This window comes from Budorcas taxicolor, chromosome 13 (genome assembly GCF_023091745.1).
Source record: "Budorcas taxicolor isolate Tak-1 chromosome 13, Takin1.1, whole genome shotgun sequence".
NCBI lineage: Eukaryota > Metazoa > Chordata > Mammalia > Artiodactyla > Bovidae > Budorcas > Budorcas taxicolor.
The window spans coordinates 31766100-31838188 of NC_068922.1; the positions used below are offsets into that span (position 1 = coordinate 31766100).

Consider the following 72089-nt stretch of genomic DNA (forward strand, 5'->3'; position numbering starts at 1 on the left):
CTACTCTTGTAGGAATCCACATACAATGTTCCCACAGCACCTTTTAATGTTAGTAGTCACTATGTCTTGGGTGTTGTGAATGAGTTGGGATACAGCAGAAACAACTGTATTTTTTAATTACAATTTTCACATTGAATCACCAAAAGGTAGAAATAATACATGAACTGAGTAAAGTTGCATGATACAAAAGTACTACACAAAAATCAGTTGAGCTTTTTTAAACACTAATAAAGAAGCAGAAGTATCGAAAAAATTAAGGAAACAATCCCACTCACAACTGCATCAAAAAGAACAAAATACCCAGGTATATGTCTAAATAGTGATGTGAAAGACCTGCATAATGAAAACTGTAGGACACTTGTAAAGAAACTGAAGAAGAAACAAAGAACTAAAAAAAATTCTTTGGTCAGGAATTGGAAGAATATTGCTAAAACATTCATCTAGGGTTTTCCCTGGCAATCCAGTGGTTAAGACTTGCATTCCAATACAGAGGGTATAGATTCAATCCCTGGTCAGGGAGGTAAGATCCCACATACCTCAGGGCCAAAAAGCAAAAACATAAAATAGAAGCAACTTGTAAAAAATTCAAAGAAGACTTTAAAAATTAAAGTCCACCTTAAAAAAAAAAATCTTAAGAAAAAAGCTCATCCAGCCAAAACACTGGATACATTCAATCTTGAACAAAATGAAAATGGCATTTTTCACAAAAACAGAACAAATAGTCCTCTCAGTTGTCTAGAACCAAAATGGACCCCAAATAGTCAAAGCCATTCTAAGAAAGAACACAGCTGGAGTCAACTTTGCTCCCTGACTTCAAACTACACTGCGAAGCTACGAAGCCAAAACAGGGTGGAACTGGCATAAAAACAGGCACCAGAGGAACAGAACAGACAGCCCAGAAATCAACTCCACACGTCTATGTCCGTTGGGCTTTCCTGATGGCTCCATGAGAAAGAATCCGCCTTCCAAGGCAGGAGACGCAGGTTCGATCCCTGAGTCAGGAAGATACCCTGGAGAAGAAAATGGCCACTCACTCCATTATTCATGCCTGGAAAATCCCATGGACAGAGGCGCCTGGTGGGCTACTGTCCACAGGGTCACAAAAGAGTCACAATTTAGCAATGAAAACAGTAACAATCTGGTCCGTTAATTTATAACAAAGTTGCCAAGGTCATATACTGCAGAAAAGTCCTTCAAAAATAATGGCAAGGTAATACTGTAATACTTCAAGGTCCTGGCTAATGCAAAGAAAGCAAAACAAAAATAAGGGTTTTAGCACAAGGAAGAGATAATTAGTCATTATTTAGAAAGTGTCTGTAAAATCAGGTACAGAATCAAAGTCTTTAAAATTAAGAAGCATTCGAAAAGATAACACCTCCAGCATCAATTTAAAATCCAATGTTATTTCACGTTATCATGAAAGACCCAATACAATATATGTTTTACACATTAGAAACTGTGGTGCTTTATATGCTATCAACCTACCAAAGTTGGAATGATATTTTGAAAATTTCTCTTTAGGTTCAAAACACGGTCAGCTATGATAGAAATTAGAGTGAAATTTGAAAGGTTTAAATAAAACAGAAAACGTTTTATGTTCTGAAAAAAAAACAACCAAAAAATGATGCCAAGGAAACTAGATACCACACACCAGCAGACCACAACCTGTTTGACACCAGGGACGGCTTTGGAGGAAGACAATTTTTCCACAGAGCAGAGAGGGGGTGGGGATAGGTTGGGGATGATTCAAGCACATTACATTTATTGTGCCCTTTATTTCTAATCTATTGCCATCACCGATATGACAGGAAGTACCGGTCTGTGGCCCCAAGGTTAGAGACCCCATCACACACCACAGAGACACACTAGGAACTATCTACACCACAGCCAAAAAACTACCTGAAACCCACATTTTTCCACACCACGCCCTTCCTCTGGGGGCTCCTATGAAAATCAACCCCTCCCTCCTCAGCAGCCAGCCACATTCAGGAAACTGCTCCCCAATTTTTCTTCACCTTTCACTCCAGCAGTCGCGCCCCTCAGCAGGTCCTGAAGACACTGGGTTCCTGTCTGCGTGGACAGGACCCAGAGTTTTCCAGAAGCTGAAGCCTCAGTGTGTTCTGAGGACAACGACCTCCTGTCTGTGTCCCCTCAGCCAGGCGTCGTCCAGAACCCAAAGCCGTGGCGTGGAGACTCCCAGATCCAGGTCAACCAAAGTTGTGACGATAACTGGCCTTGCAGGAGGCCACAAGTTACTATGAGATTTCGTGAAAAGAGGCCATGGGTGCTGAGGCTGACATGGTGCTTAGCGGGAGGACCGACGTGGTTTCACAGGTGGGTTAGCCTCCTGGTTTCCGTCCGTTAAGGGCGGGGCTGTCATGAGCGGGGCGGGGCTTTCCACGGGCGGGGTCGGGGCGGGGTGGGGCGGGGTGGGGCGGGGTGGGGCGGGGCGGGGCGGGGCTTGGGCAGGGTCGCTCCACCCATCCCTCGGGCTCCAGGGCAACTTAGTTGTGGCAGAGTGGAGATAGGCAGCCTGGGGTTGGGGCTCCGCGGGGACCTGGGCTCCATTGCACGCGAGCGGCACCGTCAAAAACATTAAAAAAACAAAAACAAAACTGGAGGCCCTTTTATCAACAGGCACCAGCCCATGGGCACCTTATAGAAAAAGCAAATCTGAGATATATCTATTTCCTTTGAAAAATATGGAAGTTCTTCAGCAGCCTGTTTGCTTTACCTCCTGGGCACCAGCATCCTTCAGTATTTGCTTTGGCTTTATGAAAAAGTCTTTGCCAGTGGAACCTCTGTGAATGCCACGGTCACATCTGGCCCATAAAACTTCCTACATGTGAATCTGTACATCTTTTCTGTTGGGCTCCCTGGATACAGACAGGCTCGTTGTTCTCCGACGCCGTATGTGAAATATGACACAGCCATGGGAGAGAGTCTGGATTCCCCAGTCACTGTTTGGAGCGAGCTGCTCACAATCCATTGTTGACTTTATAGTAAGTTTCTAAGGCATTTGTATGTACTAGTTAGAAGTGCTAGTTTTCCTCTGCTACCCCTTGACTTTTAGTTTGAGGTTTCTAATTAACTTTAGCAAGCAGTTAGTAAGAAATAAGCTGAACCTTTGTCCTGCAAAAATTCCACATCAGAACTTTGTAGTTCCCATGCACATAACCCTGATTCTATAAGGATAACCCTTTCCCTAAGGATGTTAATTCGACTTAGTATGGCAATCATTTTGCAGTATATACTTAGGCTGGATTATTGTTGTACACCTGAATCCAATATAATGTTATAGGTCAGTTATATTTCAATTAAAAAGAAAACTGCTAATTTGTGCTCTGCCACGCCCCTTCTTCTTATGTTTTCACCTAAGCAAAAACTCATACTTTTGGTGTCTAATTATCATATCAATAAGCATTTGAAAATGTCCTACCTGATATGTTTGGAAGCAGGAGCATCACTGGTTGACTGCTCCACAACCAGTTAAACCAGGTGGGTGTTTGGCAGACATAGGTAACCTATCTAGCAGCCAAAGGAAGGTCAAGAGCAAGGAAAAAGATGTCTGAGAGTTTATGGCCAGGAAACATATTCATGTGTTGAAATTCAATCCCTGTGTCTCTTATGATTCAAAGAGTTTAAAAGTCAGCGTGGTTTGGAAAATTCCAAGAGTACAAAGGCTTTGAAGGAGAAGGCTAAAAAGAGTGGTCCAATTTCTTGGCAGCACCAGATTGAGTTGACAGAGTGTGCTGTCCTCAGCAGGGATGATAACACAGAGACACAGGCCAGCACTGGCGACCTCGTCCCATGCAGACGTCACTCTTGATCTTGGCATGATTCTGAGTCCTTAGCATAGCACCCCAGCAGCCACTAACCATCAATCAGTGAGTCGAACATGAGAGATTGCCTCTACTGCTCCAAAGCCTAGGAATTTTCTCTAAAACTCCTGCAATTTTAGTTAAAGGCTGTTTGCCCTCAGACAGTGGAGAGGGCCTTACAGAGCTGACAAAATTATTTAAGTGCCTTGAAACAGGAGCACAGAATCAGAAATAGGAACTTTCAAAGCAAAAAGGAAAATACTTTCAAAATCTTAAAAATCACAAATTTCACCATTAACTTTACCTGATATAAATAGAACAGAAGTGTGTAACTTTCCATCTATGTTTAACTTATAAATTCAATTAATCTAATCAAAATCGATGTGTGATCGAAGTATTATTTATTTTTTTAAATTTTCATTGAGATGTAATTGATTTACAGTGTTGTGTTGGTTTCAGATATACAGCAAAGTGAATTATTTATACAAATATATATACGTATGTGTGTGTTAGTCGCTCAATCATGTCTGACTCTCTGCTGACCCCACAGACTGTAGCCTGCCAGGCTTCTCTGTCCATGGGATTCTCCAGGCAAGGTTACTGGAGTGGGTTGCATACCCTTCTCCAGAGGATCTTCCTGACTCAGGGCTTGAATAGATATATATATCTATTATATATGTCTATATCTGTATATGTCTATATATATATAATAATGTGTATATGTCAGTTCCAATCTCCCAATTTATCCCTCCCCCCCTTTACTCCCTGGTAACCATAGCCTATTTTCTACATCTGTAACTCTATTTCAGTTTTGTAGATAAGTTCATTTGTAGCCTTTTATTAGATTCCACAAATAAGATTTGTCTTTCTCTGTCTGACTCCACTCAGTATGAGAATCTTCAGGTTCAGTATTAGTTATTTTTATACTTAACCATATAATACTTGACAGTTTTTCTAGAAAAAGTACTATTAAACAACACCCAAATTAAATATCAACTATAATATGACAACATGTATGGATTGCTTCACCCCCTTGTCTCTACAGGTCCCCTTTCTATCACAATGTGCCCTGTTCAGAATGACCATCATATATTAGTTTTGTATCTACTTCTATTTCATAATCTAGGCTCTTCCTACACCTCCATCCTCATGTTCATCACTTCTCGGAAGGCACCTGTGTACCAGCCACAAAGAACTACTTGGAGTTTCCCAAATTCCTCCAGAATGGTATGCCCACAGCTGCAACAGCCTCTACCCAACATGACCCGTCCCATCTCTTCCACTTCCATGGAACCCACATAAGCCTCCAAGCCACCTGACCGCCTCTGTGGACTCTACTGGGTTAGCTGCCTCTCTTCTGTGCCCACCTCCACTCCGCCATAGCATCCTCACAAAGCACTCAGCACACATAGTTTTAGTTCCAAGCTGACTTTTTAACTTTTAAGTAGGTTAAACCTCCCATCTTTCCATGCCCAGAGCACAGTGTTAACATATAGTTGTTTAATGAATTTGTTATGTGATTGGTTGGGTGATTTCTGCAAATCAGAGCTATTTTGAAAAACGATGCCCAAATCACTTGTTAACCTAACTACACACCTCAGAAATTTTTAGTTTGCAAAACTCAGTGAAGCAGCATGATTACTAAGATCTTGTATATTTTAGATTTGTTAAGACTAGGCTTTTTTTTTTCAATTACAATTTACCAGCAGTAGTTTACCAGAAGTTCCTAATGAAGTGCTTCTCTTTACTCATCAGATGCTATTTACAATAGTCAAGACATGGAAAAAAACCTAAATGTCTATTGACAGATGAACGGATAAAAAAGATTTTATATACGCAATGGAATACTACTCAGCCATAAAAAAGAATGAAATAATGCCATTTGCAGCAACATGAATGGACTTAGAAACTATCATACTAAGTGAAGTAATTCAGGAAGAGAAAGAAATACCATATGATATTGCTTATATATCAACTCAAAAATATGATATAGATCAACCTATCTACAAAACAGAAACAGACTCACAGACAGAACAGACCTGTGGTTGCCAAGGAGGACTGGGAAGTTGAGATTATCAGATGCGAGCTTTTATATATAGAATGAATAAGCAGTAAGGATAAACTTTAATGCCTATCATTCTAATGAAGACTTTAAGCTTCACCAGATAAGAATTCATCTTTTCCCTGGTGCATAAAAGTGTGGGTGAAGATTTGCGCTTAGGCTCTGAGATGATGATCAGCCAGTCTCCTGCCAGACTGGCCAACAACTGGAGAATGAGACCATGGACTTTTCCCTTACAACATCTCCAACACAGGCAAAGAAGTAGATTCCATGAGTTCCTCTTCATGGACCAAAATAGCTGTAACAGGTGATCAGAGCCCTAATTCCCATGGCAATGACTTTTAGGCTAGGAATGCACTCTAAGGGTACATACCGTCTTAAAAGAATAAATCAAGCTACCCAGGGAAGGAAAGGATCTGACCTAAGGCACTTCTGATTGTTCTTTATCATCCAAAAAGGAAGATCCTCACCTGGAGTCTTTCTACTTCTATAACAAGATCAGAAAACTACAGCCTGATTGTTAAACCCACCCACCACTCCTTGCTGTAAATAATTTTTAAATTAAAATAATTATATTTTCCCTCCCCGATGTACTCACATTTCTTTGGGCCTCTACTTAGCATTCAATATTGATTGCTGTTTTTCAGTTGCTAAGTCATGTCTGACTCTTTGCGACCTCATGAACTGCAGCACACCAGGCTTCCCTGTCCTTCACTATCTCATGGAGTTTGCTCAAATTCATGTCCATTGAGTTGGTGATGCCATCCAACCACCTCATTCTCTGTTGCCCCCTTCTCCTCCTGCCCTCTATCTTTCCCAGCATCAGGGTCTTTTCCAATAAGTTGGCTCTACACATCAGGTGGCCAAAGTATTTGGAGCTTCAGTTTCAGCATCAGTCCTTCCAGTGAATACTCAGGGTTGATATCCTTTAGGATTGACTGCTTTGATCTCTTTGCTATCCAAGGGACGTTCAAGAGTCTTCTTCAGCACCACAATTCAAAAGTATTAATTCTTTGGTGCTCAGCCTTTTTTATGGTCCAACTCTCACATCCATACATGACTACTGGAAAAAAAACATAACTCTGACTAGATAGACCTTTGTCAGCAAAGTGATATCTCTGTTTTTTAATACACTGTCTAGGTTCATCATGGAGAAGGCAATGGCACCCCACTCCAGTACTCTTGCCTGGAAAATCCCATGGACGGAGGAGCCTGGTAGGCTGCAGTCCATAAGGCTGCTAAGAGTCGGACACGACTGAGTGACTTCACTTTCACTTTTCACTTTCATGCATTGGAGAAGGAAATGGCAACCCACTCCAGTGTTCTTGCCTGGAGAATCCCAGGGACAGAGGAGCCTGGTAGGAGGCCATCTATGTGGTCGCACAGAGTCGGACACGACTGTAGCAACTTAGCAGCAGCAACAACAGCAGTTTCATCATAGCTTTTCTTCTAAGGAGCAAGCATCTTTTAATTTCATGGCTACAGTCACTGTCCACAGTGATTTTGGATCCCAAGAAAACAAAGTCTATCACTGTTTCCATTTTTTCCCCATCTATTTGCCCTGAAGTGTTGGGACCAGATCCCATGATCTTAGTGTCTGGAATGTTGAATTAAAAAAAAAAACTGTATTGGTTTTATATACATATATATATGTATATGGGGCTTCCCTGGTGGCTCAGAGGTTAAAGCATCTGCCTGCAATGCGGGAGACCCGGGTTTGATCCCTGGGTCGGGAAGATCCCCTGGAGAAGGAAATGGCAACCCACTCCAGTATTCTTGCCCAGAGAGTCCCATGGATGGCGGAGCCTGGTAGGCTACAGTCCATGGGGTCGCAAAGAGTCGGACACAACTGAGCGACTTCACTTCACTTCTATATATGTATATATAAAGGATATATATATATCCTTTTGGATAGTGGCCTACTGTATGAGAATGCAGAATTTTTTTTTTATTGCCCACTCTCTACAGTACCCAGCAGAGCACAGCTCAGAATAGATCCTCAATAAATATCCATGGTAGGCTTAAATTGCAAATTGCTCCTGCAGTGACAAGAGTCTTAATATTGAGAAAAGATTTTCAGAATTTATGGTTGGTCCCCACCCACACATACCAGTACACACACATGTTATTTTTCAAATGCATTTTCTTTTATTGGGTATTATTATTATCATAGTCTGTTTAGAAAAAAAACCCCACCAAATCAATGTAAGTTTTTTAAAGGTCATATTCAGATACTCTCCATAAATATAAGCCTCTCTGGAGCAACACTTAGAAAACATTGCAAAGTAAATTAGATGTTTTGTTCCTTTGAGGCCAAGTATGTTTTCATTTCTGTGAGCAAATAAAAAAATATTGATTTTTCCCTTTCTTTTACTAAGAAAAATTCTTTAAAATACAATAGGCAAACTGCTTCCATGCTACAGAAAGCCAAATGTCTAAGGGCACTGAAATAGAAAAATTAGTACTGCATCTCATAACTTAAGGCTATCTGAAGGAAAAACTGATGAATGCCGTGATTTGAAAACTTGAGGCTGGCTAGTTTTTTTTTCCGCTTAATATAAGAAATGCCTCCAGTACCCACTTCACTTCCATATATTAATATTATTGGCATGAATGTCTTTTCCTACTAGATTGCTGTCCTCAGAGCCTCACTTCACTCCTATGTATTGAAATTATTGGTATGTTTTTCTTCACTAGATTATAAATTCCTTGAGGGTTATATTCTTGAAAGTTGTTGGAATTTACAAATGGATTTTTCTTCACTAGACTTTAAGTTTCTGGAGGGCAGGAACTGTCCTTTATGTATATTCCACCACCACTGACCATTGATCTTTGCACAGAGCATTCATTCAACAAATGTGAAATTCATCTTGCCCCACGGCTACTACTCTATTTGACTTCCTTTGTTTGCTAAAAGGACCTATCCCAGACTTAGAATCTTGTATTAACTGTAACGGGACTTCCCTGGTGGCTCAGATGGTAAAGAATCTGCCTGCAGTGTAGGAGACCGGCTTTCAATCCCCAAGTTGAGAAGATCCCCTAGAGAAGGGAATGGCTACCCACTCCAGTATTCTTGCCTGGAGAATTCCATGGACAGAGAAGACTGGCGGGCTACAGCCCATGGGGTCGTAGAGAGTTGGACACAACTGGGTGACTAACACACACACTTTCGGTAACTGTAATGGAGGTTCAGAAGCTGTAGCACAGATGCAAAGTAACAGTCATGCATTTATTTATAAACTTTTAATTTTATATTTGAGTATAGCCGACATAACAACGTGATAATTTCACATTGTGATAATTTTAAGTGGACACCAAAGGGACTCAGCCATACGTATACACGTATCCATTCTCCCCCAAACTCCCCTCCCATCCAGGCTGCTACAAAACATTGAGCAGAGTTACCGTGCTTTATGGTAGGTCCTTGTTAATCATCATAGTTTATTTAATTTTTACTTTTTTGACTGCATTGCATGGCTTGAGGTATCTTAGTTCCCTGACCAAAGATCAAACCCAGACCCTCAGCAATGAAAACACAGACTGCGAGGGAATTCCCCAAATAACAATATTTGAAATGATCCAGGTGTAAGCTTCCCTCCAGGGGAGCCCTACCTGGGCAGGTGACTCTGGGATGCTATGTACTCATTTTTCCTGATGTCTGTTGCATAATTCTGTGGGGTCCGGTTCACACTGTGGGCCCTGGGAAGGATACCCACTATGTCATTTCCAATTGCACAGTCATATTCGGCAGCCCTGTACCAGCTCCACAATGGGAGAAATCCATGCTCCTATTTCCTATTGCTCTGTTATTTCTGGGGAGCTCCAAGCTGGATTGCTCCAAGCATCATGCTCCAAGATGGATTGCTGCCACTGCATCCACATTTCATTAAGAGCAGAATTACTGGAAGCTGCATGTGTCACTGCTCCTCATATGCCATCATCTAGAACTTAGTCATACAGGCATGCCTGGATGTAAGGGACCGTGGGAAATACCTTTATTCCCCGTGGCAAGTTGTAACTCAAGGGTTCAATTACCATAAAGGAGGAGAACAGATTTGTGGGATGACTATAAGTCTCAATTACAAAGCAGAATGTCACCTTTCATTTGTCACTTAACGTTTCTAGTTCTGCAATCTTTATTCCAGCTCTCAGTCTCCTCTATTCCTAATAACCAGGAGAACATCATTTGCTGCCTGAATCTCTGCAGTATCACCTGTGAAGAATGACAGCTTTGTTTCTCTCTTCCTCATGCTTTTTCCTCCTCTTATTTCACTAGGCAGGACCTCCAGGCCAAAGCTGAATTGAAAACGTAATAGCAGACATATGTTTCCTGTTACGAGAAGGGAAACATTCACTAGAGCACTAGTCCTCAACCTTTTTGGCACCAGGGACTGGTTTCATGGAAGACAATTTTTCCACAGACAGGGGCGGATGGTGATTTCAGGATGAATCAAAGTGAAAGTGAAAGTCTCTCAGTCATGCCCGACTCTTTGTGACCCCATGGACTGTAGCCTGCCAGGCTCCTCTGTCCATGGAATTCTCCAGGCCAGAATACTGGAGCAGATAGCCGTCCCCTTCTCCAAGGGATCTTTCCAACTCAGGGATCAAACCCAGGTCTCCTGCACTGCAGGCAGATTCTTTACTGTCTGAGCCACCACGGATGATTCAAGTTCATTACATTTATTGTGCACTTTATTTCCATTGTTATTACATCAGCTCCACCTCGAGCATCAGGCATTAGATCCTGGAGGCTGGGAACCCCTTCCCTACATCACCTTCATTAAATATGAAGTCTGCTGTGGATTTTTTTGTAGATAAAAGGCACTCGTTTAAGAAAATCCCTTTCATTTTCAACTTAAAGCACAGCGTAGCTACAACCAAGAGTTTCTGAGCGATAAAGCACCTTTGGGACTCCAGGATCCCCTTTCTAATGCCTCTGAGATTTCTTTGGATACTTAGAGACTCAACAGTCTCCTGCTTGAGTCTTTCTATTAAACTCTTGCTTTCTGTCAATAGGATATACATTTAAGACATTTAATCTCTATCAGTATAGCAATGTTTTCTCATTTGTTTTATTCACTCATGTACTCTTTATTTCACAAACGATTTTAGAAGATTTATTTATTATATATACCAAACTGGGAAAATACAAATACAGATAGAAAATAACTTCATGGAATGTCTAGCTAGTATAGAAAATCATCACTAGGGTGTAATTAACACATAACCTTATACAGATCACATGCTATAGTATTATTAAATTTTACTTGTAAATTTTTTGGATGTTCTTTATAATCAGTTTTGTACTGACTGTAAGAAACAAGTGTATCAGTTATTCACAGAAAATAAAAGATTTCCTAACACTTTAGTTCAGTTCAGTTCAGTTCAGTCGCTCAGTCGTGTCTGACTCTTTGCAACTGCATGAATTGCAGCACACCAGGCCTCCCTGTCCATCACCAACTCCCGGAGTTCACTCAAACTCACATCCATCGAGTCTGTGATGCCATCCAGCCATCTCACCCTCTGTTGTCCCCTTCTCCTCCTGCCCCCAATCCCTCCCAGCATCAGAGTCTTTTCCAATGAGTCAACTCTTCACATGAGGTGGCCAAAGTACTGGAGTTTCAGCTTCAACATCAGTTCTTTCAATGAATACCCAGGACTGATCTCCTTTAGGATGGACTGGTTGGATCTCCTTGCAGTCCAAGGGATTCTCAAGAGTCTTCTCCAACACCACAGTTCAAAAGCATCAATTCTTCGGCCCTCAGCTTTCTTCACAGTCCAACTCTCACATCCATACATGACCACTGGAAAAACCATAGCCTTGACTAGACAGACCTTTGTTGGCAAAGTAATGTCTCTGTTTTTAATACGCTGTCTAGGTTGGTCATAAATTTCCTTCCAAGGAGTAAGCATCTTTTAATTTCATTGCTGCAATCACCATCTGCAGTGATTTTGGAGCCCCCAAAAATAAAGTCTGCCACTGTTTCCACTATTTCCCATGAAGTGATGGGACCAGATGCCATGATCTTAGTTTTCTAAATGTTGAGCTTTAAGCCAACTTTTTCAGTCTCCTCTTTCACTTTCATCAAGAGGCTTTTTAGTTCCTCCTCACTTTCTGCCATAAGGGTGGTGTCATCTGCATATCTGAGGTTATTGATATTTCTCCCAGCAATCTTGATTCCAGCTTGTGCTTCTTCTAGCCCAGCATTTCTCATTATGTTTCCTAACACTTAGGATTTGGAAAAAATTCTTTAATCTCTTCACATAGGTAATGTAGAGGATATTATCCATACTCAGAGAAATGCAGAAGCAGATTGCCTGTGATGGTTTATTGATTCCTTCAAGGTAATAGGGCATTTCCAGAGCAAAACTCACCAAACACAATTTTTCAAGCTACCTAAATATTTGGGACTAAGTAGCCAGTTACTGAATTAGCCAGTTAGCTAGTGAAGTAACGCTCAAAATTCTGCAAGCCAGGCTTCAGCAGTACATGAACCATGAACTTCCAGATATTCAAGCTGGTTTTAGAAAAGGCAGAGGAACCAGAGATCAAATTGCCAACATCAGCTGGATCATTGAAAAAGCAAGAGAGTTCCAGAAAAATATCTATTTCTGCTTTATTGACTATGCCAAAGCCTTTGACTGTGTGGATCACAAGAAACTGTGGAAAATTCTGAAAGAGATTGGAATCCCAGACCACCTGATCTGCCTCTTGAGAAACCTGTATGCAGCTCAGGAAACAACAATTAGAACTGGACATGGAACAACAGACTGGTTCCAAATCAGGAAAAGAGTACGTCAAGGCTGTATATTATCACCCTGTTTATTTAACTTATATGCAGAGCACATCATGAGAAACGCTGGGCTAGAAGAAGCACAAGCTGGAATCAAGATTGCTGGGAGAAATATCAATAACCTCAGATATGCAGATGACACCACCCTTATGGCAGAAAGTGAAGAGGAAATAAAGAGCCTCTTGATGAAAGTGAAAGAGGAGACTGAAAAAGTTGGCTTAAAGCTCAACATTTAGAAAACTAAGATCATGGCATCTGGTCCTGTCACTTCATGGGAAATAGATGGGGAAACAGTGGAAACAGTGGCAGACTTTATTTTAGGGGCTCCAAAATTACTGCAGATGGTGATTGCAGCAATGAAATTAAAAGATGCTTACTCCTTGGAAGGAAAGTTATGACCAACCTAGACAGCATATTAAAAACAGAGACATTACTTTGTCAACAAAGGTCCATCCAGTCAAGGCTATGGTTTTTCCAGTAGTCGTGTATGGACGTAGGAATGGACTATAAAGAAAGCTGAGGGCCGAAGAATTGATGCTTTTGAACTGTGGTGTTGGAGAAGACTCTTGAGAATCCCTTGGACTGCAAGGAGATCCAACCAGTCCATCCTAAAGTAGATCAGTCCTGGGTATTCATGGGAAGGACTGATGTTGAAGCTGAAACTGCAATACTTTGGCCAACTGATGTGAAGAGCTGACTCACTGGAAAAGACCGTGGTGCTGGGAAAGATTGAGGGCAGGAGGAGAAGGGGATGACATAGGATGAGTTGGTTGGATGGCATCACCGACTCAATAGACATGAGTCTGGGTAGGCTCCAGGAGTTGGTGATGGACAGGGAGGCCTGGCATGCTGCGGTTCATGGGGTCACAAAGAGTCGGACACAACTGAGCGACTGAACTGAGCCAGTTACATTCTTACTTGTTCTGAGGGGGTGGGACATGCAGACTTTTTGTTAACCTATAATCTTAAAACTTTCTTCAAATAAGTTTGTAAATCTCCTTTCTAGGATTTATTTTAATATGACTTGTGTAGTGCACATTTGAGTTGCAATTAATTTCCAGTAAAGGCTTCCTGTGACTGCTTAAAGACAGAGGGATATCCCCAGTGGTGCAGTGGTTAAGACTCCCTGCTTCCCAATAAATGCTGGAGAGTGTGTGGAGAAAAGGGAAACTTTACACTGTTGGTGGGAATGCAAACTAGTACAGCCACTATAGAGAACAGCATGGAGATTCCTTTAAAAACTGGAAATAGAACTGCCATATGACCCAGCAATCCCACCGCTGGGCATACACACCAAGGAAACCAGAACTGAAAGAGACACTTGCACCCCAATGTTCATTGCAGCACTGTTTATAATAGCCAGGACATGGAAGCAACCTAGATGTCCATCAGCAGATGAATGGATAAGAAAGCTGTGGTACATATACACAATGGAGTATTACTCAGCCATTAAAAAGAATACATTTGAATCAGTTCTGTTGAGATGGATGAAACTGGAGCCTATTATACAGAGTGAAGTAAGCCAGAAAGAAAAACACCAACACAGTACACTAATGAATATATATGGAATTTAGAAAGATGGTAACGATAACCATGCATGTGAGACAGCAAAAGAGACACAGATGTCTAGAACAGTCTTTTGGACTCTGTGGGAGAGGGTAAGGGTGGGATGATTTGGGAGAATGGCATTGAAACATGTATATCATATGTGAAAAGAATCACCAGTCCAGGTTTGATGCATGATACAGGATGCTTGGGGCTGGTGCACTGGGATGACCCAGAGGGATGGCATGCGGAGGGAGGTGGGAGGGGGGTTCAGGATGGGGAACATGTGTACACCCGTGGCAGATTCATGTTGATGTATGGCAAAACCAATACAATATTATAAAGTAATTAGCCTCCAATTAAAATAAATAAATTTATATTTTAAAAAATCTTACTCTAAAAAATAAAATAGAAATTCATGCTATCTAAAAGCCTGGGCTTTTAAACACTACACTATATTGCTCCTTTTTATTATCTTACATTGCAAACTTAAGAAACAATAAATACATAATTTTACATTTTCCAGTAGTCATGTACAGATGTGAGAGTTGGACCATAAAGAAGACCAAGTGCCGAAGAATTGATGCTTTCAAACTCTGGTGTTGGAGAAGACTTTTTAGAGTTCCTTGGACTGCAAGGTGATCCAACCAGTCAATCCTAAAGGAAATCAACCCGGACTATTCATTGGGAGGACTGATGCTGAAGCTGAAGCCCCAATACTTTGGTCACCTGATAAGAAGAGCCAACTCATTATAAAAGACCCTGATGCTGGGAAAGATTGAAGGCAGGAAGAAAAGGAGATGACAGAGCATGAGGTGGTTGGATGGCAACACCAACTCAATGAACATGAGTGTGAGCAAAATCTGAGAGATGATGTACAGGGAAACCTGGCGTGATGCAGTCCACGGAGTTGAGAGTTGGATATGACTGAGCGACTGAAGAAGAGCAACAAGCATATTATGTAGAAATATTAAGGAATATCATCAGAACAATGTAAAAGAAAAGAAAATGTTTTAATCTACAGAAAGGAGTTTAGGGCAGGGAAAGACCAACCCAAGTGACTGCTATTTCTCAATATAAGCTTGCTGGAATTTTTTATTTAGGTACTATATACATGTATAATATAATAAAAAAATTATATAACAACAACAAAAAAAGACTCCCTGCTTCCAATGCAGGGCACACAGATTTGATCCCTAGTTATGGGACTAAGATCCCAAATGCCACGTAGCAGAGCCAAAATAAAAAGATAGACATAAATGAATCATCACTCTCTGCATCCAGAGGTGGCTTCTTGTCCTCTCCCCTTGGCTCCAGGTTGACCCTAGGTCTGCCTGAACAACAGAATGGGCTTCAAGTGATGCTGAACCAGTTCTGAGTCTCACCTTTATGAATACAGCTTCTCCTCCTTGCTTCCTTGGGCTTCCCCGGTGACTCATTTGGTAAAGAATCTGCCTGCAGTGTGGGAGACTTGGGTTCGATCCCTGGGTTGGGAAGATCCCCTGGAGAAGGGAACGGCTACCCATACCAGTATTCTGGCCTGGAGAATTCCATGGACTGTATAGTCCATGGGGTCACAAAGAGGTGGACACGACTGAGCGACTTTCACTTCACTCCCCTTCTTGCTCTGGGGACGCAGCCTCTCTGCACCAAGCTACCCCAGAGAAGCCAAGACCAGACAAAAAAATCCATGTGAAAGCCAGCCAAGAGGCCCAGCTCAGCTCCCAGGTGACAGCCACATGTGCGAGTTATCATGGGTGCTCTTACCCATTGAGTCCCAGGTGACTGCAACCTCAGCTGACATCACATGGAGAAAAGGAACCCCCCAGCTGAACCCAGTCAACTCAGAGGCTAGTGGGAGAGTAAAATGATGAGCTTTAAGCCACTAAGTTGTTTTGAGATGGTGGGGTCTTTTCTTGTTTTGCTGTACTGCACAGCTAGCAGGATCTTAGCTCCTCAACCAAGGACTGATTTCAGGACCCAGCAATGAAAGTGTGAGTCCAAACCATGGAAAGTCGTGGAGTCGTTTCTTTACAAAATACTTCTCATCCACATTTCAATTCACTGCATGCAGTCTTGCTCTGGCCATTCACACTCCAGCAAGTCTGTGCCAGTAAAATTCGTAATTTAACAAATTGTTGGGAAACACGATAGACATGTCCCATTCTTGCCTTTCTGAAATTCACGCTGCATTTGATTACTGACCATTCCCTGTTTAAAAAATGCATGGGTAATATTTTCATATAGTTCAGAAACTGGAAAGCTTAAAATTGTCACCAGCAAGAAGCTTCCTCAGTTTTTTTTCCACACCTGGCCAATTCCACTCCCATCTCTGCCCCAAATAGGTAAAAATCATTCGTATTTTGTAAGATATCTTCCTCGAGTTTCTATGTATACAAACAAATATACATTATGTTTCTCCTCTTCCCACTTTTTAAACAAAATATGCATCTTACACACACTAGTCCACATTAACAACACATCCTGGAGGATTTTCACATGGTAGGAACTTGATTTTTTAAATCATATTCCTTAAAAAAAAAAAAAAAAAAACTTCTGCCATATGACTAGTTTTAGATTAAAATGCTGTTTATCCCACTGAAGAATTTCTAGACCACCCACAAAAATGTAAGAGATTTTAGAACATAGGTGCCTCTTTCCTTTTTAGATTCACAAACAGACCCCCAAAAGCACTATTTCTGAGGCCTGCCCTTACAAGGAGACAAAATAATCAGTAAGTAGATCATAATGGGTTTTTCCTGTTTCATCTTGTGTAAGATTTTTTTGATTGTAATGTAAGTGCCTGACATTAAGCTTCTGATTGCTAAAGCATCTATTTCAGAGATGTCTATCTCGAATAAACACATTGCCAGATGCACAATGGGACAAAGGGTCAGGCACCCCCAGTCGTGAAGTCCCCCTTTACAAAAGCCCTGGATAACCTAGATAACTGATGATACTTGAGTGATCCCACTTTCCCCCTTTCTGCACTTTAATTCCTGCTCTTATGTCTTAAATTCACGTATAAAGAGTGAACCCAAGAAACCCTAGATACTGCATCCTTGACCCCAGTAAAGGCAGAACCCAAATTAGCTCTCCTTCTCTCCCCACGATCTTGCTGCGTGGCGCTGTGATGTGTCTGTGTAATCCACAGAGACTTGTGAGTCACAAACCTTGTCTTTTCAAAGTCCCCTGGTGGTTGTTGCTGAGGTGTGTCTTGCAATCGTATCAAGAACCACAAGCATTGGACCAGCCACACCATCACAAGACTGGCTCCAGTCAGTGGAGAGTCTGTTGGGGCTCCGCCAGGTGGTAGGGGCTCACGGCATTTCTAGTTAATAGCATAAAACATAACTCTGCCAAACAAATATTTCAATTTCAGAGTTTAAGTAGATCCATGCTTGTACTTGAAGAGACATGGAGACAAAAATAGAGAAAAGAATGGGACCCGAAACACACAAATCACCTCCACTTGTGATAAGTTCAAGAGCCTTTCCCATCTCTGCTCAGTGTTATGGGACAGCCTGGGTGGGAGAGGAATTTGTAGGAGAATGGATACATGCATATATATGTCTGAGTTCCTTTCTGTCCACTGAAATTATCACAACATTGGTTAAAATCGGCTATGAGTGTCATTGTGTGCTTTCAGTTCAGTTCAGTACAGTCACTCAGTCGTGTCTGACTCTTTGCAACCCCATGAATTGCAGCATGCCATCACAAACTCCCAGAGTTCACTCAAACTCACGTCCATCGAGCCGGTGATGCCATCCAGCCATCTCATCCTCGGTCGTCCCCTTTTTCTCCTGCCCCCCATCCCTCCCAGCATCAGTGACTTTTCCAATGAGTCAACTCTTTGAATGAAGTGGCCAAAGTACTGGAGTTTCAGCTTTAGCATCATTCCTTCCAAAGAACACTCAGGGCTGATCTCCTTTAGAATGGACTGGTTGGATCTCCTTGCAGTCCAAGGGACTCTCAAGAGTCTTCTCCAACACCACAGTTCAAAAGCATCAATTCTTCAGCACTCAGCTTTCTTCACAGTCCAACTCTCACATCCATACATGACCACTGGAAAAACCATAGCCTTGACTAGACGGACTTTTGTTGGCAAAGTAATGTCTCTGCTTTTCAATATGTTATCTAGGTTGGTCATAACTTTGTGTCCAACTCTTTGTGACCCCACAGACATCCCTGGTGGCTCAGACAGTAAAGAATCCACCTGTAATGTGGAAGACCTGGGTTCAGTCCCTGGGTTGGGAAGATCCTCTGGAGAAGAACATGGCAACCCACTCCATGATTCTTGCCTGGAGAATCCCCAAGGACAGGAGAACCTGTCAGGCTACAGTCCATGGAAATGCAAACAGTCAGACATGACTGAGCAACTACTTTATTATTTTATTATTTAGACCAAGCTCCTCTGTCCATGGAATTATCCCAGAGTGGGTTGCCATTTCCTCCTCCAGGGTATCTTCCTGACCCAGGGATCGAACCTGCACCTCCTGTGTTGAAAGGTGGATTCTTTACCACTGAGCCACCTGGGAAGTCACTTTTAAAATCAGCTATACTCCAGTAAAAAATATAAAGTTTAAAAAAAATACCAAGAGACCACTGGTGGTCCAGTGGCTAGAACTCCATGTTCCCAATGCAGGGGGCCTAGGTTTTCATCCCTGGTTGGGGAACTTGATCCCACATGCCACAACTAAGACTTGGCACAGCAAAATAAATAAATAATCTTATTTTTTAAAAAGGTCTTTCCTTTAATCTCATAACAGTAATGTATATTCAAGTAAAGCAGAAATGAAATGTTTCCCTGACATATACACAGGCATCCCACTTTGGTGAGAAGGTCTTGTTCAAATTATTCTCGTTAGAACAATTTGAGATTCATAAAAGGTAAAAGTAAATTAGCTCTTACCCTACCCCATACCATAACACTCAAAATTTCAAATGGAAAGAAAGTTACACAAGCCATAGAAGGATAAGAAAATTACTTAAGATTTTGAGATGTCTAGGTCTTTTTAAGCAAAACATAAAACCAGGGGAAACTTTGGCAGATTTTGTACCTGAAAATTTAAATCTCCTATAAGACAAAAGCCATTATAAACAAGCTAAACATAAGTGCACCATAGAAACACGTGTGACAAAGAATGCACAGATATATATATATATATATATATATGTATGTATGTATGTATACATATATATTGGAAAAGGAAATGGCAACCCACTCCAGTACTACTCTTGCCTGGAGAATCCCATGGAGGGAGGAGCCTGGTAGGCTACAGTCCATGGGGTCACAAAGAGTCGGACACAACTGAGCGACTTCACTCACTCACTCACTCATACATATATATATATCTGCTTATCCAAATCAATAAAAACGACTAAAATTCAACAAAGGTGTGGGCAAACAATATGGGAGGGCAATTCACAGAAAAAAATACAAATAACTAATAAATACATGAAAATACACTCAATTTAAATAACTGGGTAAATATAAATGGGAAAAAATGAAAAGATTTGCAGTATTTAGTGTAAGAATATGAAGAAACAGGTGCTCCCATACCCTGCTGTTGGGATTAAATTGATATAAAATTTTTGGAACACAATTTAGTAGCATCAATCAATTAAAATGGGTATTCTCTTTAACATAACAATTTTACACTGAGGAATCTCTCTTACGTGAATACATCTGTACAAAGGTCCAAAAGTCCTTGAGACTGTTACTTAACTTCTCCAAGTCTGATCCTTCATTGATAAAGTATGCATTAAAATATGCATACCTCATTTGCTTATTAAGTGAGATAAACGGTCTGGTATATAAGTGTCAATAAATATTATATATACCTATTATACATTGATATTACAATTATCGGCATTATCATCTCGTTATTTTCAGGACTTATCAATAATTATAAACAAAAATGTCCATCATATGTTAAGAAGTAGCATGCATACGCACATATATATACACATGAAATCTCCAAGACATGTGAGCAAAATCATATAAAATGTTTAAATTGTTGCCATTTATGTAACAATTTGTGTATGTGTCTGTGTGTGTGTGTATGGAAAGCGGAAGAGAAAAAATAAATGTGTTTTATAAAGGTCTAAAAGATACCAAGCTGTTATGTATGCCTAAAGTATTGGAACTAAAGGGAAAAGTGAAGAGACATACTTTTTCACTGAGTCACTCTGTATTGCCTGGATTTTGATCTTTCTGAACAGCCAATAGAAGCTGCAATGTTCCTTACAAAACCCATGAACTTGACTTATCTGAAACATAACAGTTGGACCATATGACTTCAGTCAACTCTAACCAATGTGGTCATCTAGTTTTTCAGATTAGAAATGAAAGAAGATAATGTATAATCTAGATTCTGCACACCACTTAGGATGTCAGATATTTATATCTATTTTTTTAATGGGTTGTATTTTTTTAATGGGGTTGCTGAAGGTTTCTGGAAAATCATTTTATTGCTAAAAATGGCAGATTAATGAAGCATTTCTGAACAAAATTATTTCGTCTTATTCTGATGAAGAACTCTTCATTTGAGAAACCTATAATACTTTTACATCCTTTGATTAATACCATACACACAAAGTGCAAGTGTCACTCAGTCATATCGGACTCTTTGCATATAGTTAACATATTAATATTTCATCCTCACAATAACTCTATGAGGTAGCAACTACTACTATCCTATTTCACTGCTGTGGAAATAGGAGAAAGGGCCATAGGCCAGTCAGCTGGGACCTAAACCCACCACGCATCTCACAGTCTATGCTTGTCAACTACTCTGCTGTACTGGTCGGGGCCTAAGCATATACTGTGCCTCGCTCAGTCATGTCCAACTCTTTGCGACTCCATGGACTGTAGCCCACCAGGCTCCTCTGTCCATGGGATTCTCTAGGCAAGAACACTGGAGTGGATTGCCCATTCCCTTCTCCAGGGGATCTTCCCAACCCAGGGATCAAACCCAGGTCCCACATGTTGCAGGCACATTCTTTACCATCTGAGCCACCAGGAAAGCCCCAATTATTAGTAATATGCTGACACAAGAGAATTCTCTAAAAAGATCTTCTGTTGTAAGGATAGTGCTCACATCCTTTCAGCACAGGGCCTCCTGTCAGTGACTCAAAGCTCACCTCCTCTTCCCCTGCTCCTGTGAGAGATGCCAGAGGGCCAGGTTGGCTGGAAAATATCTCACTACAACTTCTGCATAATTGGAAATATTCACTATCAAAAGGCTCGCCAATCAGAATACCACATATATCCTAAAAGAAATAATGCCTAGGTTGCTCCTTTCCACTGTTCTGCTAAATGAAACTATAATCCTTTTTTTTAATTAAATGATTTTACTTATTTATTTATTGGCTGTGCTGGCTCTTGGTTGCTGTGTGGGCTTTTCTCTAATTGCAGTGAGTGGGGACTACTCTCTGTTGCCATGTGCAGGCTTCTCAATGCGGTGGCTTCTCCCGTTGACGAGCACAGGCTCTAGGGCACACAGGCTTCAGCAGTTGCGGCATGTGGGCTCATGTATGGACTTAGGTGAGCCACAGCATATGGGATCCTTGTGGACCAGGGATTGAACCCATGTCTCCTATACTGGCAGGTGGATTCTTTACCACTGAGCCACCAGGGAAGCCCTAGCCTTCTCTTCTAATTCAAGATAAGGAAAACAGCTAAACAGACGCCTTCATTCAAAAGGATAAAAATAGAAAAAATATAGAAAAAGAAAATTCCACCAAAACAATTCCCTGGATGTGATATTAAATTCTACCTACCACAGAAGTGAGTGAGTTTGATATGACACCAGGCACAATATGGTTGTTGTAAAACCATTAAAAGCAAATTGTCATTCATTCCAATTAGCACTGATTATTTCTATTTGCCAAGCTCTGTGCTACATAGTTGTAGATGTTATCTCATTTGCATCTCAGGCAATTTCTAACCCCATTTTACAGGAGACGACTCTGAAGCTTAAGAAAATTAAGTATTTCCCCCCAAATCTAGCACAGGTCTCACTCCCAGGCTCCAGGTCTTAACCATTATACCTGTCACCATTCTATTGCTGAAAATAGCTGATTAGAGAATTTTAAAATATCTAATAATAATAACCTACAGTATTGCTTATAACTTTATTTTGTTAGTATTTTTCAGGAAATATATCTGTGGACACTTTACCCCTAAATAAATATTTATAGCTTTTGATGAATCCATTTTATTCACTACACGACTAGAATTAGCACTAAAACAACTCAGCCTTAATCGCACAGAAGTTCAAAATTAATGTGGTAATGATTTCTTCTTTTAATGTTTATTGAACAAAACACATATTTTAAAATAAATAGAGTAAAAATAAAATTAAAAAATAACTTTTGAAGAGTAGGTAGATTGCAATAAAATAAAATGTATTGCAATAGAAATAAGACCATGCTAATTAATATCTTTACTATGCTGAAAATAAAGTTGAGTGAGTGAGTGAAGTCAAAAAATATAATAATAAAATAAGCAAACTGTTCTATGATATATAAAATAGATAACAAACAAGGACCTAATGTATAAAACAGGGAACTATACTTAATATTTTGCAATAACCTATAAAGGAAAAGAATGTGTGTGTGTGTGTGTGTGTGTGTGTGTGTGTGTGTGTGTTAGTTGTATCCAACTCTTTGGGATCCCATGGACTGTAGGGATCCAGGAGCCTCTGTGCATGGGATTTTCCAAACAAGAATACTTGTCTTGGGAATTTCAGACAAGCAGTGGGTTGCCATTCCCTTCACCATATATATATATAACAACTGTGAATCACTGTGCTGTACACTTGAAACTAACACAACATTGTATACCAACTATACTTCAATTTTTAAAAACCAAAAATAAATTTAATTTTTAAAACACAAAAAATAAGCAAACTCAGTAAGTGTTTTCAAGGTATACAAGCATTTAAAGTTAAATCACAGGAAATATTTTAAAATACTTCTTCAAAAACCATCTGAATGTATTTACATAAAGTATATAATTCCATAAGCATAATATACAATAAGGATTTTTCAGGGCCAAAAATGCTTCATAACTATGAACATGTACAACCTGTAAAATAACCAACATTTTCACAAACCTGTTTTTATAGGCCTTTTTTGCTACCTTATGCTCATACCTAACTTTTTTGTTACCTATCACATTGTTAGTTCACACTGCCTACTACATATAGTATCAACTCTTCTGCAGAAAAAAAAAAAAATTATCCTGAAATTTGCAAATTTCCAATTAAAAAATGTGATATATTTTAATGATAAAAAGTCAGCTTTTATATAAATTATCTTATATATGTTCATTTTGGAATTGAAACAAAAAAGTAATATTAGATTTTAGAGCAAATGCTTATGCATAAAAGTCACAAAGTTGTACCTTTGAAAAACAAATTTGATGTTAAAAATCAACATTCTCCCAGCTGAAAACTGTTTAAGTCATTTTTTTTCCTTCTTGAGTAAAGTTATTGTAAATTAGTCTTTCCATTTCCTCAGTTCCTAAGATTAATTTCTTTTGTAAAGTTTTTAATAAAGTTCAGTTAAAGTATACTCAATAAAACTAGCTTCGGAACATATCCATTTAACCACAAACCTATTTTAGTCAAGTGATGATTAAATTATAAATCACTCAGGCAAATTATAACTACTTTCTCTTGTGCATATTTCTCAAAAACAGTAACACATATGTTTTTCAAAATCTTGAATATATTCCTTTTAAGAGGCGTGTGTGTCTTTAATTACCAAAAGAGACTAGAAGTTGTTCAATGAACAATACTGCTGCTGCTGCTAAGTCACTTCAGAGGTGTCCGACTCTGTGCGACCCCAGAGACAGCAGCCCACCAGGTCCCCCGTCCCTGGGATTCTCCAGGCAAGAACACTAGAGTGGGTTGCCATTTCCTTCTCCAGTGCATGACAGTGAAAAGTAAAAGTGAAGTCGCTCAATCGTGTCCTACTCTTAGCGACCCCATGGACTACAGCCCACCAGGCTCCTTCGTCCATGGGATTTTCCAGGCAAGAGTACTGGAGTGGGTTGCCATTGCCTTCTCCATGAACAATACTACTAAACTAAAATCTAACTGTCATGATGTCCATTTATTTCATAAGATTAAATTCGGTACAATAAATAACCTGATTATCACTCTGGATTTTAATACTGTTCTCTGTCTTATGCTCTACACTACTTAAGTGAACAGACAGATCAATTGCATGGCTATAAAATAATACATACTTTAAAAACACATACAAAATGTCTTACTATCTCACACTATGCAAATATCAAGTTTTTCATCTATATAAACTTAAAGCTACGGTGTTCATTTTGGTGAGCGACAACAGAACAACGAAGCAATGCTGATTTTTTTCAGTTACATAAGTACATACAATACAGTACTTGTAAGAAGTCACCTTTCTCGACCCCTGGTATCTCTCTAAGGCAGTGTTTCTCAAACGGATAGTGGAACCTCTAAACTGCCTATATCAAGCTGCCCAGGACCCTGCAAAAAATGCAGATTTCTCAGTTAACATGCTACTGGTGCAGAATCTCTAAGGGAGGGCGTCTGGAGTCCTAGGATCACTCTTATAGAAGCTGTGGTCAAAATCCTTTTTTCTACAGTCTTAATTCTAAAAGTAAAATCCACAAAATGTTAAGTGGATTTAACGAACAATTTTAATTTTCAAGTTGTACAAATGACATTTTAAAATACAGGGGGAAGGCAATACCCTAAATCAAGAAATAAAATGTATTAAAAAAAATTTTTTTAATGTTTTAGTCTCGCTGCATGGCATGTGGGATCTTAGTTCCCCAACCAGGGATTGAACCTGTGCCCCTGGCAGTGGAAGCTTGGAGTCTTAACCACTGTACCTCCAAGGAAGACCCAAAATGTATTTTCAGAGACGCTCAACCTTGCATTATGTATCATTTTGGTAAAGCAGAATATCATGGTGAGAGTATACAGTAAAGTAGAACAGAAACTGTAGTTAAGAACTTGTAAGCAAAACCAAAGTATATTAATTAATCACAGAGTTTTACAGTCTAGGAGCTTAAATATCAACATAAAGTTTGATTTCATAAAACGCCTGGAAATTCCATGTGTAAAAATCATTTAGCACTTTTTAATCCCTTAAAAAGATATCAATCTTCATGTATCAGAGCAAGGCATATTAATCAGGTTAAAAAAAAAATCCCAATGCCACATTTCAAAGCCAAACTCCAGTGAATTAGACCAAAAAGACCTATGTATTACTCTGCAACCAAAATATGAAAAAACAAATCACGTAAAACATCAAAGTTAGTATCACCAGTAAATGGGACAAATTGATATTCCTGTGGAAGAGTGAATAAATTAAAGCTAGTCATGAGGAAATATCAAACAAACACAAACTGAGAGACTTTCTCCAAAACAACTGTCCTGTACTGTTGAAAATGTTAAAACCATGAAATGAAGAAAAGCCAAGGAATCATTCCAGACAAGAAGAGATGACAACTAAAGGAAGTACCGGAACCTGGATGGGCTCTTGACCCACAACATATGTTCAGAACTTCCCTCTTGGTATTTGAAGGACTGTAGTTTAGTTAGGTTTCCCTGGGGGCTCTGAGAGTCAAGAATTCGCCTCCAACACAAGAGACCTGGGTTCAATCCCCAGGTTGGGAAGAACCCCTGGAGAAGGAAATGGCAACTCACTCCAGTATTCTTGCCTGGAGAATCCCCTGGACAGAGGAGCCTAGCAGGCTCCATGGGGTTGCAAAGAGTCGGACACGACTAAAATGACTTCACTTTCACTTCGTAGTTTAGATATTCTGTCAGTTTTAATTTCCTCATTTGGGTCATCGTACTGTGGCTGTTTAAGAGAATGCCCTTGTTCTTAAGATCATACACTGAAGAAACGGTTCACACAATATTTCAAATAGAATGTTACAACAAAATCACAAAATGTTAACAAGTAGGGATTCAAGTGAAGACTAGCATTCTTGCAACTTTCTTGTAAGTTTGAAATTCTTTCAAAACAAAAAGTGAACCATGTATTTTTAAAAGCTGAAAAAGGAACACTGGAAAAAAAGATAAAATTTTAAGAACATATTTTTAAGCTTCCAGTCTGGAGGAACAACAAATATCTATCTGTTTCATAAATTTAGACTAAACAAACTGAATTTTCAATTTCATTTAATGCCTTCATATTGGAAATTACAAAACTATGTTGCTCTTTTTGTCATATATATATGTATATTCCAGATCTATGTATGTATTGATGGAAAATATGTCTACATTTTACACATTCATTTAAAATCTTGCTTCTTACAGTGATTCTTCCTTCAGTGTCACACCTTGATGATTTAACAGCTGCATATCTGTAAGGGTTTGAAAATAAATTTAAACCAGAATATTACCTATTTAATGGCGGTCTGATACACTTATACACGTGAGTAACAAAGAACCTTGCCACATCTGGATGGGGAGAAAGGATACATATTTATGTATGGCTCAGTCCCTCTGCTGTCCACCTGAAACTATCACAACCTAGTTAATCAGCTATATTTCAACATACATAAAAAGTTCTTAAAAAGCCAATAAACTCTGCCACATCAGGTTATCTATGCACTCAGTTTTGTTAAAGCACAAGTAATCATTCCACACTGTGATTTTCTAACCAATCTGACCTGGTAATTATGTAAGAGGTTCACTGTGTATTTTGGCTAGACAGACGTATGCTAAGAGGAAGATGTTAATTCCCTAAAACAGTCCTTGGCACACAATGAACACAAATATTCTCGGGGGCAGAGAGGAGGGGAAGGGATTACTGCATAGTCTTATATCACTTCTGTGATATATCACCAGAAACCATGAGATAGTGGCATAATAATGAGATGCTTAATAATCTGAAGATGTAATGTTTCTGAGATCCTACAGATGTCAAAGAACAAAAGCCTTTAATATTTATTTTGGCATTTTTAACTAAGTTATAACTATTAGGGAAGTTGCTTTATTAATATCAAACTGAGGTACTTCCCTGGCAGTCCAATGGTTAAGAATCTGTGTGGAATCTGTGCTTCCACTACAGGGGACGCAGGTTCAATCCCTGGTTGGGAAATTAAGATCCCACGTGCCACATGGTATAGCCAAAGAACAACAACAAAAATAACAAATTGAGAACCATGAAAAGTTGAAAAAAAAAAAGACTGGAAAATTTTAAAAATGCATATTATACCTATTATTGTGTGATATATTCAACTACAGAGCTATGAAAAATTTAAAACTAGAATTGTAAGGAATGTGAAATCCCATTGGAAGTTGCTGGCATCAAAATTTCTTGGTACATGGTTTGTCAAATCCAAAATCTTCAGGACTGAATTCAAAATCTACTTGATTCAAGCCTGATGTGCATACTCAAAGGAATGTTATAGTGGCTTTGGGAGATTTTCCAAAAAAGATTCTATCACAGGAGACAAGCGCAAAGGACTTTCAAATATTTCTCCTTATTGCAATCAAATTACCATTTAAACACTTTATTTTCTACACAAAAGATGGCTGAGAATTAGCTGAAATAAAAGATCCCGAAGATAAACTAAATCTAAGGTTTAGGCATACTTTGAGCATATTAACAGTCTCTGAATAGTCTGATGTATTGCATTTTTATTAAAGTTGATCACAATTTCTACTTCAAGATATTCCATCACTTAAGGGGAAAAAAAAGAGTATTAAATCTGCTGGTTAGGCGTACAAGGTGAATTAATGCAAATTTTAGGAAGAAGACTGAAAATACTTTTCATAAGACAGGCATCTAACAGGATAAACATGTGAACTTCTTATACTATGTTACCAAAGGGGAAAAGTCCCTGAAAATTTCTTCCATATAAAAATTCAAGATAAAAACAATCAAAGTCAAATAAATACAGAATGAACATTGCATTTTTGAAAATTAGTAACCTAATATTACAGAGAAAATATTAAAATGTAATAAAAGAAATAGCACCTTTTAAAAAAATCAAGTTATCTAAGATGTAAGTTTGCAAAACTATTCTGAACTACAAATTTCCACATGAAATCATTTGAAGAGGAAGTGATAATGCAAAACAAGCAATTCTGAAAAGTGAAAAGTTACATGTCAACTATAAATGGAAACAATACAGAACAATTAAAGCCAAAATTATACCTACATATCTATAACAAGCAAAAAATTCCTTTTTTTTAAAGTCACATATTTAAAATTCTCTTTAAAACAGGTCAGGAAAGCAATATACTTTAATATTAGAGGGGAAATTTTTAAAGGATATACTTAAGAATTAAAGCATGATTAGATTATCTTCAGTGTATCTTTCTATTAAACATGTGGACAGAAGCTTTATTATGAGACTTTTTACTGGTCAACAAAATTCAGAATAAAATAAGTCTATTTTAGATCATATCCTAAAATTTCTGTTATCTAAGTACCACAAAGGTGTATCACAAGATGAATTTTATTAGATGATCCCACAGTATAGAGCAGCCTTTTTCAGCCAGAGTTCCCAATGTAACCATCAGACTCAATATTATCATTTTTCTTCTTACAAGTGAAACCAGGTATACACTTATATTCTTTCTAATCTGTTAAAATCCTTACAGTTGGAAAGGTTGACCTTGAGTAGTCAATTCAAATGAAAATAAATGTGCTTTAGCAGTAATTTCAGGAGAAGGCAATGGCACCCCACTCCAGTACTCTTGCCTGGAAAATCCCATGGGCGGAGGAGCCTGGTAGGCTGCAGTCCATGGGGTCGCTAAAAGTTGGAAAAGACTGAGCGACTTCACTTTCACTTTTCACTTTCATGCATTGGAGAAGGAAATGGCAACCCACTCCAGTGTTCTTGCCTGGAGAATCCCAGGGACGGGAGAGCCTGGTGGGCTGCCATCTGTGGGGTCACACAGAGTTGGACACGACTGAAGCGACTTAGCAGCAGCAGTAATTTCAATGGCCTAAACATATTTCTAAAGACTATTTTCCAACTGTGACATCTTCTTGAATATTTTTGACTTTTATATGGCTACTTTATCTAAATCAAAAGATTTATCCTAGCAAATTATGTCCACATTTCCAAAAGGTGTTATTAATCAAAAATGCTACCTGTTATACTTCAGAGAAATAGACCCTGGGTTCAAGAAATGCCAATACATTATTAACAAGTTATCATAATTCTGTATTTAGTTTCACTTATAAATATCACACAAATATCACTGGCAGGCATTATAACGTTAAATCATTAAACTAATTTTAAAATATTGATTTTAAAAGCTTTGAACCTATGTAGCAAAAATTACTTAGTGAAACTTAAAAACTACTGAAGCTTTTGCCCCACCCCCACTCCAGGTAATATACCCAATTATTTTTTTTGATGATCATCACCTACCCAGGAGTTTATACTTGTAGCAAATGGAGCTGGCACAATCTGAAGACAAATATTGGCAAATACCACGTGCCCCAAGTTATAGTTTAAGAAATAATACAACTCGCAATATTTATCAAGTTGTTTATTCTTGTTATTAAAACTTGGACTCAAGTAATCCTGGTTATTCTGGAAAAAGCACCTTGTTGTGGGGATCATTTAATCATCCTTTTCGACAATCACCTCTCCATGAAGCACCTTTCTTCTCTGACGTAACATATGAAAGTAGAGTTGTGGAAACACTTAATGGAGAAAAGAGAACAAGAAGGTAAGCTTTTGCTGGAAATGTTTTATAGTTGCAGCCTCTCAAACATGGTGATCTTTGAGAGCAAGCCCGTCATGCACCATGGCTACCACTCTAATCATTACAGGGCTCAGATGCCCTAAGCTCAGACGTAAGGGCTCAGACGTAAGGGTACAAATGGAGGCTCCTGTACCATATGCCTAAATGTTTTAATACCATAAACTGTCAATTTTTTTAGCAAACTTAAATATTTTCTTAAATATATCTTTGTAATGACATGGAAGGCCATGTTTGAATTGAGAACTCTATAACACTAGATGGACCTAGAGACTGTCATACAGGGTAAAGTAATTCAGAAAGAGAAAACAAGTATCATGTATTAACGCGTATATGTGCAATCTAGAAAAACGCTACAGATGAACCTATTTGCAAAGTAGAAACTGAGACACAAACATAGAGAACAAACATATGGACACCAAGGCGGGGGGTGGTGTGGGATGAATCGGAAGACAGGGATTGCCGTGTATACCCTGCTATGTATAAAATAGGTAATTAATGAGAACCAACTGTATAGCACAAGGAACTCTACTCAAGGCTCTGTGGTGACAAAGAGGGGATATATGCATCTGTATAGCTGATTCACCTTGCTGTACAGCAGAAACACAACATTGTAAAGCAACTAAACTCCGATTAAGAAAAAAGATTTCTATAACTTTTAGGAATACTGTGCCAGAACAGTGCGGCACAAAGAAACCTGGCCCCTTCTCTGTGTTCTAGCAGCTGCCCTATGTCATGAGGGGTTTCAGGAACATCTGTGTGGATGTCCAACCCCACGCAACCCAGCTGCATCCATCCACCTCCCAAATAGCTTCCCCTTGTCTCAAGGACGTGCACACAGGTGACACAGTTAACCCTCAGGAGAACAGATTGGGGAAGAGAGCAAGGCAGTCCCTGGATGCATGCCCAGTGCCATCTGGGTAGCAAATTCCATGGTTCCAGCTTTCTAGGATGTGAACTAAAGGAAAGGGGTCCTGTGTGGAAGAGTGATCAGTGTGGGCCCAGAGCAAAAACCCCTACTGGTTGGGCATAAGGGTGGTCTGTTATCTACAAACACACAAATGCACATGTATTAGGTCAGTTAAACAAACAGTTATCCACCCTGTCGAATTTGGAGAATTATTTTGAGTCAGTTTGAACCAGTACTTTGAATTATAGGGTAAATGCTAGTGGATGAGCAAATTAACATCAGCTATAAATAATACAAATGTAAAAATACATCTGACAATGATACAGAATAACAAAAATGAATGAATCTAATGACAAAACAAGCTCTGAATATTTTGCTCAGGGAACTGTGGATAAGTACTTATAGAATTTAGCTCAAATGGAGCCAAAATGCATGAAAGATTTTACTTTTTATTTAAGTAGGTACTATCCACCTTTATAAATGTAACCATCATATTATATCTAAGAGTCTAAATATATTCAGGCAATGTAGACTTAAAGCTAACTGACCAAGTTTTGCAAATACGTCTGTAACATCCTGATTAGATCAGTCTTGTTTTGAGTGCTAAGATAAGTGCTCAAAATATACTTTTATACTTGTAACTGGCAAAGCATTTAAAAGAGTCAGACATTACTTACAGACTAAACAACAACATCAAAACTAATACTAATCAGGTGAAAAACATCCCCTGCTGACTGACTGATCCTCCAGCAGGAGGTGGGGTCTCAGGTAACTGACAGCCTGATAAACTGAGAAGCTGCTACTGGCAAAGGCCAGTCTTCACAGGACACCTGAAAATGCGCTCTTACAAGTTACTGGTTTCATGGTTTCAAACCATGATCTCTTGGACCCTGGGTTTTCAGACATGCCTTGGTGACTGTGAAGAAAAAGGGAACTCAAGACCTGAACCTGTAAGTATCAGGGGACAAGTGTGGTTCTGCTCCAGGTGTGCTGCTATTCACTAGATGCTGGGAAAATCAGGGGAAGAAACAAGTATTATAGGCTTAGCATCCCTGAGCCCCCCTGAACTCGTTCTGGTAGAGAAAAAGAAGAGAGTCAGACTGAGAAGAGAGAGGATCAGGGAATAAAAACATATGACAAGTCCGTTCTCTATGTCTGCATCTCTCTCTATTCCTGCCCCACAAATAGGTTCATTGGTACCACTGATTCTACATATATGCATTAATATACAATATTTGGTTTTCTCTTTCTGACTCAGTTTGCTCTGTATCACAAGCTCTAGGTTCATCCACATCACTACTAATGACCCAATTTTGTTCCTTTTTATGGCTGGGTAATATTCCATTGTATTTATGTACCACATCTGCTTTATCCATTCAGTTGTCAATGGACATCCAGGCTGCTTCCATGTCCTGGCTATTGTAAATAGTGCTGAAGTGAACGCGGGGGTCATGGGGGTCACGGGGAGGAGAGAGAAGGGAGACAGACAGAGTAGACATATATACACCACCATATATAAATCAGATAGCTACCTGCACAGGGAGCTCAGCTTGGTGCTCTGTAATGACCTAAATGGATGGAAGGCTGGGGGCTGGGAGGGAAGCTCCAGCAGAGGGGTTATAAATGCATTACTTCTGGCTGATTCACAATGTTATATGGCAGAAATGAACACCAACTTGTAAAAGAATTATAGTCCAAATAATTTTAAAAATTAACTTAAAAAATTAAACTAAAAATAAAAACACTATACGACCATCAAGTCAATTTTTACTTCAGAAAAACTTAAAAGTTGGAGGCCCCGAAGAAGTGGCCAAATTTTATGTTCATCCTCTCTAAATGAAATATTTCATACTGTCACAATGCTGATTTTAGATTTCATAAATGTTTCTCATTTCTTTTTTCTCCTGCACTGACCTCAGAGTCTCTAATTTTATTGACAAGGGCAAACAACAGTCTTGCTGTATCATCACATTTCCTGCTAATGATTATCAAAATCTGACATAAAAATACACCACTCTGTATTTAAATGAAATGAATAGTCTCATCAATTTATTGCAACTTGAAAGATGAGAAGAAATTAGTGAAAAGGCTGAGTTATTAGAAACATCTTAAGACAGTAGCTTATTCATTATTTTCTAGTACATAGGGAAACATACATAAGACTAAAAAGTACCTTGGAACACTTTTTCTAAGTATGTGCTTAATGAATAGAAATGACCTCAGATTTCCTTGGATAAAATATTTCTGTTCAGATGCATAATTCTAAATGCTTTCAAAGAGTTCACTGTAGGCTTATCTCCTCTTTAAAAACATAAATCATACTAAGCTTATTTTTAAATGATTTTGAGAAGGCAGTCATTTGTGTGTTAATTTTACTGACCTTTTTTCCTCACAATTTGCCTTTCAATTACTTCAAATTATGGAACTGAACAGAGGTTTTGATGTATTTGTAAGACACTATTTCTCTCTTAAAAAAATTTTTTTTTTGAGTAAAGTTACAATATTGTGCTTGTTTCTACTGTATAGCAAAGTGAATCAGCTCTATATCCACATAAATCTCCTCTTTTTTTGAATTTCCTTCCCCTTTAGGTCACCACAGAGCACAGCAGAGTTCCCTGTGCATATAGTAGATTCTGGTTAGTTATCTATTTCATACATCATGGTATATATATGTCAATCTTCTGACATCTTTCGAAGCACTTTCACAGCGTAGGCTACATCAGAGTGCTAATAGATACATACTTACATGGTATATATGAGGCCATGGTTATAAGAAGAAAATAATAGTAGTCAAAAGAGACATTGTATTTATTGGGAAGTCTTATGGAGAACATTCCTGTTTTCTTCACATATGGTAAGGCAGCGTATATTGTAAGAAGTTCACCAGCAACTCCAACAGGATATAAGATGATAAAAAAATTATATCTGGAGAAAGAATAATCAGAATTATTTTTCTAGACTAATTACTGGGTTTTATAATTCTTTTGCTACTACTTTATTTAAGTTTAAAAATTCTCCTTCCTATATACTTATATTAACCTCACATACAAGGTTAATCTTTTCCACTTTAATCATTCACTTAGCAATTTAATTATGATCACTTTTTTTTTCTTATAGCAGTTCCCATTTTAAACACCAAGATCTTAATAAAGTAAGAAGTCAACTTACTTTATAGGACTTAACTATAAATTTTAAAGTCAATGATTGATTTTTAAGTATGATAAATAATACAAGTATTTATTACAGTCTATTGTAAAGTAAATATAAGCATTGTAAGATATTATAAAAGCAATTGCTTGGGCACCTGGAATCATACTGATTTTTTTCCCTGCAGCTAGTCATTTGTTGATCCAATGCTATGTTTTTAAAAGGTCAGTTATGATTCTAATTTTAGATCTAAATTTTGAAACTGCCAAAATAGTTGTTTGGAGGCATTCAGAAAACCCTTTGTGGTTATTAATGAAAAGAAACTCCTATTTTAGAAAACTGATAAAACCATCTGAAGCATCATCAATAACTGCTAACTGACATATTGTCTAAAACTGCTTTTATGATAAAACAAGGAAGATAGGTCATTTCCTGAATCTGCATATTAAAGGAATAGTTAGATTACTTAAAATGGAGCTGAGAAAGTTCTAGTCAAAATCCAAATCACAGTTTGTTCATTTGGATTGCAGGTCATCCTCTCACACACACTGGGCCTACAAGTGCCTGGCATCACTTCCGCCTATAGTTAGAGGTACCCTGTGAAGTCTCCACTGGTGGACCAACAGGGCAGCCTCAAGCACCTCAGGTAATAACATTTCTCCATTTAAAAAAAAATCAGTTTTCTCCAAGTCAGTTGCTCTATAATATTTACCACAGAAGTTAAGGTCAAAATTTTGGTGGAAAAAGAAAGCAAGCAAATTGATCTGGATTTTAATCATTTTGTTGGGATTAAGACATATCTGTAAAGAGAAGTCAAATGTGTGAATACAGAAAGAGCTTGGAGACAACTTAAAAGTCGCCTTACTTCTATGTGTCAAGGATATGTATGCAAAGACAAGAGATGACAGAGAAAGGCAGAATTATTTGCCAAAATAGATGAACAGGTAAAGAAAGAAGAATGATTCTTCAACAGTCCCTGCATGCCCCTTCCTTGCCTTGTGCACAGTACAGTTCTCATCAGCCTTGTGTTGTTCTGTGTATATCACTTAAATCAATCTTTTCCTATCTCAATTTAAAAGCACATAACTGAACATTTTATATTCCTTTCTCAAGTAAGACATTCAAACTCAAGTATTTTTTTAACTTTATGTGGCTCTCAGATGACTTTTTTTGGGTAGGACTATTCTTTAATTGAAAAAAATCACTCAAAATAAAGTATGTTAAAGTCATAAAAACAGTAATTATTTTCAATGAAATGGGGAGAAATTACATAATTTATTTGACTTTATTTGCACTTTAAAAAGGCTGTATGTCACCAATTCTCTAAGTTCTGCAGCAGCATGAGAGATTTAACTAATATTCCAAAAAAGATATGATGCTTCCTTACAGATTCCCAATTGTCATCAAAAAATTTTTTAAGGGAATGCATTTTTGAAAATAAAAAGAAATCAGTATGAAAACATAACAATATACATTTATCTATTCAGTGAGCTTTTCTAAGAACATTTTTGACAAATAAATAGAATCAAATCATATCCAAATATCCAAATCATCATAGTAGGGCAATGCTTTATAAATAAGAAGCCATTTTTAAAGTGAAGTTTTATTTAAGAATGGCTTCAACATTTGAACATTGAATGCTACTTTAGGTTAGTTTAATAGGGTGGGCAAATACCTATAAAAGTTTGGGATCTTTATGAGTTTTTACATGAAACATTAATTATTCATGATTATGATGAACTGACATGATATATTATGTTAAAATATGCATTTCAAAGTTGAAAGATTTTACAGAAACTTGTTTACCATTAAGGCAACTGACAAAGGATTTCTGACAGCAAATTTAAACATGCAATGGTAGAATTTTGAACTTTTCCAGAAATTCAAGACATGCAAATGCATTCTAAAAGGCAGACAAAATATTAAAGACCATTACCTTCCACAAACAAATTTTATAAATATAGCAAATAAAAAGAGACTATATCTTGAATTAGTATTTTCAAAGGTGCTGGAGGGTCTGAAAGACTTGAGGTCATGCAAAATGACAATGAGTCACATTCTGGGATTAGCATCCAGCCACATTCCAAACTGCTAATCTTGTGAAAGCCCCAATTGCTAGAGTGATTAAATTTTCTGGTACAGGAAAAATAAAACCAACCAAATGCTTATAAATGGTAGTGCAACCTTCCGCAGATAAAATGTTTAAGCTCATATTATAATTTTAAAGCCTTATTTTATATACAAGGGCTTCCCTGGTAGCTCAGCTGGTAAAGAATTCACCTGCAATGCGGGAGACCCTGGTTCAATTCCTGGGTTGGGAAGATCCCCTGGATACAGTTACCTACTCCAGTATTCTGGCCTGGAGAATTCCATGGACTGTAGAGTCCATAGGGTCACAGAGTCAGACATGACTGAGCGACTTTCATTCACTCACTCACTTTATATACAAAATGGTAAGCCACAAAAAAAGAGCTAGAGAATATTAAAAAGTTTGAAAGGATATATATTGATAGTATAATTAACAGTGATTATCTTTTATAAGGGGAATATAGACAATTTTAAGTTTTTATTCTTAAGAAAAAGTGTTAGGTTTTTGGTATATGGTAATCAAAAACCCTAACCAGAAGTAATCTAAATTCTGGCAATAGAGAACTGAGTCATTCATCCTATGGAGTAGGACGCAGCATTAAGAGACAGAGAGCAAGCTCTAAATGGACCTGTTCCAATTTAAAAAAGAAAACAAGAGCTCCAACATATAAACAAAAATCAAGTATCACGTCATTCATTTATTTTTCAAAAACTCACATCTGTGTGTTCCCATTGTTAATAAGAAAAAGTCTGGATGGTAAACTCTCAACTTTCTCCAGGGGGAGGGCAGGGCGATCAGGTAGGAATACTAACAGAACTTTCAATGTTTATTATATAGACTAAAAACTGTGTTTTTTATAATGAAAACATACTACTTTTGTAGCTAAATTTTAAAAATTTAAAGACTGAAGATACCATCAAACTCTTTTGTCCTACTTATGTGGGATATCTATCCATCTATGTATCTATTAAGGGCTTTCCTGGTGGCTCAGATGGTAAAGATGCTCTGCCTGCAATGCAGGAAACCCGGGTTCGATCCCTGGGTCAGGAAGATCCTCTAGAGAAGGGAATGCAACCCATTCCAGTATTTTTGCCTGGAGAATTCCATGGACAGAGGAGCCTGGAGGGCTACAATTCATGGGGTCACAAAGAGTGAGACACAACTAAGCAACTAACACACTTCATCTATCTACTAATATCTATCTATTATCTATCTACCTACCTACCTACTGGGTTGGCCAAAAACCCAAATGAACTTTTTGGCCAATCCAATACATAGCCATATATGGGACAAACATCTCTTACCCTAACAGCCTCCCTACATTTCTCCCTACCCAGGGTTTCTCAGACCTATTAGTCGTTTTATTTTTTTCTCTTGCATCAGAAGAAGATAGAGATTTTGTTTTCCTCACACCTGGGTATTTTATTATTATTACTGTTATTTCTGATTATAAGTATGTAGAGAATGAAATGAACAAATCTATGCTGGTTTGTGATTTGTTCTCCAAAGAGCAGTCTTGTTTTTATAATAACTTTGTAAAATATCAGCTGCTCAAGAATGCAAACTTTAAAAAGGACAGAACATCTTTTACTTTAAAAACTGTTGCTTTGGGAGAGCTATATTTAGAACCTTTGAAATATAAATGTTGTCCTCCTTCCAAATAATACAATTCCAAATAAGGATGATGTTTAAAAACCGTCTGTCTCTGCTACTTAATACACACACAAAGCTGACATTGTATATACAAGATACTAAAAGTGTGGATATGACATAGGTTGAATATTAAGTTAATGACTGATTGATGTAAGGATCACTTTTAGCAATTACAAGAACATTATGTATTTAATTCAGTGAAAATCTATCACGTTAAAAAAATTTCTAGGCGCTGAAAGTTTCCAATAATTTCTTTAATATCCATTTTGTTTCTAAAGCTCACCTGTTTTATAGTTTTAGTGTTTTAGTTTATTTTTGTTTTGTAGAAAAAAGTTTGTGAGCTGTCAAAAAGAAAATTTTAGTCAATCAGACAAAATGCCATATTTTGGGTCAAGAGTTGATTTAATATAATTCCACAGATGTATATCTTGCTTTCAAGGAAAAATGAATGACCAGTTTGGAATTTATTTAAGGATACTAACATAATTTGTCTGGCACTGCTTTCACTCAAGATATATGTTAATATGACTGTTCCCTAGTCATTAAATTAAGCATTTATAATGCAAGTTATAAACTGCTAATATCCAAAACGACAGCCTGCTAGCAACACACGGCTAAGACATACATTTTAATTTTCTGTGTTAGCTCAGCACACAAAACACGCATGCGCAGCACCATGAGCAAATAAACTGCAAGACATCATCGCCACCTGGCCCATTTAATGAAGTATGGCAAGTGGTCGAGGAGACTGAATGTGTAGAAGGAGTAGCGAGTGATCTCTGTCACCGTCCATGCGACCAGAAAAAGCACCACACTCTCCTCATTCTGGATCTGCGGAATTACAGAGAAAGTTACAGGTTCATTGAACTTCTTTCTCCATGAATATTTTTTTTCATTATTTACTATGTGCCTTTTGTTATAATGGAGAGTTAGGGTTAGAAAGATGCAATACAGACAACTCAATGCAGTCACCACTACCTAGGTCTTTACCAACATCATATTTAAATATGCCGTTAACAGAGGAATGGTTGAATTTCTACTGGGTCCTCTCTGTCCCCTTTTGTTACAGCCAATAACTCAACCATCCCAGGACAATATCAGCCTCGCAGAACCTGTACGCACTGTCCAGAACAGCATCTCTTTTTATTTGAATGATCTCTTTTATTTATCGGTTGGACTCCTGCTCTTAAATGACAAGGCAATCTGAATGAGGGCCTGATTTTATATGTGTACATGTGTGTCCACTGCCATCTGTATGGCAGGCACTGGTTAGGGACCAGGTGGACTGAGTCAGCTGAGTGAAAGATTCTAGTCGAGAGGGTTGAAGTGTAGAGCAGTAAAGGGCAGAAGGTCAGCCATCTGTCCCCATGCAGACTGGAGACCATGAGCCCAGCAGGCCATGGAAGGGAGGTTATGTGACAGGACAAGCCAGGCATCTGAGGGAAAGGAGAGGAGGCCAGAGAGCAGTCCTCAAGTAGACAGGAGGCTCCAGAGGCTGTCAAAAAGGTCAGGAGGGCCCATGTGGGAAATGCTTCTGTCATGGGTTTAAGAGGCCCAATGGCTTGAAATGCTAAACATGGTGTTTGTTTGTCTAAAAGGCTTTAAGCCATTAATTAGACTCGAGTCTCTCTCCTGTCATGCTTCAATAAGTAGCAAGCTTATTTTTCTCTAAGTTCCTTAACTCTTCTTACTTTTAATTGAGTCTTTTCCAAGTATTCAGAGCTACAGAGCTAGATTAACTTTGTGTGTCCCTAGCTACAATGCTCGATGCTAAATGAGGAAAAAGGAACTGTTTATACTGACAACTTCAATTACATAATCAAACACAATACACACAACTTCAACAGAAAAGAAAATTCTCATTTCACTACGTGACAGAATAGGAACATTTTACTTCATTTTATTTTACTTATTTTAAAAAATTTTTATTCTATACTGGAGTATAGCCAATTAACAGCACTGTGGTTGTTTCAGGTGCACAGTAGAGCGACTCAGTCATACATATAAATGTATTCATTCTCTCCCAAACTCCCCTTCCCTTCCAGGCTGCCACATAACATTGAGCAGAGGAACACTGATTTTAAAAACTGCAAAACTCCACAGGAGAGTATATTATGGCCATAAAAATGCCAGTCTGGGGGTTTGCTGGTGTTTCAAAGCCATTCTATGAAAGTGCTAAGTCAATGTACAATCCCACTTACATCCAAACCCAACCCTTCTTTGGCCAAGGGTTCTGCTTCCTGAAATATAGTCAGGTTAATATTTTGGGTTCCTGTTAATAAGAAAGCTTTCCTGCTGGCTCAAGTAGATGGAGTGTCATGTCACTTACTGGTTTTATACTGTGAGTAACGAGCCACACCATGAAGATTCTTGAACTCACTTGGACCCCAGCCACAAGCACAGAAGTAGGTACAATTCCTTAAAAAGAAAAACAAGTCAACCACTGCCCCAAATGCAATCTCTGCCAAACATAAAAATCAAATTAAAAAAAAACTCACCAATTAAACAGTGGACTATCTGTAAGCAAACAAACAAACAAAAAAAATCACATGTCAATAGCATAAAATAAATCCCTGTCACCTGGTTTTAAGTGAATCTATGGGGAGTAAGTAACAAGCAAAATAAGACTGATTCTGCTCCAACAGACATATTTTCAAATAAATATGATATAAAAACAAGCATCGTTGAAAACTTACCTCAAGCAAGGCAAATGTCTGGAAAAATTTAAGTGTCTTCTGAATACTTTTATATAAACCTTTGTGTGTTCCTTTTTCCATGTAAAAACGTACCATGGCAATAGCTAGTACCAACCACCTAGAGAAAAGAAAAGCATTTTATAAAGCTCTATCAGAATGAAGTCTCCTGAATCCTGAAAAGATATGTCATAACTTATACAGTACTAGCATGTACGTGTTAATATGCTCAGTTCATTATTCTATTTTCAAAAACCCACAGGAAGAAATGACAAACATCATTTTTACATTGACTCCTCAAGGAAATAAATAGGAGTGGGTAGCCCTTCCCGTCTCCAGGGGATCTTCCCAACCGGGGCATCAAACCTAGGTCTCCCGCATTGCAGGCAGATTCTTTTACCAGCTGAGCCACAAGGGAAGCCCAAGAATACTGCAGTGGGTAGGCTATCTCCCAAACCAGGGATCAAACCTAGGCCTCCTGCATTGTAGGCAGATTCTTCACCAGCTCAGCCACAAGGGAAGCCCAAGAATACTGCAGTGGGTAGGTTATCCTTTCTCCAGTGGATCTTCCTGAATCGAACTGGGGTCTCCTGCATTGCAGGTGGATTCTTTACCAACTGAGCTATCAGGGAAGTCCGTATTCAAGATCAGCTACATACAAATGTCAAACAATGTGCACTGTATTTTTGGTTTCAGCAGATAAACTGACAGACTGAAGAAGTAGGTTTCTCTACCAAAAATGAAGTCATTATAAAGTCCCTTTCATAACTATATAAAGATTTGATGTAAAGAGCTGTATGTGCATAAATATGTATTTTATACAAATATATAGTTATAAGTAAAAGTCATTAATAAGAACCATTAATGTTTTTTATAATTTCCATTAAATAAAAACAATTGTGGTGCTGCAGAAGGAACACATATAGAAGGTCAGATGTAAACCTGCTTTTATAACCTTTATAAACATTTTTATTTATTCACTTATTTATTTTTCATTTTTGGCTGTGCTGGGTCTTTATTGTCGTATGCAGGTTTTCTCTGGTTGTGATCAGGGGCTACTCTCTAGTTGTCGTGCACAGGCTTCTCATTGCACTGGCTTCTCTTGTTGTGGAGCACGGGCTCTAGAGCACAGGTTCAATAGTTGTGGTACACAGACTTGGTTGTTCCACGGCATGTGGGATCTTCCCAGATCAGGGATTGAACCCATGTCTCCTGCATTGGCAGGCGGACTCTACCACTGAGCCACCAGGGGAAGCCCCAAGCCTGATTCTAAAACTAGTGGTTACCAAGTGGGAAAGGGAAGGGGAGAGGGATTAAGACAAGAATAGGGGGTTAAAAGACACAAACTACTATGTATGAAATAAACAAGGAAGAAGGATATATCATATGGCACAGGGAAATACAGCCACTGTTTTATAATAACTTCAAATGGAGTATATTCTATAAAAATACTGAGTCACTATGCTGCACACCTGAAACTAATATTGTAAATCAACTACACTTTTTTAAAAAGAGTTCATTTTCAAAAAAGAAAAAATGCACATCCCCACCCCTTTCAACTTGGTGGTGGTTTAGCCACTAAATTGGGTCTGGCTCTTGTGACCCCATGGACTGTAGCCCACTCAGCTCCTTTGTCCACTTATACATTAAATGTAGTTGTGGTGAATTAATGGTACTTACAAACACAAATCAAACCTGTGGACACCAGCTTTCTCACCAGTCAGATACTCAATCTCCAAGAGTCCCTGATAAGAGGTCATTTTTTCCATTGCAATTACAAAAGCACTTTGAAGTTTAAAAAAGTTGCATCACCTGTAACTTTTAAACATCTTTAATAACACACTCATGGAAATGAATAGCTGCCCCAGGCTTTTAGAAACAGTGGTCTCCAAAGTGACTAGTTAAATGGATTTATGAATTAAAAAATTATTACACAGTTTTAACTTTTTAATTAAAAAGCACTCATAAAATAGACAAATGGCTTAAAGGTGCCTATGACGAAATGACTGATTGAGTGGGATGAAAAGCAGATTCAACAGAACAGTGAGAAAATAGTAGAAACAGTAGTACTTCAACCCTGGGAATGCTCCCTCCTCAGCACAGAATGAGTAAAGATCAACCACTTTCTAGTGAGAATGACATGAAATCAGGCAAATGTCTGAAACTATCACAAAGACCTTTGAAATGTAGACGTACTGAAGTAATAGCAAGTACACTTTTAGAGTGCTTTCAATGTTCTAGACACTGTCCTATATAAATATATAGTTAACATATTAATATTTCATCCTCACAATAACCCTATGAGGTAGCAACTACTATTACCCTATTTCACTGCTGTGGAAATAGGAGAAAGGGCCATAGGCCAGTCAGCTGGGACCTAAACCCACCACGCATCTCACAGTCTATGCTCGTCAACTACTCCGCTGTACTGGTCGGGCCCTAAGTATACACTGCACCTGGTGTGCTGTGCTTAGTCACTCAGTCATGTCCAACTCTTCGCAACCCCATGGATTGTAGCCCACCAGGTTCCTCTGTCCATGGGATTCTCCAGGCAAGAATACTGGAGTGGGTTGCCATGCCCTCCTCCAGGGGATCTTCCCAACCCAGGGATCAAACCCAGGTCTCCCGCATTGCAGGTGGATTCTTTACCATCTGAGCCACCAGAGAAGCCCAAGAAGACTGGAGTGGGTGGCCTATCCTTTCTCCAGGGGATCTTCCCGACCCAGGGGATCTTCCCGGCCCAGGGATCAAGTGGGGGTCTCCTATACTGCAGGGAGATTCTTTACCAGTTAAGCTACCAGCCTGGGGATATTAGCTAATCATAAAAACACATGTATTTAAATTGTACTAATTTTTAAAGTTATACAGAGTCTTATACTCAGATATTTCAGCTGATAGTAGTATGCTATCAGGAAAGTTTGAAGGCCATTGTTCAATACAAGATAATCACCATGCAGAGACATCTAAGGACTTATCCTAAGGCTTAGAGTAAGTTCATTGTGGAGGTCTCTTAAAGCCTGTTGCTGTTCTCTTTTTACTACACCATGGCTTCCTGGATTCAGCTCATGGTTTCACCCCACATTGGACCCAACACTCAGTCCTGTGCTGGTCTCATCTGAGTGTGCTCATCTGAAGGATGTTTTAGGTACCTTCCAGTTGTAAAATGTTATGATTTTCAATATCCTCAATTCCAAGGCCTTATATGACTTCTAGTAAGAAAACAAGCTTCATAAGTTGTTTTAATTCAGAGCTTCCCTGGTGGCTCAGGGTAAATAACCCGCCTGCCCCGACTGAAGTGACTTAGCAGCAGCAGCCAATGTAGGAGACACGGGTTTGATCCCTGGACCAGGAAGATACCACACGCGCAAAACAAAAATTATTACACTACCAAAGAATTCATCAGAAGATTCATCAAGATGATAAGTTTTCTATATTTTTAAAAACATGATATAAAAATCCAAGCATCCTTAACAGTAACACATTTTACTGTTGTCCCATAGGTGGCAGTATTGTACCAACTATTAATAGTACATTATTAGAATACCACCACTAACCTGTTGGAAATAAAAGAAATGAACACTCTAGGGTTATAAAGGACCATGAAACCATCTATGCTAACCTCTCACCTGTTTTTCAATAAATACAGCCAGAAGCTCATCTGAACTAATCCATTCTCACCTCCTAAGCCCTCCATCACAAAGGGTGAGGATCAAAATTTCTCTTACAGGCCCTGCATTTAAGTAACCCTGGACTGCTACCCCCATCAGTTGAGTCATTATAATTTTAAAGATTTCCAGAAGCCACTAGAGCTTCTACAATTCGGAATTCTTTTCTGGAAAGTTTCCTTAAAAAATATTTCAGAGCTATCAATTACACAAATATGAACCCAGACACTTTCAGTCCTTAACAAAACACTCTCTTTGGAAAATATAAACATGTGTTCCACATGTAGAAGGTTTCTTACTTGCTTGATTCATTTATTTATTCATTCAGCTTCAGTATCAACATTTACTGCTACGCCAGGTACTGTGCTAGGTCCTGGGGAATTAGGGATAAGACATAGTTCCAGTAAGTGGAGACAACACAACAGTGCAGCAAGGAGAGAGATGTATCATTTCCTAAACACCTTACGGCACTCACTCAACTCCTTCTTCTTATGCGCTATGGCTGTGATGACCCTAAAAAATCTTACTGAAGGTGGAGCTCTCTCTTCCAGATGTCTTCTGGTGCCTCTTTTTCTCCTACTATCTCTTGGAGACCACCTGCTTTTTTAAGAACTTGGTTATCTACACCTATATCTCCTATTTTTTAAAATTTCAACACTACTTAAAAATTTTTTTTATGAACAACTTCAAACATATACAAAGGTGTAGAGCATGAATGAAAGGTGTAGAGCTGAAACTCCAATACTTCAGCCACCTGATGCGAAGAACTGACTCAATGGAAAAGACCCTGATGCTGGGAAAGACTCAAGGCAGGAGGAGAAGGGGACGACAGAGGATGAGATGGTTGGAGAGCATCACTGACGCGATGGACATGAGTTTGAGCAAGCTCTGGGAGTTGGTGATGGACAGGGAAGCCTGGGGTGCTGCAGTCCATGGGGTCACCAAGAGCTGGACACAACTGAGCAACTGAACTGAACTGAGAGCATGAATGGTACTATGAACCCTGTTTGCCACTGCCCTGCTTCAACCAGTATCATCTTTTAAATTTTTAAAATTCATTTTATTTTTTGACCACAAGGTATGTGGGATCTTAGTTCCTTGATCAGGGATTGAACCTGTGCCCCCTGCAGTGGAAGCACAGAGTCTTAACGACTGGACCACAGGAAGACCCAACCAGTATCATCTTACAAATAATTTTGTTTCGTCCAGACTTCTATTCACTTCTCTCCCCACAAGTCTTCCTCTCTGATTATTCTGAATTAAATCTCATACATCCTATATGATTGATAAATGCTTAATGATGTATTTCTCAAAGGTTTATTTTCCATAAACAGAACCAAAACACCACTATCCCATGTGAAGATCTGAATGAGAACTTCTTCAGTCACAAAACAGAGTTAAGATACAACTGTCCCAGAATTTTTAAAAATCATAATTGGGGGAATTCTCTGGTGGTCCAGTGGTTAGGACTCAGTGCTGCCAATGAAGGGGCCTAGGAGTGACCCGGATTGGTGAAACAAGATCTCATATACAATACAGCCAAAAAAAAAAAAAAAATGACTGAAATAAGATTCATTCACTGTAATCAGTTGCTATGTCTTTTATGACTACGTCGATCTATACATTTTGCCTCCTTCCATCTATCCTTTCATCTCTCCTCCCTTCTCTTTCTCGAAAACTTTATCTGTTGAAGACACTGGGTGGTTTGAATGGATAAAATGCACTATTTACAATAGCCAGGACATGGAGCAATCTAAATGTTCTTTGGGGAGGGAGGTGGGAAGGGGGTTCAGGATGGGGAACACATGTACACCTGTGGTGGATTCATGTCAATGTATGGCAAAACCACTACAACATTGTAAAGTAATTAGCCTCTAATTAAAATAAATAAATTTATATAAATAAATGTTCTTTGACAGATGGCTGGATAAACAAAATGTGGAACATATATACAATGGAATATTACTCAGCCATAATGAAGGAATGAAATCGGGTCATTTGTAGCAATGTGGACGGACCTAGATAGAGTCTGTCATACAGAGTGAAGTCAGAAAGAGAAAAACAAACATTATATATCAATGCATATATGTGGAATCTAGAAAAATGGTACAGAGGAACATATCTGCAGGGTAGAAACAGACACAGATCTAAGAGTGTGGACCTGGGGGCACAGAGGGTGGGGGATGAACTGGGAGAGTAGGATTGACATATGTACGCTACATTGTATAAAATAGCTAGCCAGTGGGAAGCTGCAGTATAACACAGGGAGCCCAGCAGTATAAGCCCGGCTCTGTGATTACCTAGAGGGGTGGTGTGCAGGGGGGTGGTGGGGGGTGAGAGGGAGGTTCAGGAGGGAGGGGATATATGTATACATATAGCTGATTTATTTTGTTGTACAACACTGTAAAGCAACTATACTCCAATTAAAACAAAACAAAACAAAACAAAAGCTGGCACAGATCCACACATGGATTCATCCTCCCCAGGAATAAAATATATGTCTATTACTTAACATGTTGAGAAACGTACATGCCTGAACCTTGGGTCTGGTGCTCTGCTAACATACACTGTGTACACAGTGAGAATATCTCAGTTTCTGCACAAAGTGCACTTTTCAATTCACCACTAGGAATAGCAATTATCATTTCTAAACACCCACTATGTGTCAGGCATCTCTGTCGACCACTTCATATCCACTTAATTCCTTGTAATAATCTAGCAAAGTAGTTATGTTGTTCCTTTGACAGATGAGAAAACCCAGGGTCAGAGAGGTTATGGAACTTATCTGAGGTTACCCGGCTAAAAAGGAGTGAAAACATGACCTTCAATTATCACCTTCCCGTACTGCTTACAGGTTAGAATCCAAACATGTTAGGGAAGCATGTCAGGCCTGCGCGAAGGGGCAGGTTACCGGTCCATCTTTCTGTCCTAGCCTATGCTTCAGACCCACTTGTTTTCACCCCAACAGCATGTCAAGTGGTGTCACATCTCTGTACACTAACTCCTGCTGCTTCCTCAGCCTTGCCAAGTAAATAACACTTTTCTCTGATTCTCCCTACCTACAGACATGACACCTCTGCAGAACACTTACTTCATCCCGTCTTTTACTGCAATCTATAAATGTCCCTGGTAACGCTTCTCCAAGCTCAGGGCCTAAAATATTTAGCTTTTGTCTCTCACTTGACCTAAGACAATGCACAAATACATGCAGGCTTCAAAAGTGTTTGTGGCAAAACAAGAAGAGAGAGAAAATACTCCTAGCCAAGCATCTATTATGAACAAGTACCATAAAAATCCTAATTACATTATTACTTAACTAAATCAATTATATCCTGTAGTTCTACTCTGGGAATTCATCCTAAACAAGTAATTCAAGAGAAACAAATTAAAGGATAATATCATTAGGGGCATGATTTGGACTATCACTGTAACAACTCTATTCACTTTTATATAACCATGAAAGAGTGTAATTTTGAAAACTACATGGAAATATTTGGTGAAATAGTGCATGAAAACTGAATATCCAACAGAGTAGATATTGTAACTACAATACTCTATAATATCAGTACATTCATTTACTCAACAAATACTGGGTTGGCCAAAAGGTTCCTTTGGGTTTTCCTGCAAGATGTTATGGAGAAACTCAAACGAACTTTTTGGCCAAACCAATATTTCTTGAGAGTTTCACGGCGCTAACATTGTATAGGGTCTGAGAAGCAGACCAATAAGCAACAAGATGATTTAGTAAAATTCATCATACAGTTATATGGTAACAAGCATGATGGAGAAAAATAAAGCAGGCAAAGGGGATAAGGAGTGATTTGTAAGCAGCTGCTACTTAAATGAAGACAGCCAGGGAAGGCCTGCCTGAGTATGGTAATTTGAGTAAAAATCTGAACAAAATTACTCTCATGAGACATTACAAGGAAAAATGAAAAGTCATGCTGAGCTTATAGAATTAGGCAATTTCTTTTTTACACTTTTGTAAAAATTTCATTTCTCAGATATTGTTTGATTTCAAAACTATTACCAAAAAAATCAATAAACCTTCCAAAGTTCTTCTAAAAGTGAAAAAAACCAAGCAAATAAACGAAAAGAACCTCTGCATTAGCAGATGTAAGCTATTACATATAGACTAAACAAGGTCCTACTGTATAGCACAGAGAACTATATTCAATATCCTATGATAAATCATAATAAAAAGAATATATAAAAACAGAATGTCTATATGTGTAAACTAAGTCACTATGCTACAGAGCATATATACAGCAGAGATTGGCCCCACACTGTAAACTAAACTTCAATTTTTAAAAAAATCAGTTGCTAGGATCCTAAATCTTAAATGTTCTCCATTCCAAAATAAATATGGCAACTATGTGAGGTGACAGATGTGCTAACTAATCTTATGATGAAAATCATTTTATAATATATACATATACCAAGTAATACATCAAGCAATCATATTGTACACCTTAAACTCCCAGTGTTAGGTGTCAGTTACAACTCCAAAAAGCTGGGGGAAAAAAAGCGGGCAAAAAAAAAAAGAACCTCCAAACCACTCAATGTACACGTGTGTCCCACTTCGAATACCACGGCTTTGCCAACCTCATCTGCACAATGTCTGCACTATGTCCCTTCAATTAAATCAGGAAGCTTCACTGCATCTCATGCCTATTTTCAGAACTCCTCTCACTTGAAATAGCCACCTTCTACATATGCAAATCCTATTCTTTCTTCAAATCTCAACGCCTCTAGAAAGCTTCCAAAGAGTTAGTTACATGGATTATTCCATTTCTGCTCCCCTTGCCTTTGAACAACTGAGAGACAAGTTTCTGGGGAAGCAGTGATTTTGCCGAGCCAGGTAGGAAGGTCAGGAATGAAGTTTGAGAACACAACGGAGAGAACATTTAACTCTGTTCCAGGTGGGGTAAGACACCCAGAAAACTTCAAAGAGGTGACTTGGTTAAAAGTCATAGCAGGAACACAGGGAATATTATCCACAGGATGAACAGCCTGAGCAAAGATGGAGAGAGCCGCGAAAATAAAATTGCAGGGTGCTTTGAGGGCAAAGTTGAGTGAGTGGAGATACCAAAAGCAATAAAACTGGGAAGAGTAATCAGGCAGCTATTGCCTTGAATGACAGCCTAAATCCCTTCCATTACAGTGGAGGTAATGCAGAGTCACTGAAGGCTTTAAACTGGAGGTATGCATTGATCTTCATTTTTTTAAAAGGTAACTCGGCCTTCAAAAGGTAAAGTGGCCTGGAAAGGAAAGGGACCGCAGACAAGTTAATAAATGGCAGGCTTCCCCAGTGTTTATTAACTGGATGAGACTAGCACAGAAGAGACAATTTTTTTCAGGCTGTAGCACACAGTGGGTACCCAACTGCTCTCCAGTAGCTTGTGAATCAATTAGTTTTCTTTTTCAAGATTAGAAAACTTAAGAGTGGAAAGCAGAAGTAGCAGGGCTCTGGAGCCAAACTGTCTGGGCTTAAGTCTAAGTCTGACGCTTACTGGTTGTGTGAACTTGAGCAAGTTACTTAATCGATTTGTGCCTCAGTTTCCCATTCTATCAAATGTAACATCATGCACCCCTCAGTCGTAGAGGACCAATGATGACACATTACACCTAGATGGACGGACACAGTGCCTGCCCCACAGTGAGTCCTCGTTAGGCATTAAGCACAAAAGTACTCAGCACTGTCTCAAATCATTTCTTAAATCTCGGTCAATCACATTTTTCTGTAAGCTCTAGAGAAAGTTTTCGATATTAAGCTTTCCCCCCACATTTCCAGAGGTTAGTAATACTTCGTGGGATAACGGGAAACAGCTTTTTTTTTTTCTAAGGCAATGCCATTTAGAAATGGAAGAGCATTTCCCAGCAGGTTTTTAAAAGTCACTGCGGCAGCTCTTTGCAGAGCTATAATAGTCATCGTGTAACTTTAACTCGTAAATCGCACTCAAAGCCAGAAATAAAAGTACAGAGTATCAGTCACGGAGCCACAGATCCTGGACACCAGTCCCACGCTCCGATCCCGCAGGGTATCTGGAAAATCGTCCCAGGTAAGAAGCTCTCGGGCGCACTATTACTTAAAAAAAAAATCGCAGAGACAGAAACAGTTAGCAAACTCTGCCCAGCGATCCGGAGCACGAGGTTGTGCAGTCCAGGGGCCGGCGACCGGGAAAGAGGGTTGGGGCCACTCTCCGGACAGCTCCGGGCTCGGGGGCGGCGGGACTCCGCGCTTCTTCACCAGCAGCGGCGGCGGTGGCGCCCGCGGGGGCCGCCTCCCCCGCGGGTCGGCCCCGCATTCCTGCCCAGGTCTATACTTAACCTCCGGCCCGCGCCGCGCGGCCGCAGCGCGCGCCGTGCACCGTATTAGGCAATGCCGGGCAAGCACGGCCCGGCCCCCCCCGCCCCGCTCCATTCAAGCCCCGAGGCGCAGCGCCCCTCCCCCCACGACCGCAGCCCGCGCCGCCTTCCTGCGCCGCAAGCACCGCCGCGCCGCGACCACCCCGCTACCCGCGCGCACGCGCACCCGGCCCCTCGCCGCCCCTCCCGGGAGCCGGGCACGCTCCGCCAGCGAGCAGAGCGCGCAAAGTCGGGGGCGCGGCGGCGCGGGGAGGGCCCCCTGTGGGCGCACGTACCCCGCGGTCATGGCGATGTTGTAGAAGGTGAGCCAGATAGTGGCCAACAAGCCCAGGCGCCTCCGCTTGCCCACCGCCTCCCTCTCCTCGCTCGCCTCCGAGGCGCCGCCGTTGGTGCCGTCCTCCTCGCTGGACGCCATGGCGGCCGCGCAGCCGGGGGAAGTGGACGAGAGGGGAAGGGGAGCGGGAGGGGGCCCGGCCGAGCGCGCCGCTGAAGCGCCGCCGCCCGCTGCCGCCGCCTCCGTCAGGCGCCCCATGTGCCGCGCGCAGGGGGCTCGGCGCCGCCAGACCAGCCGCCCGCAGTGGGAGGAGCGGGCGCCCCCGGCCGCCGCCCCGCCCCCGGCTCTCGGGAGCGCGCGCCGCGCGAGGGCCTGGCCACCCGGCCTGGGCGCGGGGGCGCGGGGGTCGTGGGAGCCCCTGGTCACGATCTCTTGCCCCCCTACCGGGGAAACCTCACTGACTGGGGAACCTCCACTTAGAAACGCCGGGGAAGTCTTGCTAGTGCACGGAGTCTAAACGCACCTGGACTTGGAGTAGCCCTGCCCCGCCCAAGACTTTTGTAAGATAAATTTCTGGTTGTGGAGAGGGGCCTAGGTATCTTCCCGCCAAAGACTCATTCTTAAGAGATTCTGGGGAAGGAGCACCCACTTCACCCTGTTTCGCTTTTCACGGCCAGTGGAGCAGGTATTCGGGGGCGGGAGGTGCAGTCGGATCGCCCCACCTGCGTGGATTCCACTGGAGCCAGTGGAGGAACTGAGTGCAGTGTACGCGGAACACAGAAAGTCAGGGGGAAACAGGACGTGACAAGACATCAAAGGAGAAAAGTTTGAACAGACAGAGGCGATCTGTAGCTGTAAAGCTAACAAGAACCCTTCCCGCAGGAAACATAGTATCCCACTGTTATCCACTCTATCTCCCTCAAAAAAAAAAAAAAAAAAAAAAAAAAAAACCCCTCCCTCCAGATACACATGCTCCTGATAGGTCTTCCTCTTTCCTCCTAAAGCACACAGTTAAGAAGACTGGCTCTGGAGTCAGATTACTGAAATTCAACCCCCAAATTCGTGGCTCCACCAGTCTTAGTAGCTGTGTGAACTTGGGAGACTAAAATCTCTTCATACCTCAATTTCCTCAATGAGAGTAAATTTAAAACCTACCTCGTGGGGTCGTTGTGAGATTTAAGTGAAATAGTTCATGTACACCACTCACAGGCCTGACAGTTTGAGTCACCCCAAATCAGTGTTATAAGTGTTGGGACAATTCCTGGTTCGGTTCATCCAATGAAAGAAATGCTGCACGGGCCAAGGAAACCGATCTGCTTGTTAGGTCATTCTTGGCTACCCTGCTGGCTCAGTGGTAAAGAATCTGCCTGCAATGCAGTAAGTAGACGCAGGAGGCCTGGGTTCAATTCCTGGGTGGGAAAATCCCCTGGAGAAGGAAATGGCAACTCACTCCAGAATTCTCCCCAGGAAAATCCCATGGACAGAGGAGCCTGGTGGGCTATATATAGTCCACCAGGGTTGCAAGAGTCCCGCAGAACTGACTGAGCATGCTCTCCAGCTACCTGGAACCTGAGCCAGACCTCAGGGAGGGGAGGAGCATCTGAAGACCAGAGAGACCAAAGTTGGATCTGTTCCACACTGGGCTCTGATCTGGGTGGGCCACCCAGGTGGCACTTCCAGCCTGATACAGGGAACTTAGACATAATTGAGCAAAACTTGCAATAGGGGAGGAAGCGTCTGAGGTGTGCCTGGGGAAGAAATATTGGCTAAAAATTGTCGAAGTTTGATGAAAACTATGAACTAGTGTTTTTAAAGGTATTTACATTGGAAAAGAATAAATAAAACTATTTACAAGTGACAACATTGTATTATTAGAAAAACCTAAGGAATCCACACCCCAAAAAGCTACTGGAACTAGTTGTAGGATACAAGGTCAATGTTACAAAAATCAGTAAGTAGAAATTTAGAGTAAAACTATATAATACTTAGCATCCAAAACCATGAAATATAGAGTGATAAATTCAACGAAACACATGCAAGACCTGTACCCTGAACATGATAAATCACAATCAAGAGAAAGTCCTAATAAATATTACAGCTTCATGAATTGGAACTCAAATTGTTAAACTGTCAGTTCTTTGCAAATTTCAGCAGAATATTTCTTTGAAAAGATAACTCTAAAATTTATACAGAAATGTGTAAAAAAGCAAAGTTGGAACATGCACATACCTGTTTTCGAAACTTAGTATAAAACTACCGTTTCCAGGACAGTGTGATAGGCACAAGGTTAGATATACAGATCAATGAATAAAGTCCAGGCCCCTTACATATAGTCAACTGGTTTTTAACAAAGATACAAAGCTAATTCTTTTTAACAAACAGTGCTGAAACAACTAGGTACCACATTAAAAAAAAAAAAAAGGAAATGCTTGACCCTTACCTTACACCTTGCTACTGCTGCTGCTAAGTCGCTTCAGTCGTGTCCGACTCTTGTGACCCCATAGACGGCAGCCCACCAGGCTCCCCCGTCCCTGGGATTCTCTAGGCAAGAACACTGGAGTGGGTTGCCATTTCCTTCTCCAATGCATGAAAGTGAAAAGTCAAAGTGAAGTCGCTCAGTCGTGTCTGACTCTTCGCGACCCCATGGACTGCAGCCCACCAGGCTCCTCCGTCCATGGAATTTTCCAGGCAAGAGTGCTGGAGTGGGGTGCCATTGCCTTCTCCGACCTTACACCTTAGACAAGTATTAATTTGATGTGGGTCATAGACCTAAACATAAAAGATAAATCTCTAAACTTCTAGAAGGAAACAGCAGAATCTTCGTTACCTTGGAAGGCAAAGATTTCTTAGATACAACAACCAAAAAAAAAAAAAAAAAGCATTAATCGTAAGAAATATGATTGGAGTTCATCAAAATGTAAAACTTCTGTTATCCCAAAGATACCATAAAAAAGTGAAAATATTCACAATATATGTATCTGATAAGGAACTTGTATCCAGAATATATTAAGAATACTTGTAACTTAAGAATACAATAACACTTTTTTAATTAGCAAAATATTTGAATAGGCACATCTCAAAGAACATATGGAAATAATAGCACAAGCAAAGATGTTCAATCTTTTTTGTTACTAGGGAAATGCAAATTAAACCCACAATAAGACATCACTACATCTAGTATTTATAAAGGTTGGCAAGGATGCAGAGCAATTGACATTCTCATTTATGGATAAAGAGAATACTACTTTGGAAAACAAATTGGCGATTTCTTAAAAAGATCAACATACACTGATCATATGACCCAGCAATTTCATTCCTAGGTATTTAACCAAGAGAATGAAAATAGGTCTGTACAAAGACTTGGACGCCAATGTTCATAGCAGCTTTGTTCATAGTAACCTCAAACTGAAAATCATCAATGTGTCCATCAATATGTGAATGAATAAACAAACTGTAGTATGTTCACACAACAAAACATGACTCAGCAATGAAAAGGAAGAAACTACTGTACATGCAACATGAATGAATCTCATAAACTCTACACTGAGCAAAATCAAGGAGAAAGACTGCATAGTAGATAATTACATTTATATGAAATACCAGAAAAGGAAAATCTAAATCCAAAAATCTACAGTGACAAGAAACAGGAAAGTCGTTGCCTGGTGCTGGGGATGTGTACAAAGAGAAGAGACTGAAAATAGACACAGGAATCCTTTTGGAGCAATTAAATATAATATTGTTGACTGTGGTTTTACACAGATGTATATATTTGGTAAAACTCATCACAGAAAACACATGAAGCAGATGTATTTTATGTATATAAATTATTAATTAGAGTTGATTTTAAAGTGTCCTGAATAAGAAATATTTTAAAGTGTAACATTTACAATATTGAAATGTTTAGCATAAAATACAAATTTTGTGACAGAATGGGTTTAATAGTTAATATTGTTTCCTCCAATTGTTACTTTAAAACATTGAACATGATATGAGATGTAACTGATTTTCAGAATGGCTGTATGTTTTTACAAAGTTGAATGTAACATTTTGGGGGAAAAAAAACCCAACTTTGAAATATCGTAAGGTCAGGAGGCAACAGTTAGAACTGGACATGGAACAACAGACTGGTTCCAAATAGGAAAAGGAGTACGTCAAGGCTGTATATTGTCACCCTGCTTATTTAACTTCTATGCAGAGTACATCATGAGAAACGCTGGACTGGAAGAAGCACAAGCTGGAATCAAGATTGCCAGGAGAAATATCAATAACCTCAGATATGCAGATGACACCACCCTTATGGCAGAAAGTGAAGAGGAACTAAAAAGCCTCTTGATGAAAGTGAAAGAGGAGAGTGAAAAAGTTGGCTTAAAGCTCAACATTCACAAAACAAAGATCATGGCATCTGGACCCATCACTTCATGGGAAATAGATGGGGAAACAGTGGAAACAGTGGCAGACTTTATTTTAGGGGCTCCAAAATCACTGCAGATGGTGATTGCAGCAATGAAATGAAAAGATGCTTACTCCTTGGAAGGAAAGTTATGACCACCCTAGATAGCATATTGAAAAGCAGAGACATTACTTTGCTGACTAAGGTCCGTCTACTCAAGGCTATTTTTCCAGTGGTCATGTATGGATATGAGAGTTGGACTGTGAAGAAAGCTGAGCGCCGAAGAATTGATGCTTTTGAACTATGGTGCTGGAGAAGACTCTTGAGAGTCCCTTGGACTGCAAGGAGATCCAACCAGTCCATTCTAAAGGAGATTGGTCCTGGGTGTTCTTTGGAAGGAATGATGCTAAAGCTGAAACTCCAGTACTTTGGCCACCTCATGCGAAGAGTTGACTCATTGGAAAAGACTCTGATGCTGGGAGGGATTGGGGGCAGGAGGAGAAGGGGACAACCGAGGATGAGATGGCTGGATGGCATCACCGACTTGATGGACGTGAGTTTGAGTGAACTCTGGGAGTTGGTGATGGACAGGGAGGCCTGGCATGCTGCGATTCATGGGGTTGCAAAGAGTCAGACACGACTGAGTGACTGAACTGAACTGAAGAGTACATAACACGCCAACAGACTTCTAGAACTATCCCTTTAAGATTGACATATATATACTATTGGTACTATGGCTCAGTGGTAAAGAATCTGCCTGCCAATGCAGTAGATGTGGGTTAGATCCCTGGATCAGGAGGATCCCCAGAGAAAGAAATGGCAACCACTCCAGGATTCTTGCCTGGGAAATCCCATGGACAGTGGGAGCCTGGCAGGCTAGTCTATGGGGTCACAAAGAGTCAGATATGACTTAGGCACTAAAGAACAGCAACAACACAAGATTGATAACCAATGAGAACCTACTGTATAGCTCAAGTAACAATTCTACTCAGGGCTCTACGGTGACCTAAACGGAAAGGAAATCCAAAACAGTATGGATAAATGTGTACATATAGCTAATTCACTTTGTTGCACAGTAGAAACTAACACAACATTGTAAAACAACTATACTTCAATAAAGTTAACTTAAAAATAGATAAAACTGTCCCTTTAAAAGGTAGATAAATTATACTATGTACAAATAAGTATCAAAAAAGTACTTTTTAGTGGCTAAGAAAATTATACAAACAAATGTATGCAAAGATAATGTTAGAAACATACCACCTCTCATGTGTCAGGCAATTCTATTGATTTAATCCATACAACAATCTTTACAAATAGGTATTATTATCTGCATTTTCAAACGAGGTAATTGAAGTCTGGAAGGATTAAGAAACTTGCCCAAGATCACAAGCTAACAAGTAGAACATTTGATGTTCTGCCTGATACCAAAGTCTCTATTCTATCATCACATACAGAGTAAAAGAAACTTGAAAAGTGAATCGCACAGAGCTATAGGAGTAACTTCTTTGGGGGGGGCTCAGAAAAGGCTTCATGCAATAAATTACTTTTGAATACTTGAAGAATGAATCTGATTCCAACAGACAGCTGCAAGAGGATCTTGCAAGCTGGGGTCTCACCAGCAATGGGCAGGAAAAACAAAGAAACTTGAGGAAAAGTGATTTGTGCCGTTTGACTAAGTCTTAAAAGCACCAAGAGAAAGGTAGTATAGAAATCCATTGAAAACCACTCTACTTTAAAAGGCAGTAGTGAATTTCTGAAGACTAAAGAGAAGGAAAATCATATTAAAGAAGCCTCTTTCCCAAGGTTAATTTGGCAGCAGTATAGTGAATGCTGAAGGCATGCAGGAAAGGAGATACTTCAGTCTAAGAAGTAATAAAGCCACCGACCTAAGAACTAGGTCAGTGGTCAACTGCAGCATAAAGCAGGGAATGAATGAGGAAATATTCTGAAACACAGCAGTTCAGCTCAGTTCAGTTCAGTTACTCAGCTGTGTCCAACTCTTTGTGACCCCATGAACTGCAGCACGCCAGGCCTCCCTGTCCATCACCAACTCCTGGAGTCCATCCAAACCCATGTCCATCGAGTCGGTGATGCCATCCAACCATCTCATCCTCTGTCGTCCCCTTCTCCTCCGGCCCTCAATCTTTCCCAGCATCAGGGTCTTTTCAAATGAGTCAGCTCTTTACATCAGGTGGCCAAAGTATTGGAGTTTCAGCTTCAACATCAGTCCTTCCAATGAACACCCAGGACTGATCTCCTTTAGGATGGACTGGTTGGATCTCCTTGCAGTCCAAGGGACTCTCAAGAGTCTTCTCCAACACCACAGTTCAAAGCATCAGTTCTTCAGTGCTCAGCTTTCTTTATAGTCCAACTCTCACATCCATACCTGACCACTGGAAAAACCATAGCCTTCACTAGACGGACCTTAGTCAGCAAGGGAATGTCTCTGCTTTTGAATATGCTATCTAGGTTGGTCATAACTTTTCTTCCAAGGAGTAAGCATCTTTTCATTTCATGGCTGCAATCACCATCTGCAGTGATTTTGGAGCCCAAAAAATAAAGTCTGCCACTGTTTCCACTGTTTCCCCATCTATTTCCCATGAAGTGATGGGACCGGATGCCATGATCTTTGTTTTCTGAATGTTGAGCTGTAAGCCAATTTTCTCACTCTCCTCTTTCACTTTCATCAAGAGGCTCTTTAGTTCCTCTTCACTTTCTGCCATAAGGGTGGTGTCACCTGCATATCTGAGGTTATTGATATTTCTCCTGGCAATCTTGATTCCAGCTTGTGTTTCTTCCAGTCCAGCATTTCTCATGATGTACTCTACATATAAGTTAAATAAGCAGGGTGACAATATACAGCCTTGACGTACTCCTTTTCCTATTTGGAACCAGTCTGTTGTTCCATGTCCAGTTCTAACTGTTGATTCCTAACCTCCATACAGATTTCTCAAGAGGCACGGCAGGTGGTCTAGTATGCCCATCTTTTTCAGAATTTTCCACAGTGTATTGTGATCCACAGAGTCAAAGGCTTTGGCATAGTCAATAAAGCAGAAATAGATGTTTTTCTGGAACCCCCTTGCTTTTTCCATGATCCAGCAGATGTTGGCAATTTGATCTCTGGTTCCTCTACCTTTTCTAAAAGCAGCTTGAACATCTGGAAGTTCACGGTTCACGTATTGCTGAAGACTGGCTTGGAGAATTTTAAGCATTTACTTTGCTAGCATGTGAGATGAGTGCAATTGTGCGGTAGTTTGAGCATTCTTTGGCATTGCCTTCCTTTGGGGTTGGAATGAAAACTGACCTTTTCCAGCCCTGTGGCCACTGCTGAGTTTTCCATATTTGCTGGCATATTGAGTGTAGCACTTTCATAGCATCATCTTTCAGGTTTTGAAAGAGCTCAACTGGAATTCCATCACCTCCACTACCTTTGTTTGTAGTGATGCTTCCTAAGGCCCCCTTGACTTCACATTCCAGGATTTCTGGCTCTAGGTGAGTGATCACACCATCGTGATTATCTTGGTCATGAAGATCTTTTTTGTACAGTTTTCTGTGTATTCTTGCCAGCTCTTCTTAATATCTTGGAATCTCTAATTTTCTTGAAGACACAGCAGAGTCCAAGCAAAAGCTCTTATTTTCTTATTTGTTGAAGGAAAGGTGCCATTAAGATATGAAGAGACTGTCTATGTGAAATAGGTTACTTCATGAAGCAAGATGTGAGAGGATAAGCAATTAAGAAGATAGATGGAGGAATTCATTTTCAAAAAGAGAAAGGACACTTCTTTCTCAGACAGGAATAAAGGAAATGGAGGTGGAGATATTTTGAGGCAAGGAAAAAGAAAGCTGAGGTGGGAGCCTAATTTAATGCCATTTGCAGCAAGATGGATGGATCTAGAGATTGTCATGCTGAGTGAAGTAAGCCAGAAAGAGGAGAAATATCACATGACATCATCTCTTATATGAGGAATCTAGTAAGAGATGATACAAATGAACTTATAAAACACAGACTCACAAACTTAAAGAAGAAACTTATGGTTGCCCATGGGGAAGGATGCAGGGAAGGGATAGTCGGGGAGTTGGGGATGGACATGTCCACACTGCTATATTGAAAATGAAAAAACCAACAGGTTCTACTGCATAGCACAGGGAACTCTGCTCAATGTTATGTGGCAGCCTGGATGGGAGGAAAGTTTGGGGGAGAATGGATACAAGTATATGTATGGCTGAGTCCCTTTGTTGTTCACCTGAAACTCACAACATTGTTAATCGGTTATACTCCAACATAAAAAAAAGTTTAAAAAGAATAAAAGAAAGAAAGGAGTCCCCAAAGCAAAGAAGATTTGAAATAGCATTTTACATATAACCTCCTTTCACTTCTCACAACATTTTTTATCACTCTATGCATTAACCCTTGTCTTTCAGATAAAAATGGATTACTCAGCTTACCTTCAGAGCTCTCTACAATATCCTAACCCCGGGGACCCAATCAAATGTTATCTCTTATTAAGTGCCTGTCACCAAAATACACTGACCCAACCAAGCAGGTCTGTTCATTGTCTGTAAACTGATCTGGATAACTTTTAGTCCAAATCTCCATTCTTTTCTCCCTACCCAAATTGCTATTTTCCCTTCTTTCATGTTTGTGTAAGTCTCATTCACTCTTCAAGGCTATATTCAATAGCAGGCCTTTCTATTGGCTTTCCCTGATGGCTTCAAATCCTGCTGGATCTTTATACTTCTGCAAATAAAACTCTACTGGTAATGTGTCATTAATTTTAGCAGTTAATTACATATCATCTTCTGCTTTTACTTAACTCATACTTGTGTGTGTTTCAGTTCCAAAAAAACATCTATTTCTGGTTTATTGACTATGCCAAAGCCTTTGACTATGTGGATCACAATAAACTGTGGAAAATTCTGAAAGAGATAGGAAAACCAGACCACCTGACCTGCCTCTTGAGAAAACTGTATGCAGGTCAGGAAGCCACAGTTAGAACTGGACATGGAACAACAGACTGGTTCCAAATAGGAAAAGGAGTATGTCAAGGCTGTATATTGTCACCCTGCTTATTTAACTTATATGCAGAGTACACCATGAGAAACGCTGGGCTAGATGAAGCACAAGCTGGAATCAAGATTGCCAGGAGAAATATCAATAACCTCAGATATGCAGATGACACCACCCTTATGGCAGAAAGTGAAGAACTAAAAAGCCTCTTGATGAAAGTGAAAGAGGAGAGTGAAAAAGTTGGCTTAAAGCTCAACATTCAGAAAATGAAGATCATGGCATCTGATCCCACTCACTTCATGGCAGATAGATGGGGAAACAGTGGAAACAGTGGCAGACTTTATTTTTTGGGCTCCAAAATCACTGCAGATGGTGATTGCAGCCATGAAATGAAAAGATGCTTACTCCTTGGAAGGAAAGTTATGACCAACCTAGACAGCATATTAAAAAGCAGAGACATTACTTTGTCAACAAAGGTCCGTCTAGTGAAGGCTATGGTTTTTCCAGTGGTCGTGTATGGATGTGAGAGTTGGACTATAAAGAAAGCTGAGCGCTGAAGAATTGATGCTTTGAACTGTGGTGTTGGAGAATACTCTTGAGAGTCCCTTGGACTGCAAGGAGATCCAACCAGTCCATCCTAAAGGAGATCAGTCCTGGGTGTTCATTGGAAGGACTGATGTTGAAGCTGAAACTCCAATACTTTGGCCACCTGATGTAAAGAGCTGACTCATTTGAAAAAACACTGATGCTGGGAAAGATTAAGCGCAGGAGGAGAAGGGGATGACAGAAGATGAGATGGTTGGATGGCATCACCGACTTGATGGACTTGAGTTTCGGTAAACTCAGGGAGTTGGTGATGGACAGGGAGGCCTGGCGTGCTGCAGTTCATGGGGTCGCAAAGAGTTGGACATGACTGAGCGACTGAACTGAACTGTGAAAAAGTTGGCTTAAAGTGTGTGCTTGGCTGTGGTGCAGAACTGCATAGAGATCATGAACTGTATTTTTTTTAAATCCTTTTCAAAGGCCAATTAGTGTTTTGCAATTTTTCCCCCCATAGAAAGTGATTTGTTGGATTTAGAACAAAATAAGATGCTCTGAGAACTTTTTTTTTAGCAAAGAAAATACTTTTAGAACTTTAAAACTTTTTAGAACTTTTCTCAAACACTGTTTTTTTCTGCTGTTAAAGTAGGCTCTTCAATGTGGAAAACTCTCCAGAGGTCAGTACCTGGGCTGGATGGCACAGCTCACAACTGTATCATCTGTGAAACCTTCACCACCATCAAGATAGTAAACACATACATCATTCCAAAGAACTTCTTTGTGCTCCTTTTAAATCCCTCCTCTTACTTCTCCTCAGGTAACCACCAATCAGCTTTCCATCACTTTAGATAAATTTGCATTTTCTGTAATTTTATATACATCTCTCATATGTGGAATCTAGGAAAAATGTTACAGATGAACTTATTTGCAGAGAAGAAATAGAGATACAGATGTCGAGAACAAACTTATGGATACCAAGAGGAGAAGAGAGGGTGGTGGGGTGAATTGGGAGATTGAGATTGACATACATATCTTATTGATACTATATATAAAATAGGGATTCCCAGGTGGTACCAGTGGTAAAGAACCCATCTGCCGATACTGGAGACACAAGAGATGAGGGTTTGATCCCTGGGTCAGGAAAATCGCCTGGAGAAGGGCGTGGCAACCCACTCCAAATATTCTTGCCTAGAGAATCCTATGGCCAGAGGAGCCTGGCAGGCTACAGTCCATAGGGTCGCAAAGAGTCAGACGCAACTGAAGTGACTTAGCACACATATACATAAAATAGATACCTAAGGAGAACCTACTGTATAGCACAGGGAACTCTACTCAATGCTCTGATGTGACCTGAATGCGAAGGAAATCCAAAAAAGAAGCGATGTATGTATGTATATAGCTGATTCACTTTGCTGTACAGCAGAAACTAACACAGCATTGTAAAACAACCATACTCCAATAAAAATTAATTTAAAAATAAGTGAAATTATATGTTATGTGCCCTTTTTGTCTGTCTTCCTTCACTCAGGATAAGTATTTTGAGCAGGTCCAGCTTCACAGGCATGTGGCTGGTGCAGTCCTATAGGATCTTGTACGTAAAAGCGCTTGGCACTTGTTTTAATGCTCTGCTGTCACTGTTTTGAAATTCTTAATAATATATGAATGAGGGAATGCATATTTTCATTTTGCTCTTTGTTCCACCAGTTATGAATTAGAGATTCATCCATGTGGCAGTGTGTATCAGTAATTTACTCTCTTTTATTGCTGAGAAGCATTCTATTGCATGGATATACCACAGTTTGTTTATCTATTTACCACATAGTTTATCTACTCATGTTTACATATTTGTTTTTTTTTCTCCCAGTTACAAATAAAGCAACTATGAATATTTGTTGACAAGTCTTTGTACAGAGACACACTTTCACTTTCTTAGGTAAATACTTAGGAATGGGATGACTGGGTCGCATGGTTGATATTTGTCTAATTTTCAAAGAAACTGCTGAAGTGTTCTCCAAAGGGATTGTACCATTTTATGTTCCCACCAGCACAGTGCAGGAGTTTCAGTGGGTCTACATCCCAGCCAACACTTGGTATGGTTAGAAATTTTACATATTTTGATTCATTCTGCCCTGAAACTTTGAGCCACCTTTATAAGTGTAGTTATCTCTTTTGAAAATCTGTAGCTTATTCTAACATGCATGAAAGCCTCTGAAAAGTCTTTGAATGGTAAATGCTGGGGAGGAGCAGATTTCTTGGGGATGTCTTTATTTTCTAACATCCTTCATGATACACCAGATGCAAACTATGTCAGCAGAATCACCATAAACCCCGAACCAGCTGATGAGTGTTGCTAATCCAGTTACCCAGTCATTAGCAGTTATTAGGTTAAAGAAAATATATAATCCTTACAATAAGAAAGGGGTCAAAGTGGAAGTCAGAAATTGAGTGACAGTAAGAAATTACATTAATAGAAATAGAGCTATTCAAGTGAACTATTTCTGTCTTGAGCTTTAGAATTTTGTGCTGTTGAAGGAATTTGCCTTTTCTTCTTATCTAATTTATAGGTATAAAGTAGGCCATAATATGGGAATTCCCTGGTGGTCCCGTGTTAGGACTTGTCACTTTCACTGCTATGGGCCCAGGTTCCATCCGTAATCAGAGAACTAAGATATTGCAAGCTGTGAGGCCTATATATATTTATTTTTAAAAGAGAATTGGCCATAATAATATTCCTTTATTATCCTCTTAATATGTGTAGCATCTGTAGTGATGTCACTTCTTTAATTCCTGAAACTGGTAATTTGTATCTTTTCCCTATTTCCCTTGTCAATCTGACTATAGTTTTATCAATTTTATTTATCTCCTTCCTCAAAAAATGAACTTTAAGTGTGGTTTCTGCTATTGTTTCTCTGCTTCCTTTTTCATTGCTTTCCTCTCTGATGTTTAATACTTCCTTCCTTGTGCTTTCTTTGGGTTTCATTTGCAGTTTTTTCTAGATCCTTAAAATGAAATCAAGATAATTGATTAGAGAACTTTCCTCTTTTCCAGTATATATGCTATATGCTGTGCTGTGCTTAGTCGCTCAGTTGTGTCTGACTCTTTGCGACCCCATGGACTGTAGCCCACCAGGCTCCTCTGTCCATGGGCATTCTCCAAGCAAGAATACTGGAGTGGGTTGCCATACCCTCCTCCAGGGGATCTTCCCAACCCAGGGATTGAACCCAGGTCTCCCACATTGCAGGTGGATTCTTTACCATCTGAGTCACCAGGGAAGCCCAAGAAGACTGGAGTGGGGTAGCTTATCCTTTTTCCAGGGGGTCTGGAGTCAAACCAGGGTATCCTGCATTGCAGGTGGATTCTTTACCAGCTGAGCTACCAGGGAAGCCCATATATGCTATATTATATTATAAATATCCCTCTAAATACTGCTATAATTGCTTCCCATAAATTTTGTTATTTTATATTTTCAGTATCAACCCATTCTCAATACTTCCTATTTTTCACTTTATTTCTCCTCTAACCATTGGGTTATTTAGAAGTGTTACTTAGTTTCTGAATATTTGGGGACTTTTAAATATCCTTCTGTAATTTATTTTTAATTTAATTCATTTGTACTCAGAGAACATACTCTTTGCCAACAAAGGTCCAGCTACTCAAGGCTATAGTTTTTTCAGTAGTCATGAATGGATGGGTGAGTTGAACGATAAAGAAAGCTGAAGAACTATAAAGAAACCTGAATGCAGAAGAATTGATGCTTTTGAACTGTGGTGCTGGAGAAGACTATTGAGAGTCCCTTGGACAGCAAGGAGATCCAACCAGTCCATCCTAAAGGAAATCAGTCCTGAATATTCTTTGGAAGGACTGATGCTGAAGTGGAAACTCCAATACTTTGGCCATCTGATGCGAAGAACTGACTCATTGGAAAAGACCCCTGATGCTGGGAAATAGTGAAGGCAGGAGGAGAAGAGGACAACAGAGGATGAGATGGTTGTATGGCATCACCGACTCAATAGACATGAGTTTGAGTAGACTCCGGGAGTTGGCGATGGACAGGGAGGCCTGGCGTGTTGCAGTCCATGGGGTCGCAAAGAGCTGGACACGACTAAGCTGAACTGAACTGAATTGAACATACTCTGTATGACTCGACTCCTTTTAAATTTGTCAAGATTTGTTTTATGGCATGGAATATTCTCTATCTTGATAAATATGTCATGCACTTGAAAAGACTATGTAATCAGCTTTCATCAGATGTAGTATCAGCTTCATTTAAGTCCAAGTTTGATGATAGTTTTCAAGTCTGCTACTATTGAGATGGGGAGTTGAAATTTCCAACTATAATCATTTAGCCTAGTTTTCAGTTGTTTCAGGCAAAATGATAAGTCCAGTCTCTGTTATTCCATCTTGGCTTAAGGGCAAAGTCTGAAAAGTATATTCCTTTTTCTTCTTGACTTTAGCACTGCTGCTGCTGCTAAGTCACTTCAGTCATGTCCAACTCCGTGCGACTCCATAGACGGCAGCCCACAAGGCTCCCCCATCCCTGGGATTCTCCAGGCAAGAACACTGGAGTGGGTTGCCATTTCCTTCTCCAATGCATGAAAGTGAAAAGTGAAAGTGAAGTCGCTCAGTCGTGTCTGACCCTCAGCGACCCCATGGACTGAAGCCTTCTAGGCTCCTCCGTCCATGGGATTTTTCCAGGCAAGAGTACTGGAGTGGGGTGCCATTGCCTTCTCCATGACTTTAGCACTAAGATTGTCATTAAATAGTAGCATAAAAATGGGCATTCTCCTGTTGCTTCTTACTATAGAAAAATCATTCTCTTTCACCATTGAGTAAGATGTTAGGTCTAAGCTTTTTGGAGATGACTTTTGTCAGGTTGAAAAAGGTTTCTTCTACTCTTTGTTGTTTTTATCATCTCACAAAGGTTTTGAATTATGTCAAATAGTATTTTTCTGTGGCTATTGAAATTTTCATATGGTTTTTCTCTTACATACTGTTAGTATGGTGAACTATGTTGATTGACCTTCAAATACTAAAGTAACTTTATAGTCCTGGGATACACTACTTGGTCATCATGTATTCTCTTCATATTCCTATAAATTTATTTTTTTAAGGATTGTTATATTTCTATTAATAAAGGTATTATTTAATATAATTTTATATTTTAAAATATTATATTTTAGAATAATTTTGATAATTATAACATCTGATTTTGGTGTCAGGATGCTTTTGGTCTCATACAATAATTAGGAAATTGTTCTCATTTGTTGTATTTTCTAAAAGATTTTGTAAATGTTTGATATTATTTCTTCCTTAGAAGTTTGATAGAATTAACAATTGAACTCATGGCCCTAGAGATTTTTGTAGAGTGTAATTAATAATTTAATTTCTGGTACTGATATATATATGGGATATATATATATATGGCTCAGAAGGTAAAAAAAATCCACTTGCAATGTGGAAGACCTGGGTTTGATCCCTGGGTTGGGAAGATCTCCTGGAGAAGGGTATGGCAACCCACTCCAGTATTCTTGCCTGGAGAATCCCCATGGACAGAGGAGATGAGTGGACTACAGTCCATGGGGTCACAAAGAGTTACGATTGAGTGACTAAGCACACACATTGATATATGTATATATAAAATATAAATAATATGTATTTTATATATATATATATAAAAATATGTGTGATGCTTACTCCTTGGAAGACAAGTTACGACCAACCTAGACAGCATATTAAAAAGCAGAGACATTACTTTGCTAACAAAGGTCCGTTTGGTCAAGGCTATGGTTTTACCAGTAGTTACGTATGCGGGTGTGGGAGTTGAACTGTAAAGAGAGCTGAGAGCTGAAGAATTGATGCTTTTGAGCTGTGGTTTTGGAGAAGACTCTTAAGAGTCCCTTGGACTGCAAGGAGATCCAACCAGTCAATCCTAAAGGAAATCAGTCCTGAATATTCTTTGGAAGGACTGATGCTGAAGTTGAAACTCCAATACTTTGGCCATCTGATGTGAAGAACTGATTCATTGGAAAAGACCCTGATGCTGGGAAAGATTGAAAGCGGGAGGAGAAGGGGATGACAGAGGATGAGATGGCTAGATAGCATCACTGCCTCTATGGACATGTGTTTGAGTAGACCCTGGGAGTTGGTGATGGACAGGGAGGCCTGGTGTGTTGCAGTCCCTGGGGTCACAGAGTCAGACACGACTGAGTGACTGAACTGATGTTATCAAATTTATCAGCCTAAAGATTCTTAAAAGAATATTCCTTTCTGAATGTTTTTTGTAATGTTTTAATTACAGGATCTATAGTCATGATGCTTCTTTAATTGTTGATAATGGTAATTTGTTTCCTCTTATTAATCTTTTGTCTAGGTAGAGTGCTATCAATTTTGACTTTTAAGAAGGTTGACTTTTGATTTTATTGACTTTGTGTTTTATTGATTTCTGGTTTTATCTTTATTATTTCCCTTTTCTACTTGAATTCTATCTTCTTAAGGTAGGAGCTTAGCTCATTGATGTTAGAGTTTCTTTTCTAATATCTAGTGCTTAAAGTATTTCCTCTAAGCATTACTTTAATTGCATCTCACAAATGTTGATTGGTTGTTTTCACTTTCAACTAGTTCAAAATAGTCTCTGATTTTCCTTTGACTCAGATTATTTAGAACTGTATTGTTTAATCCTTACATAAACTGAAAATTTTCAGAGAGCTTTCTGTTACCTTTCTAAGGTAATTGTTTTAGTCAAGAAAACAATCTACTTAATTTTATCCTTTAAACTGTTGAGTCAAGTTATACAGCCAGCATATTGTCTGTCTTTGTTACTGTTCTTATCTACTTGACAAGAATGTTTGTCTTGCAGTGTTTGGATGGGGCCATCACAAATGTCAATTTGGTCAAGTTGGTTGAAAGCGTTCTTTGTCTTCTATGTAATTACTAATTTTCTATTTGTTCTATCTTTACCTGAGAGAGGAGTATTAAAATAGATAACAAAACTCTGGATGTATCTATTTCTTCTGTCGGTCCTGTAAATCTTGCTTCCTCTTTTTCCAGTTCAGTCTTTAGGTTAAACACATTGGATATTATTACATCTTCTAGTGACTTTATGCCTTTATCTTTGTAAAGTGTCATTCATTACCCCATTTGGTAATTTTGGGGTTTTCCCTCCCTGGGCATAATCAGAAACTGACTCTAGACAGAAGGCTGTGGCAATCATAGGGCTCATTGTTTGTTTTTTTCTCCTTGGGATCACAGACTGCTGTTTCAGGTCTGCAATCACTTGTTTCATATATTTTGTCCAGTGTTTTACTTGGTTTTGGTGAAAAGGTAAGGCTGGAGCCTGTTACTCCCTCATGGCTGCTAATGGCAGTGTACCAATTTAATCATGACTTATTTTATTTATTACATTTAACAAATGTTTATGGAACACCTATTGTTGAAAGCCTGGGAACCCAGAGATAAGAGAGTCAGGCCAATGCTATGGAAACAAGTAAAAAGTTACAATAGTGTGGCAGCTTTCAAATATGGCCCCCAAATTATTTAATACTCTTTCCATGGAGAGGTGGGTTTTATTTCCTTTCCACTTGAGTGTAGATGCTGCAATTGCTTGTTCAGTGGAATATGACAGAAGCACTGCTATGCCTACTTTCTAGTTCAGGTCTTTAGAAACTGGGAGTTTCATTTTCCTGCCTCTTACAATGCTCAGTCCAACGTGCTAACACACGGGAGGTCCCCTGCAGGTGTTCCGGCCAACAGCCCCAATGACCCAGCCAATTGCCAGCGTCAACCACCAGTCATGTAAGTGTGCAAGCTTTCAAAAGACTGTAGTCCCGGTGAGTGATCCCAGGCTTGAGCCCCTCTTACTGACCTTGTATGGAAGACAGGCAAGCTATGCCCACAGAGTTCTGTCCAAGTTTTTTATTTGCAGCAAAAGAAATGATTATTGTTGTCCTAGGTCAGAAACTTTGGGGTGATTTTTATGTCGTAAAAGATACTTAATATAATACCATTAAGTGCTATGATAGAAATAGTCAATAGTCAACTAACTAACAAATACTTACTATGTGCCTATTACAGTTCAGAATTGGAATTCGAGTGGAGATTTAGAGGAGGTATAGAATCAGAGCAGGAAAGTAGAAAGAATTGCTTCTTTGAAGACATGGAAAGTATGGGGGAATCTGAAAGACTAAAGTAGAGGGTTTGAGAAACTAGTTTTAAAAAAATGAGATTTTCAGGGGCCAGTTCTATAAGAATGTAATACTAAGGAATTAGGACTTAATTATTTAATGACACATTCCCCATCAGCTATACTCTATAAAAGAACTTTAATCTCTGTTTTTCCAGCATCTAGTATGGTACTTGGTACACATAAGGAGTTAATGAATATTTATTAAATGACTAACTGAAGAACCATGTGATAACTTTAAAGGAATAACATAATCAGATTTTTGTTTAGAAAAATCATTCCAGCAGGGGTATGGAGAAATGTAGGTGTATTTACTCAGCTGTTATAAGAAAATATCTTAGGCTAGGGGCTTAAACAAAGAGATTTTTAAAAAACAGTTCTGGAGACTGAAAATCTGAGATGAGGGTACCAGCATGATCAGGTTCTGGGGAGCACTCTCTTTCTGGCTTGCAGACACAGCTGCCTTCTCACTGCATCCTCACATGGCAGAGGAGAGGAGAGAGAGTAAGCTCTCTGGTGTCTGTTCTTATAATGGCACTAATCCGATCACAAGGGCCCCACCTTCGTGTCCTCATATAAAGGCTTCCCTGGTGGCTCAGAGGTTAAAGTGTCTGCCTCCAATGCGGGAGACCCGGGTTCAATCCCTGGGTCAGGAAGATCCCCTGGAGAAGGAAATGGCAACCCACTCCAATAGTCTTGCCTGGAGAATCCCATGGACTGAGGAGCCTGGTGGGCTGCAGTCCACGGGGTCACAAAGAGTTGGACACGACTGAGTGACTTTACTTACTTACTTACTTATCTACCCAGAGAAGGAAATGGCAACCCAATCCAGTATTCTTGCCTAGAGAATCCTGTGGACAGAGGAGCCTGGTGGGCTGCCGTCTATGGGGTCACAGAGTCAGACACGACTAAAGTGATTTAGCAGCAGCAATTATCTACCAAAGGCTCAATCTCTAAATGTTATCACATTGGTAGTTAGGACTTTAACATATGAATTTTGTGGGGACATGATTCAGTCCACAGCAGTAGCAAAGGAGAAAAACATAGCAGGAGATAAATGTAATAAATCATCTAAAAGATGATAGGAGTGTGAACTAAAGTAGTGTTAGTAAGGCTCCTGGGATATTTCTTTTTTAAAACCTTAAAATTACAGATTTTTCCTGGAGTAACTCTATTTGCATGGAGGTGTCTTATTTTTTTTCAAAATCAAACCAAAAAAGAAAAAGGGAATAATATATCAAAATTAACCACAGAATCTAGTGAACACATATTACAGAAACACTTGAATGTTTCTTTTTGTCTGGTGCCCAGTCCTGTCTGACTCTGTGACTCCATGGACTGTAGCCCACCAACCTCCTCTGTCCATGGGATTTTCCGGGCAAGAATACTGGAGTTATCCAGGGTATCTTCCTGACCTAGGGATTAAACCTGCATCTCCTGTGTCTACTGCATTGCAGGTGGATTCTTTACCACTGAGCCACCAGGGAAGCCCCTGAATGTGTCACTACAATGTTTTAGAAACTATGCTAAAAGTAAAAGTGAAACTCATGTAGTTTCAATGTTTTAAGGGATAATCATGGAAAGGCAACTTCAAAATACAAACCACTTTCACTATTTCTATTTGGTTTTGTTAAGTAATATTAAAAATGCTTCCATAGCCTATTAATCATAAAGTCCTCAAATGGCTAACAGCATTCTTCCAGGTCAGAATACATGTATAATTCTATAATGATTACTAGGTGTGTTATTTTACTTTAGTATTTCTAGAGCGCACATACTGAAGAGCAAGGCTTGAACAATTTGCTCATTAGCTTACTGCTGGCAACAGAGTTTTTCAGTAACGCACAAAGCACATACAAATGCTTCTTCATAAATATCTGGCTCTGATACAGGGCAATTATGATTAATGTGTCCCAGACACACTAACGTTTGGGAACTTGAGGTAGACAAGTTGTCACCTGATCCTGTCAGTCCAGTCATCAAAAACTGGTTTTTCAGAGAGAATTTTCCACTTCACTGATTAACAGTGATGTTTTGGAAGAATTTTATACTTGTCATAAGGAAACATAAGCAAGCCTTGGTATTGGCTCCTTAAACTGTAAAGAATCGGTGGGACTAACATACTACATTTTTTATACTGTTGTGTTAACCATTTTTCTGCTTTTCAAAGAAACATAGCTCATATATTTGTAACACAGCATTAAAATATTTGTAAAATATAAACTGCCTAAGAACAAAATATCATCACAAATCTTACAATTCACAGATAATCAAAGTATTCTCACCTATGTCCTTTTAAACTGAAAATTTGGGGTACTGCATAATCCTATATGGTTTTGTAAGTGACTTTGTAAAAGGAATATACTTAGATGTCATTCTGTATAAACACAGATCTGCATTAACACTTTTGGAGAATTTTTAGACTGTGTGTACTATGATCAATATGAATTAAAATGATTACTTACACTTATTTAGTGCTTACTGTATGCTGGGTAAAGAGCAATATTGCATAGGAACCTGGAATGTCAGGTCCATGAATCAAGGCAAATTGGAAGTGGTCAAACAAGAGATGGCAAGAGTGAACGTCGACATTCTAGGAATCAGTGAACTAAAATGGACTGGAATGGGTGAATTTAACTCAGATGACCATTATATCTACTACTGCGGGCAGGATTCCCTCAGAAAGAAATGGAGTAGCCATCATGGTCAACAAAAGAGTCCGAAATGCAGTACTTGGATGCAATCTCAAAAACGACAGAATGAACTCTGTTTGTTTCCAAGGCAAACCATTCAGTATCACAGTAATCTAAGTCTATGCCCCAACCAGTAATGCTGAAGAAGCTGAAGTTGAACGGTTCTATGAAGACCTAAAAGACCTTTTAGAACTAACACCCAAAAAAGATGTCCTTTACATTACAGGGGACTGGAATGCAAAAGTAGAAAGTCAAGAAACACCTGGAGTAACAGGTAAATTTGGCCTTGGAATGCGGAATGAAGCAGGGCAAAGACTAATAGAGTTTTGCCAAGAAAATGCACTGGTCTTAGCAAACACCCTCTGCCAACAACACAAGAGAAGACTCTTACACATGGACATCACCAGATGGTCAACACCAAAATCAGACTGATTACATTCTTTGCATCCAAAGATGGAGAAGCTCTATACAGGCAACAAAAACAAGACCAGGAGCTGACTGTGGCTCA

General features: G+C 39.5%; 1 protein-coding gene across 1 annotated transcript; it reads right to left on the reverse strand.

Annotated features, from left to right (window-relative positions):
• Positions 1–29743: 29743 nt before the first annotated feature.
• On the reverse strand, positions 29744–51026 carry HACD1 (3-hydroxyacyl-CoA dehydratase 1). Its single transcript, XM_052651104.1, has 7 exons — positions 50770–51026; positions 40464–40581; positions 40266–40284; positions 40097–40185; positions 38477–38598; positions 33625–33803; positions 29744–29909 (listed from the first exon to the last, which is right to left on the reverse strand). Exons 1-7 carry the CDS (start codon positions 51024–51026, stop codon positions 29827–29829), a joined length of 867 nt encoding a protein of 288 aa, XP_052507064.1. The 3' UTR covers positions 29744–29826.
• Positions 51027–72089: the final 21063 nt, after the last annotated feature.

Excerpts from the sequence above, each read along its gene's own strand:
- HACD1 (XM_052651104.1), bottom strand. The coding sequence starts at position 51,026 with ATGGGGCGCCTGACGGAGGCGGCGGCAGCGGGCGGCGGCGCTTCAGCG. Across the intron at positions 40,582-50,769 it reads AACATCGCCATGACCGCGGG|GTGGTTGGTACTAGCTATTG; the intron begins GTACGTGCGCCC and ends TCTTTTCTCTAG. Across the intron at positions 29,910-33,624 it reads CATGGCCTCATATATACCAT|TGTTTCCACAACTCTACTTT; the intron begins GTAAGTATGTAT and ends TTCTCCATTAAG.